The sequence below is a fragment of the Callospermophilus lateralis genome, unplaced genomic scaffold (assembly GCF_048772815.1).
Source record: "Callospermophilus lateralis isolate mCalLat2 unplaced genomic scaffold, mCalLat2.hap1 Scaffold_5985, whole genome shotgun sequence".
NCBI lineage: Eukaryota > Metazoa > Chordata > Mammalia > Rodentia > Sciuridae > Callospermophilus > Callospermophilus lateralis.
The window spans coordinates 102,846-170,124 of NW_027514579.1; the positions used below are offsets into that span (position 1 = coordinate 102,846).

General features: G+C 36.2%; 2 pseudogenes; both read right to left on the bottom strand.

Moving 5' to 3' along the window:
• Positions 1 to 23,574: 23,574 nt before the first annotated feature.
• On the bottom strand, positions 23,575 to 23,958 carry LOC143388509 (oligoribonuclease, mitochondrial pseudogene; annotated as a pseudogene).
• Positions 23,959 to 45,154: 21,196 nt separating this feature from the next.
• On the bottom strand, positions 45,155 to 59,400 carry LOC143388507 (E3 ubiquitin-protein ligase RNF213-like; annotated as a pseudogene).
• Between the last annotated feature and the right edge of the window lie 7,879 nt (positions 59,401 to 67,279).

Consider the following 67,279-nt stretch of genomic DNA (forward strand, 5'->3'; position numbering starts at 1 on the left):
AATAAAAGCCCAAGTCTTCCAGTTAATGTGGCTTAAAATGGCCTCTCTATTGAAGCAAAAAATAAACAGATATACCTAGGGATATAGAGAGCCCAGGAACCCAGGAAAGTTGGATAGTTACAATTTCCAATGCAGTGTCTTAATTATTTGACAACAGTAATATCTCTATAATAACCTGCAATAGCAAGTCAGGAGTCCCTATTTCTACCTAAATAGTGCTCTTATGGTCCACAGGAGCCTTCCTACCAAGAGTATGCCACGTCCTGTGGTGAGAGTATGAGGTAGCTGCCCATTCCCAGGATTGAGTCTTAATTAAACAATAAAGCAAATTGGGTCCAATTCTAGATTCCCTTCCTGTGCTCCTTCTCCACTTGCTGAAATCTTATTTTCCCATTCCACTGACTACCAAGTGTTTTCAGCACTTTACTTTTGAAGCTCAATTTTTCTTGCCATCAATTCCCCATCCCAACCTAAGACTCTCTGTACAGAAATCCAGAAACATATATAACCAGAATTATTCGTATTTTCATCTCTTGCTCCATCTTATCAAAGCTTGCAGTGATCAAAATAGAAGTTTTCTGAGAAGTTGTGGACCAGGAAAACTGTCTATTATATAACATATGGTGATTTGTAAGAGAATAAAATGAGAAAATGTATTGATTTCATCCACCATTTAAAAAAGAACAAAATTTGTACTAAGATGTGAATGGCTAGAGAGTTTACTGGCAGGAGGAGGCAAAGGTCAGTAGCTTTCTTCTTGTGCTTGGCCCTCTGGATCCAGTGCATCAATTTTCTTTTGCAAGACTGAGGTCAGAAAGGAGTTTTATTAGAGCTTGGCAGTTCTCAGTTCCTAGCTCTTAACCACAATCAACCAACCCTACACAAATGCCACTAGAGAGTGACAGTGCTTCTGTTGGCCTTATGCTTGTCCAAGATAAGGCTTTTCAATGGTATTATTATTCTTTCATATATGGAGAAATATAATCAGACTCTTGATTTGTCTTCCCTAGACTTGTTTTTGAAATAAATGAAAAAACTGTACCAAATGGCATTCCACTGACATAATAGCTTAAACCAAAGTTGCGCTAGTAAATAAATGATTCTAACCTTGTGAAAATATTTGTGTAAGTTTCTTCCACTTACAAGGGGCTCTTTTTCTCAAATTAAATTCTCTATAAAGTGATTCTTCTTTAACTTTCCTGAAAGAAGTCTAGTTTCTGAAAGTGTCAGAAGACATTGCAAATACAACAACTCCATCTCAAAGATGTTCTCATGGTACCTGACCCTGAAGACAGCACCAGGCTTCACTTTATGTTCTATGCAAAATAATGAATGTCAAGTCATATATTCAAAAACATAAAGCTATCCTTAGGCAGTAATAAGGGCATCACCTGGTTCTCTCCCTTTTACTACCACCTCATTTTCATTAATACTAATTTACTATCTATATCTAATTGTTTGTTGCTATCAAAACTACTGAATTGTGGAGCCATATTGCATTTTTAACCTTTCCCACATCAGAAGTTTCACCCAGAATCTGAGTCTGATGAGTGAAGAATGACAGTTGGGTCTGGTCCTGGTGAGCATTTGAGTTTCTCTGATGTTGAAATCTTGAGCCTGGGAGGAAATTCCTCAGAGGTAAAATTAATGCAGGGTCCTTCTATGAGAAAGAAAATGTCTCTTCTACACACCAGATTTCTCAAACAAAAAGGAAAAATGCCTTCTTGCTGTTCTACTGCTTTTCTGTCCTCTGCTGCTCAATATTGATCGGACTCTAGCCTAGGAGTGAGGAACTCTTAACAGCATTGGAGCCAGATGGGCCAGCCACTTACAATTTACAAAATCTTGCAAATAACTATAGTGAAAGTTAATACAAATAATTAAAACACAAGCAAAAGATAAGAAAGTTGTTAAGTTGACCCTTCTCCTCTTGGTATAAAGTACGTGTAAGCCATGTTGTGTGATAAAATTAATGACAGTTTGGTTAGTTCTGATAAGATGTTATTCCAATAAGTTAGAAATGATCCGGATGACTATTTATTCTCATTATTGCTGACACTCCCTGCCCTAAGTATATACCCTTGAGATTTTAGATAATGATAGTAGCATACGTGTAGTATTAGCCAAATAACAAGACACTATTTCAGCTCTTCTATCACATATTCTTTTTCTTTCTCAGGTAGTGCCTCTAATCTTCCCAATTTTGTCTTCTAATTTTTCCCTTGTAGCCAGATTTCATTGCTTACTGTCATACAAGAAATAACATCAAGTGTCCCTCCCCCTACTTTCAGCTTTAAAAGTCTTAAAATCACTTAGAATCAAATTCACACTCTTACCTGTGACCTGTGAGGTCTGGGATCTGTTCCTACCTTCAGCCTCATCTCCTGCTGACCTTTCTTCCTGTTACCACTCTGTGGTCTCCCTGTCTTCCTCTCCATTTATAAGACATCAAGTTTTTTCTGCTTCAAGATAGTTTCACCTAATAGATAGGGCAGAGGGGTGGCGGGGGTGGGGGGAAGGGTGGGGACAGAGAGTTAGAAAGGATGGTGGAAGGTGATGGACATCATCATCCAAAGTACATGTATGAAGCCACGAATTGGTGTGAATATACTTTATATACAGCAAGATATATGAAAAATTGTGCTCTATATGTGTAATATGAATTGAAATGCATTCCGTGGTCATATATTAAAAAATCAATGAAAAAAATATTTCACTTCTGAGAATAGCTGTCATTTATTCTCCTTGAGTGTTTTTTGGAGTGTGTGTGTGTGTGTGTGTGTGTGTGTGTGTGTTTTATATATCCTGAAGTCAGTGCTAAGTGAAACACTTTCACTTTAGATGTTATAACTTATGGTACCAAGACCACTGCTTCCATCCATAGAAACCTCACCAATGAGTCACATTTCTGTATTTCATGAGTTTTACGTTATTCTTACACTAAAGTAACTGGGCTATTTGGTATTTTCTGTTGTTATTATACAATTTAATTAACATACTAGATCAGTTGTCTAAAGTCTCTGCCAACTTTATAGGGCAGAGGAAAATACTCATAGCCAATGGCTTTGGGTAGCCAATAAAGATGGACTGCAGTTCTAAGTGAAATGGAAAAAATATATATATATATTACAAGTCAGTATTAGCATGCCAGATATAGGAAGTGTGCTGATTTCTCAATAAGTACTTTCATATATTAGCTTAGGTTTATAATAATTCATAGTTGTTCTTCAAGTGACATTGCCTTTACCATTCTTTTTTCTTTAAAGTTTTTTCTGATAGCAATAAACTCTGCAATTTTTCCAAAAAGTGTGGTATTGCTTTTGATTTACCATTTTCCCCAGAGGTAAAGCAGGCAGCTCCTGATGCTCTTACTTGGCTCTTGCTACCATGATAGTCCCTATTTATTGGTCAGGAGATCTATGTGGGAATTATGCCAGTTCAAAGTATACTTAATTCATTTATGCCTGCAGAAATCAAGGGAAAAACCGCAAAATGGGTCTGTGAGCCTACAGAACCCATAGTGACACAAATCTAGATCCACCATTGAGTGTCTTTCTGTAAACCCCCATTCTGTTCATTCAGCCATTGAGTCCCTGGAGTTGGTTCTAATTCAGAGATACCCTCTGAAGGCCTAGACAGCTCTCATTCATAAAACAACCTTCTTAAGGGCTGCAGTTTACTCGGGGAAATAATTGGGAAGTATTTGCAACATATCCCTGAGGTCATGCCTTAAGAGTCTTTCTCCACTTGTTTCCTGACAATCTCCTTGTTTTAGGGGCTCAGGATCCATGAATTGACTTAGGCTTAGTATCTGGCTGTGGAATCAGACCAGCACCACATTCAGATTTTAATGCCTTTTTTCATCATACATAGTGATTTTAGATTATGTTAACCAAATACTTACTTAATTGGTCTCCCATCTAATTTATTCATAGAAATACAGGAATTAGCCTGGTGTGGTTGTGCATGCCTGTAATCCCAGCAGCTTGAGAGGCTAAGGCAGGAAGATCATGAGTTCAAAGCCAGCCTCAGCAAATTCACAAGGTCCTAAGCAACTCAGTGAGACCTTGTCTCTAAATAAAATATAAAAAGAAAGAAAAGGGCTGGGGATGTGGCTCAATGGTTAAGTGCCCCTGGGTTCAATTCCTGGTACTAAATAAATAAATAAACAGATAACTAAATAAAATTAAAAAGTAAATAAATAAATACAGTAATAAGGCACAGATTTCTGCATGCCAGGGCACCTTGAGTGCCCCTGCACATGTGTGTCATGGTCATTGGGCAAACCTAAGCCTTACAGAGGGGTCTCCGCCACTTTGTGCTCTCATTCTTCCTACTGACATAAGAACATTCAAGTCAATGGGAACATCTCTCAGGGTCATCTCAAGGCATTGTAGGACAGTGATGCCGAGCTCTTCAGGGTGCTGGGACAGTCAACCATGTTTCTTTTTGGTTCACGGTGGGTTAAATTTAGGGGTTAGCTAAGCATGCTGCACATGAGTGGTCCAGTTTCCTTTGTTATTACACAGGAAAGTTTCCATCTAAACACTTTGTTGAAGGCTTCAACAATTCAAGCTATTAGAATCACTCCTAGCTCTGTCGAATAAGTCCCAAGTCCTGGAGTAGTACACCCAATCAATCTCTCTGTTCACCTGTCTCTCTCTAAATATCTTCATTTTTCTTATTCAAACTTATGTAGAGAAATATATTCTACAATTATTTTTAAGTTAATATAATATGTAAGATTTAGGAAAGATATTAATATAAATTATATGTTTTATAGATATATGTATAGATAGAGAGATATATGTCATGCTTGAGTATATATAAAATAATATAATATATACATATTTACTATTATATATCTATATGCCTAAATATAGATGTGTGTGTGTGTGTGTATATATATATATATATATATATATATATATATATATATATATATATGTATATAGTGGTGACTGAAGTAAATTAGCAAGAACATCACTCCCTGGCGGGTAATTAGATATGCAGAACTGGTCCTAGAATAAACCTGACCTATTGATGAACCCATAGCAGAGGGTAGGGGATGACTGTGAGAGCTGATACCCTGGCGGAGGGGCCATGCAGAGGCAGCTTTAGTTGTGTAAGGACAGGGTCACTCTCAGAGACTTAGTACAGGAGGGGCAGCAGATAGACACCCCGACCTCTCTCCTCTGTCTTACAGTCTTTAGGTGACAACTGTTTCTGGCTGAAACCAAAAGGGAGGCTGATTGATGCCCCCGTGTGGATCAACTTCCTAGGTCACAGAGTGAGACAGAAAAGGTTGGAGAATGTTCTAGAAAGGGAGAACACAAATGGGCAATAATAAGTAATCCAGTTTTAAAAAAAAAATCACAGTTAATGTTCAACACCCTAAGTTTAAATTTCAGAGGCTCAGGAATTATAATTCTCAGAGATGATACTGTGATTAGTGAAACATGACATTTCGGGATTTAAGAATTGTAAAGCTGCTCTCTGATGAGAAAGAATGTTATTCCTTCAGGTCCATCACGAAGGTAGGAAGCTGTTCCCACAGCTTCCAATTTACCCTCCTCCTCTTGATGTACTGGGGAAACATTAATCCAGGCATTTCCCCTCATTTCCACTTCTGACATGCTCACTGATATGGAGAAGTAAAGATAAAAGCTTTGAAGGAATTTCCATCTCCATGATTTGTTTCTTTTTTCTCTCTCTTCATACTCCTGAATGTGTCCAGTGTTCCCTCTTAATCCAACTATGATTAAGAAATGTAAACTTGGTGACTGACAGTGTGGATCTATCTGTGCACTGTAATGTTCATAAACACTCCTGCATGATGCTATTGAAGTATTGCAGGCCCCTTCCCTATCTGCTCTGTAACCCCAGGCAGACCTCTGCTGACACTTCATCTATATGAGGGCTTGAGTCCATGGCCTGCCGGAGCTCAGGCTACCTGGGCATGAAATACACATTGCTATAATAAGCAATATGCTGAGATTCAGTATTTCTTCAGCCTAAACAGGGATGTCAATGCCCTAAAAACAGAGGCTTATATTGACATAATGGTGGCCTGCAAGACTTCAATATTATATGTTGGGCTGAGAGTGCAGCTCAGTGGTAGAAAGCTCACCTAGCACATGTGAGGCTTTGGGTTTGTTTCCCAATACCACAAAACAAAATCAACAACACAAAAAAGCATTACATTCTAAAATAAATATTTGGGAAAAATATAGAAATCTGTAGGGAAACAAAAATCCACAATTACACTATTAGACATTCACTATGAACATTTTTGTATGTATTATTCAATAGTGATTTTCCTCAATGTACCTATATTTACATTTCCACCTATATATATCTGTATGTTACTAAATTTATAAATCTTACCTAAATTTATATATATATATATATATATATATATATATATATATATATATATATATATAAAATTGATATCAATTTGGAAATATTTTTCTCATAAAATTATCTATATATTTTAGAGGGGGTTTTGTTTGTGTTGATTGGTTGGTTGGTTGGTTGGTTTTCTTTTGTGGTAGTGCTGAGGATCAAACTCAAGGCCCTGCACATGACAGATAAGTGCTCTATCACTGTGCTGAACTTCCAGTACTATATGTTTTAAATAATCTTCTAAAGTGTGATGTTTAATGATTTTGTAATTTTGCATTATTATATTTTTCTAAATAATTCTCTTTTAAAAATTGTAACCCACACTCTAAGAAGCCCATTACTTATTTATATCTTGAAGTAATTTATAAAAATATAATTACGGAGCTAAAATGGTTATAAGGATTACTTTCTTAAGTTTCCTTTTTTTCAATTAATCATAAACTAACTAATTTTCTATTTTAAGAAAACTTTTAAAAGTACTCTGTCAGGGGCTGGAGTTGTGGCTCAGTGGTAGAGTACTTGCCTGGCATGTGTGAGGCCCTTGGTTTGATCCTCGGCACTACATATAAGTAAGTAAATTAATTAAATTAAATATCCATTGAGAACTAAAAAAAATTTAAAAGTACTCTATCAAAACTTGTAATTTTATTCTATGTATTTAGAATACCTAGAACTGCTATTGAGAAGTGTAATTATTGGGTTAAAAGAACTGCATGGGTAATTCATTTTTAAAATTTTGTGTATTATATGTAAAGGAAGCACTCTCACTTGTTTTGTCTGCATTCATAGCAGATACTTTGGTATGCACTGGTTAGGAAAAGTGTAAGAATATTTGAAAACTTGACAGATTATTTTGGGCAGAACATTTTCTTTCTTGACAGAATGCTTGCTCGTAGCCCTATCTCTGCTTCACTGGGCAGGAGTGCCTGTTCTGTTTGACTTCATCCATTTTGAAGTTTCAAATGGTCACAACCTATAAGACAGAGTGACAAAAGGCCATCAATCAACGTAAATCGGTGCTCAGCCCATGGGTCTGGGCCTAGGTTGGGAGATGGTCAGTGGCGGTTCTTTGGATGTAAATCTGCCTCTCATATAGCTGTGGCTAGTGCAAAGGCAGGTCACAGTGCATGATGAGGATTCTAATATTAAGTGCATTTTAAAAACTTGAAATGCATATATATAAATTGAGTTTTGAGCAGATTCTGTTTTCTCCCAGCAATACTATTCATTAGTTACCAGATGGATATCATTTTTGAAAGTATTGATTTTCAATGGCCATAGAAACATCTTTGTGTGTCTGCCGAGCTTGGTTATTAATTTTGTTGTTATTCTGAAAATTACCACTTGAGAGCAACTGAAGTTTGAGCTGGGAAGCAGAATTAAAATCAATGCAAAAAAAAATGTTTCTAGAATGACCTTAAAATTGGGAATATTGTAAGAATCTGAACAGCTTTTTATCCTGAATAAGTATAAATACATACATGCACACAAAATCTTTATTACATGTAATACTGCCACTGCTTCTGGGACAATATCTTTAGTGTGAAATAAGAGAGGGGATGCACGGACATGTAAGAGCATTATAGGCTTTCCTAGAATTCTTCGCCAAGCTGTCTGAGAGGATGGGGGACTTTGTGACAAAGACTGAAGTCCTTTTGTGAAGAGGTAGCTTTGCGATAGTGGTTCCCACTCCTCCTTCTTATCCTCCTCTCCCACCCCCTCCTTTTTCCTCTTTCTGTTTCTACCTCCCTTCTCTCTTACATTTTCTTCTATTCCTTTCTTTCCTTTTTTCTTCTATAACATCTTTAAATATTTTATTGCCCAGAGTAATGCATGTTAATTGTAAAAAAAAAAAAAACTTAGAAAATATAAACAATCATGAAAATAAAAATGATCAGAATCACTTGTAATTCTGTTTCACAGAATGAATGCTCAGTGTTTGGAGTGGAATATATATATATATATATATATATATATATATATATATAGAGAGAGAGAGAGAGAGAGAGAGAGAGAGAGTTAAAGCATGCACACACACACACACACACACACACACACACACACACACAGGTATACATGTATAATTAACTAAGATGGCCAGTGTTAAATTCTTTTGATTAATATGAATAATCAGGTTATTTTGATTAGTAAATGGCTCTTAAGATATAATCAATTAAAAAGTGCTCCTTAAAAAAATAAGTTAAACATAGGAAGATAAGTACTGCATCACTTATGTATTTGTAGAGACTAAAATAAATTAATATTATGAAAATTAAATACAATTGTGATTACTAGTGACTAGAATGGGCAGGAGAGAGAGGAGCTGGAGGGAAGACAGATAATGGATTCCAAAATAACAAAAAGCTGGAATAAATTCTAGTGTTTTTCAGCATAGTGGAGTGGCCACAGTTCATAACAACTTATTCTATGTTTTATAAAGAATTAGAAGAGAGGAATTCAAGGGCTCCAAACAAAGAAAAAGGCAAATTCTTAAGGAGATGGAGATGCTAATTGCCATGATTTGACCATTATACATTGTATATATGTATTGAATTATCACACTGTACTCCATAAAATGTACCATTACTGTATATCAATTAAAAATGAATTTTAAAAAGCTGATGCAATTTCTGAGAATGTGTTTCCATAGAGTGACATAGACTGTCTCCTCTGTTTCTAGTGTCATTCTGAATATGATTTGAGGAGGAGGACAGGTATCTTTGAAGCTTCTCCATCAGAGGAAGGCATGTGTCTCTTTGAACTCCCTCCTCCATGTCCCCCAGCTCTGCAGTGGTGGCTGCTGCCAGCATGGCACTGGGAAAAGGCTCCAAAACACCCTTGAGGAATTGGGTCGAGGTTGAGGATGTTTAAAATGTGTTCAAGAGAAAGATTTCTCCAGAGATTTCGCCTGGAAGCATTTAAAATATTCTCAGTGGTAGAGGCAGGCTCTAAGTCTTGCCACGCTTCAAAGTAGGATTGATGAGCAAGGAGAACGCTCCATGAATCACCAGCTTCCCTACAGTAGATGTTCATCTCTACCTATGTCCCCCTCCCTCTCCACTGGGCCCGCTCAGATGTCTGGGCCCAGGCTATCAGGCTCTGAGTGCTGTTCAATGCTGATCAACACAAAGAGGCAGGGAAGGAAGGCTGTTGTGTGCAAAAAGTCACCAGACGTTGAAAGACAGAAGCTCTGATTACGCTCTTACTATGAATCCACTATATTTTTGTTGAATTGTTCATATGAGCTGGAAAGGGACTCCTGTGCCATGAAAAACAGTGAGATTACTTTCGAAGCTATTATGATATTTTCTCAGTAGATGGCGATGTTTTGAACGAAGAGGCTTTGGGTGAGCTCATTTAGAAACGTGAAATTGAATAAGGTTTCTTTAAATAAAAAGGATCCCATTGTCACAACCTACAAAACTTTGACACAAAGAAGAGTATAGTAATAAGAGCATGTTCCTTAGTTCCCAAATCAGCACTATCCTATAAAAATATAACAGGAGCCATGTTGCACTTTTAAAGTTTTCGGAAACAACATTGAGACAATGTTGACATAAATAAAATAGGTGAAATTCATTTCAGCAAAGTATTTAATTTCATTAAATATACAAAATTTAAGGTTTCAACATGTAATCAATATCAAAATTACCAGGGAAATATTATACATTCAGATAACCTGTATTTAAGTCCTCAATAGCCAGTAATTGATAGCTACCATGCTACACCAACTGATATGTTTTCCTTCTTTTATTTCTTCATAAAAGGGTAAATTTTCAGAACCACTGATTTGAACAGGGATTATGTTTTTATTTTTTAGAGTATTTTGTGTTGAATTTGATCCTTGCCAAAGTAGTGTCTTTGGCTAAGCAAAGACGTGTGGTGTGTGTGTGTGTGTGTGTGTGTGTGTGTGTGTGTGTGTGTGTCAACACAAGTTTTGGTCCTCCATAGAGAAATCAATGCATATATCAGTATCCAGGAAGAATGTCAGAAAGTTTTTTGTTATCTACTAAAGCAGTGAATCTCTCCTATGTACCAGGAACTGTTCTAACAAATAAAGCTTATCTTTGCATTTCTAAACAAGACCTGTATTAAATAAATGTTGATAGAGACTCCCTATGACTTGGAACTTCTCTACCCATTTCTCGCCATTCAGTCCATTAATGAACTTTTATGGGGTTCCTCACACTTACTGAAGGTGCACAATGTAGTAATAAAGCGGCTACCCCAAAGATCCCAGGTTAGTGGGGGAGTGGACCTAGCTGACAATTACATAAAATAGCATGAATGCTTCTAATTAATACTTAAGGGGCCATGAGAGTTAAGAAGAGGCACACACATTCAGACTGTGGCTGCTCATGATGGAGGGAAGGGACTGAGGGGGTTTCTTTAAAGGTTTGCTGTCTGAGCTGGGTCATGAAGAAATGAACAGGGTTAGAAGAGTTGGGAGATGGCATCTTCAGTGGTAGGGGTGGGGGAGGGGTGAAGATGCATCCAGCAGGGGCCAGAGGCATGAGACAAGGCAGCAAGTTTGAAGAACTGCAGGTAACTGAGGCTTTCTGTTATGTAGGAATGAAGGGTTCAGTGTTTCAAGAGGTGAACAATGCTCAGATTATTAGAACCTTTATGTTTCAAGCTATTTAGCTCAATCTTGAAAATCAAAAGAAGAATTAAAGGATCCTTATCAGGAGAATGATGTGGTTGGATTTCTGTTTTGGGAAACTCATTTTAGCTTCAGTATGGAGAATGGATTTGAGGGCTGTAAGACGAGGCAGAAAAACTCAGTTTTGAAGTTTTTTCAATGTCTGTAAGAGGAACAGGAAAAGAGTGACCTGCAACAGAGGCCAGAGCTATGAATTAGCATTGGGTTTGAAAGAGATTTGCGAAGAGGATTAATAGGAATGGGTGTGCAGTTGTGAGGGAAAAAGACATAGACATCAGGAGATGTAACATAGACATCAGGTGTAAGCCATCTTGTGTGGTTTGAACTCCTAGCTGATGGTATAAAGGGAGTAGCAGAGCTTTGATGTTAGCTTGACCAGATAAGGAGCAGAAGGAAAAATGGGAGGAATCAGTCTTGAAAGTTTTCAATAGTTAAACTTCACAGACATGGAGTCACACTCTTCATATCACATGTATGATAGGAATTGAGAGTTGGGTAATAGTGTTGTGATTTCCTTTATTTGCATTTCTATTAAGAATCCCTGTAGTTTAGACTACTTGGGGAAAGAGTAATTACAGTAGTAAAAAGAAAAGAAATTCCTTGCTATTCAAATTTTAGAAAATTTTACTAAGATCATGATGCATTTTCTCATCATGAGCATAGGCCCTTCATATGTTTAAGTAGTTACAAGAATAATTAAAATAATAATAATTATTTGGATTAAACTCTGACTTCTGATTTTGGAATTGTGGAAAACTAAATGACATGTAAAAAAAAGGTGTTTGAAACTTGTATGAATGCAGTCATTAAACACAAAATAATATTATGTACTCAGAGAACAACTAGAAAGAATGAAATCATTTGATAAAAGCCAAGCAGGATGATAAACTGGAAATTTGATAGTGAGATTTTCTTTAGTGTGGGACTGGCAGGAAATGCTGATCTTCCAAATTAGAGGTTATGGATTAAATGTCCATTTCAGGCCAAGTCTCTGGATCTCTGTGATATATTTTCATTTCCTGTTGTACATAAATTTGTACCCCTGGAACATACACCAAAGTTAATAAAACCAAAGACTATAAATTTTATATATATATTTTTTTTCATATTCTGCCAAATAGTTCTAAATACTTCACTTTCCATATATTCTGCTTGAAACAGAATTAAAAAGACAACATTTAAGAATTTAATCCACCAATTTGTGTCTCGTGTAGTTTGGAGATCTTATTTACACAGTTAATATCATCTGGTAGCCACTAGGATAAGAAATTAACTTCAAAATGATGCTATTTATGAGATGCATAGTATAAACAAATGAAAAGTTATGCTGAAAACACAATTTTTCATTTGGTATCCTTGATGCTTCCAAAATAAATCTGTCCAATAGTTGTTTCACAATCCAAAAATGACAAACATATAAGGATGTAAAAAAATATTCTGTGTTAACTGAGGATCTAGTCTGTTTTAAAAGATTACCTGGACTAGATGATTTATAAAGACTAGGGATCTATTTTGGCTCATAGTTCTGGTGGCTGGGAAGTCCAATAGCATGACATTGGCCTCCATTCAAACATAGTGTAAAGAGGAAGGGAAGTGGACACATGCCAACGACACAATATACAAAGGGAAACCTGAATTTATAATAACAGAAAGCTCATGGTGACCAGTCTAATCCATGAGAATCATTTCAGTTCTGCATGAAACCCTCTTAAAGCCCATAACTCCCAACACCATTGAAATGACAATGTAATTCTAACATGAGTTTCAGAGGTGACAAACCAAATTCAAACCATAGCAATTAATAACCCAATAGAAATAATCTCATAATCTGTGGCAATAAAACAAAATCACGATTTTTGGAACTTGAACTAAATGTTCATTTTGGCAAGAAAAATTACACATTGATGAAGAAAGCATCAATTAATTAGAAGAAGTAATTGTAGGAAATCATATGATGGTTCCATCTAGCAAAACTAACATGTTGAAAAATAAGGCATATTAAGAATGGAATTACATAATCCACATATACTTAATAGAAATTTTGAAATGAAAATTTCAAGAAAATGAAGAGATAGTATTGACAGAATAATTAATAAGAACTTAGAAACTGATTCTAAAATGATGTATTCAGGAAGAATTAAAGTAAATCTACATCTAAACATCACAGTGAGAATACAGAACAAAAACAGATGACATCAACAGAGTAATTATTAAGTGATAATAATGCATGTGCAAAAAATAACAATAAGAGGAGAAGCAGTCTTGTCAACTGTTGTGATGGAGGTCATAAAAAGTTATCTTCAGAATCAGAACATTATTAAAGGCTATCATGCCCAGCCGAATAACTATTAAAAATAGAAGTTGGAGTTGGGCATTGTGGGGCATGCTTGTAATTCCAGCCACAGGAGAGGACGAAGAAGGGGCCAACCTCTGCAATTTAACAGGACCTTGTCTCAAAATAAAATAATACAAAAGTAAAATAAAAAGTTCTAGAGATGTAGTTCAGTGGCAGAGCACCCCTGGGTTCAATCCTCAGTACCATGCACCATAAAAGAGATTAGTATACAGGGCTTGCTTGGGTGGACATATCACAATTAACACTATTAATATGTAGAATTAATACATGTCAAACAAAACTAAAATAAAAAATAGAATGATATAAAAATTTTAAAATTGGATTATAAGAGAAGTTACTATTCACTATCAGTAAAACGGAAAAAGAATGTTAAAGAAAATATTTCAAAATCATCACAAATGGAATGCCAAGGACAGAAGTTATTTAAAATGTTTCGATAAAATCAATAAATGTAAAGTTAAATCTTTAGAATTTAAGAATATTTAAACAACAATAAAATTAGCAATCAATGTATGGTGTGTCTCACATTACTTTCACAACTGTTCAGACAACAAGGGTTCAACTTCTCTTCAAAATATATTCACATAAAATATATATTTGCAATCATAGATAGTTTCCTTTTTAAAAGTGTCAACAGACAAAATAGTTATAGTAAACATAAGGAAAGTAATACTAAATATAAACTGTAGTTAGAAAGTAAAATACAGTTTTCTAATTTTGAAAGTAGAAGCATAACATTGACAGTACTTCAGAATGTTAAAATATTGTAAACTCTCTACCCAGAGGAAATCAAAGAGAGTGGGAGATCTGTCTAAGATGGGGATAAAACATTCACTGAATTTTGAAAATATCTTCTAAAAACTTAAACTTTGAATAGCTCATACAAAATATGTTTGAATTTTTTTCAAACCCCATATATTGTTCAGGTGAGGAAGGCCACATTTGAGCACAGTCTACCCCTGGATCACTGTCCTTTGATAAAATTAAGTATTTGCATCTGAAAGCCCATGGAATTTCTGAACACCTGTTAGAATAACCAAAATCCATCACTATATGTCTGGTTGTAAGGCAACAGGAACTCTTACCTATTACTTACCTATTACTGATGGAAGTGGAATAGTAAATGTTGAACATACTGAACATACTATTATCATATGTATTTCTAAACATTTACAAAAATGTGGAAAAATATATCTATATGAAAAACTGTACCTGGATGTTGACAGCAGCATTATTTATAATTGCCAAAACTTGTAAGCATCCAGGATGCTCTGTAATAGATGAATGGATAAATACTATATGGTACATTCAGACAATTAAATATTATTGATTGCTAAATATAAATGAGCTATCAGACTGTGAAACAAGAAAGAATTTCAAATGTACATTACTAAGTGAAAGAAGCCAATATGGAAAGATTATGTACTGTATTGCTTCAACAATGTGATATTCTGGAAAAGGAAATCTATGGAGACTATAAAATGTTTAGTAGTTGGCATGAAATAAGCAGGGAAAACTATGAAAAGGAAGAGTACAGGAATTTTTTGGTGGGGGATGAAGATATTTGGTATAATAATACCAAATACACATTCACAAGCATCTATCAACTCATAGTATGTAAAATACCAAGTGAGAACCCTTTTGTAAACTACAAGCATTTGGTGATAGTGATGTGTCAAAATAGGTCTATCATTGTAATAAATGTGCTAACCTTTTAGGTTATGTTTATAATGAGAAAGACTATGCATGTGTGAGATAGTGAATATATGAAAACTCAATGCATTTTTCTCAATTTTTCTGTGAACCCAAACTCCTCTAAGCAATCATATATATTATATGAAATAAATTATGGTGATCAAAACAGGAAGTAATCTGATGGTAATTGGCACTACCTGTAGACAGGAAGGATAAAAAATGATTCCTTTAATAAAGAAACAAGGTAGCCAGGTACAATGGCCCACTCCTGTAATCCCAGTGGATTGGGAGGCTGAGGTAGGTGCATCCTGAATTCAAAGACAGCCTCAGAAAAAAGTGAGGCACTAAGCAACTCAGGGAGACTCTGTCTCTAAATAAAATACAAAATTGGGAGGGGGATGTGGCTCAGTGGTTCAGTGCACCTGAGTTCAATCTCTAGTACACACTGCCTGCACCCCCCCACTCAAATAATAAGAAACAAGGTAATTGTAATAGATAGTGTCTTTGTTGCTGTTATGGCTCTTATTGCTGTATAACCACCCCAGTATGTACTATGTGGGATAATGAAGTCCATTCAAATATTTTATGACTAAAGGCTATTTACTTTCAAATTTCCTAACAATAAATATTTATTTATTATAAATTAGTTTTCTAGTTTGTAGAATGTTTATTAGATTTCCAGGAATAAAATATTCAGATTATGAAGTTTCCTTATTAATAGGTATTTGCATGTGTGTCTGTTTTGTATTCTGTATATGTCTACATACTTTTAGTACCTCAAGATGTGTATTGAAATGTATGTATATACAGATGTATTTCCTATTGCAATATAAGTGTTCAACATGTTTAATAAATTCTCGTTGAAAGAATGCAGAAAAATAATTCACAATAAATGCATGTAATTACCTGCTAGAGATTTCAAAAGATACTAATTTGGAATTGCAACAAGTCAATAAAAGAGTAGAGGTATTTTTAAAAAGTGTTTTATGTAAGAATTCTCTCACAATAATATCTCATCATCACTGGCTGAAAAAAAAAAGAAGTTTAACAGCTATGCCTCTCTGCCTACTTTATTGTACTATTTTCCAATCCATTAACTAGCAAGTTAATACAAATGTATTTATACGTTAAAGAAAAAAACTGAAAGTACTATACATTATGACGGTAGAAATTACAAATTATTCAGAATGCATTAATGTCAGTAACCCCTGAACTATCTTATTCATTTGTGGAAAGAATGTATGTCATAATTGTATGATATGTAATGTTCCTATAATATTTATGTTCTCATGACTTATGTTCTAATTGCTTTATCAAATTCTAGCAACTGTTCTCATAGCACATTCATTCTGCACACAGAGGGGGAAAGTGCTCCAGCTACTATTTAATGAAATCAACATATGCTGATACTTTATTTTAGTCTTCTTCATGAAATCTTTAACCAGAAAATAAAAGCATTTAGAGAGCACACTATATGTAATTATTGATAAAACATTTCCATTTTTAATTAAGAATATTCATATAAGATATATGAAACTATGAACATGGGCAATACTTTTTTTTTGTACCAGGATTGAAGCCAAGGGAGGTTAAACACTAGCTGAATCTGCAGCCTTTTTTATTTTCTATTTTAAGACAGGGTCTTGCTGATTTACTCAGGGCCTTAAACTTCTGATCCTCCTGCTTTCCTATGAGCTAAGATTAGAGGCATATTCCACCATACCTTAATAGTGCAATATTTTAAAATTAATTTTTGAATACATCTTTTATGAAATTATATTGTGAATGCTTTAAAAGTTATTTTATCAGGATGGGACTAATATCAACTTTTATATTCCTATTATGACTTAGAAGCATATGTAGTATGACAAAAAAAAATTTGATTATTTGATTGAGTGTGTATATATATATATATATATATATATATATATATATATATATAGTACACATAGGTGTGTGTGTGTGCATATAAATTTGAATTTTCAAAAGACCTCAATAACTTCACACATGTAAATTACTAAGTTTTTTGCTCATGTGTAAAGCACATTTTTTTTTAACCAGTGGAATTAGTATCAATCTGATTTTCAGATCATAAGCTTCAGAGGAAATGGGAAATTGGGGTAGACAAATTAGGATCAAAATTGAAGAGTGGGAAGTTTAGATGTAGGCGATTTATTCAAGAAAGATAGAACTTGATTAAACATTTTAATGTGAGACTGAGGAAAACTTGTGGGGTTTCTTGAGGGAAAGGATAAGAATAACATGTAAGTGTTAAGTTAGAACTAAAATAGGGAATAGTAGGAGGATGGAAAAAAGTATTTTATTTTGTCATAGTTTTGCTTAAGGCTTCCTGAATATCACAAATCTGTTAAGAAAATGTTCACTGCACAACAAGAAATAACAGCGTGTATGGGAGTGTTCCAAGAGAATGTACTGTTACTTATTCCTCAAAAGCAACTTTTTGAGGCTGGGATTTTGTTATTCCCATTTTACGCTTGAAAAAATACCTACATTTTTTTTTAAAGATCACGTAAATGTTAAGGAATTCAAAAATTGTAAAATCAGAAATGCCCACTGTCCACTTACTTTTTAAAAAAATTCTTTCTTTAGTACCAGAAATTGAACCCAGGACCTTAAAAATACTAGGGAAACTATTGGGAACTGAATTAGAGCAAACTATATTTCATGCTTGTATAACTATGTCAAAATGAGAATCAATAATGTACTAAAAAAAGAATAGATAAAATCTTTAAGGGGTATATTGTTTATAAGGTCTCTGCCCTCATAAATGGACTAATACCATTATTTCAGGATTGGGTTCACCCCTCTTGTGCTCTCCTTCTCTTATGTGATATCTCCCATGTTATCACCCAGAAAGAAGGCTCTCACAAGACTCTGGTGCCTTGCTATTGAACTTTTTGCCCTCCCAAACTGTGGGCCAATAAATTTTATTCATTATAAGTTACCCAGTCTCAGGTATTCTGTTAGAGCAGTACTTAAAGGAACTAAGACACAAAGGAAATGGCTTATTGAATCTGAGCAATGGGTGATTGGGTAGATCAATGTTCAAAAACCTAATGTGTAGGAGCCTAAGTCAGGAATGCGAAATATGTGAAGTGGGCTAAGCGAAATAAAATAGAGTCAAGTGATCCATGGTCAGTTGTCCCAGCACCATTCTTTAAGATTTTTTTTTTGATCCTCACTTAATTACCTTCAAATAAATTCACTAAAAATATGAGAGTTTCTGGACTAACAATTCTGTTCCATCAGTCTATATGTCTATATTTATATCAATACCACAATGTCTTGATTAGTATTATTTCTGAATTTTGTTTGTTTTGATTTCAGGAGATATTACTATGCTGCTCAGGCTGGGCTTAAACCCCTAGCCTCAGGTGATCCCTTAGACTCAGTTTCCCAATTAACTGGGACTATAGACATGCACCACCACATCTAGCTCATAATAGATTCTGAAATCAGTAAAAAAAAGTTATATGAAGTAAAATAATAAAAATCCTCTGATATTTAAGGCAAAGTTATTTTTTATTATAAGTGTTCTTGAGAACCTTTTATTTTCAAATAATTTCTTCTCAAAATTTTCTGCAGTGACTTCTATAAATGTATTTTTTTATTCCTGCTTTTTGTTTTGCTTCTAGGAATATATTCAAATATAATGTATTTAATTTCTTCATGCAATCCTTTGTTATTAGACCCAGAGGCCAATTAATACAGAACAAGGTGTTTTTGAGTAATGAAAAGATGGACCTCCTTCACATATCACTTACTAGAGATGTCCTGTTTGTTCAGACAGCTATAACAGAATACTATGGAATAGGAGGCTTAGAAACAACAATAATTTATTTTTCACAGTTCTGGAACCTGAGTTCTAGATTCAGTCCCATTTCTGTAGTTGAGACCAGTTTAACTGGTAAGTTGAAATCTGTAAAGTAGTTAATGTCTGTGTATGCCAAAAAGTTGAGAATCATGACAATTACTTTATAGAAAAGAAGAGTTCACAGCATTTCGGCAACAAAGAGAGAAAGAACAAAATTAATGAGCATTTTACAGTGATAAATGTAAAGTCCTGTGTCCTAATCCAAAATATCAACCATTCAAAAGAATGGATCACTTAGTTATTAGTAAAATAGATGGCAGATTTGGCTTGCAAGTGAGATCAGTAGGAATCAATTGTAAGATGTCACTCCAACAGAGCTAATGGGAACTTGTGTTTTATAAACAAAACTAATAGAAACCAACTGAGGAAGTGAGAACCACACTTAGAAATCTTATTGGTTCTGGCTACCATACATTGTTATGCTTAATCAACTTAAAATAAATTCAGAGAATGACAATTCTATGGTGAAAATAATTCTTGAAGGTCTACTGTGTACCTAAGACTTCACAACTGCTTTATGTAAATTGCTTCCTTTCTCTAAAAACTAATAAAGTTTGATAGGTGATAATAATGAAATGTTTGTGAGTGTCCTCAGAAGGCATCTGATTGTCACCCAAAAGACCACTCTTAAAAAATCATGCTGATGATCAGCTTTTGCTTCCTAACCTCATACTGGGTCAGAGGGTAGATGTGATCAGCACAACAAAACTGTTCATATCTCTCACAGCTGATTTAAGTTCACCAAGTTCATCAAGACAGAATTTGCCCAAATCATCTGTTTAATAATTCTGAGGGGAAAAAAAACTACAACAAAATCTGCATTTCAGTTTTCTGCTGACATATTTTGCCAAGAATCAACATCATATACAGTAAGACAGATTTTTTTTAAAGATAGAGAGGGGAGAGAGAAAGAGAGAGAGAATTTTAATATTTCATTTTTTAGTTATCTGCGGACAAAACATCTTTTGTTTGTATGTGGTGCTGAGGATCGAACCCGGGCCGCACGCATGCAGGCGAGCGCGCTACCACTTGAGCCATATCCCCAGCCCCAGTAAGACAGATTTTAATCAAAAGACAGCTCAATTAATCTTTGTCTTAATGGTACTACATTTGTCATAAAAAATTTCAGTTAAAGCCCAGGTTTGCGATATCCTCTCCAGTGATGATGCTCAGCAGGGTAACACCATTGTTTATGCAAGAAAAAATGAAGAAATATCTTCAGCTAACTCTGATTTGAAAATATACCTCAAATTTAGAAATGTTACAAATTTGAACAAAATGATGAGTCTTGGAATTGATGAGACACATTTCATAATCCTGCCAGCCTCAAAATATCTGATCAAGGGAATCTGCATAACTGTGTTTTAAAACACTAAAAATGGGTTGGGCATTCAGGCAGCATTGTTCTTTGGCAGAAGGTGACTGACTCTTGGTCATGCCCCAAATGGTACCTAATAGCATTGCTCTTTTTGTTTTATACCTGCAAAAACTTAAATTTGATTTTTTTTACAGTTATATCCCAATAAAACTTTATTTCCACACAATGAAATCTGAAATTTATATAATTTTCATGTTTTACAGAATATAAGTATTTTGATATTTTCTCCAACAATTTAAAAAAGGAAAGGTGGTCAGGGAGGATTGGCCTATGGCTATAATTCCAGATAATCAGGAGACTGAGGCAGGATGATTGCAAGTTTGAGGCCAGCCTACGCAAGTTAGTCTCAAATTAAAATTAAAAAAAAATGGGGATATAGTGCAGTGGTAAAGCATTTGCTTAGCATGCTAGAGGCCTGGGTTGGATTTTCAGTACTGAAAAATAAAAAAACAAACAAAAAAGTAAAATCATTGTTCACCAGCCATTTAAAAATTGGGGTGGGAGAATCTGGCCCCAAAACTTTATTTACTGATTCCTATTCTAATTAAAGATTCAATGGAAATCAGTAGGCATACTCTTTATCTATTTTTTTTAAATGTGGTGCTGAGGGTCAAACCCAGTGCCTCATGTGTGCTGAGCAAGTGCTCTACCACTGAGCTATAACCCCAGCCACAGGAGGCACACTCTTAAATGTTTTTTGAGAAGTGAGGCTCTTCTCAAAAAACTTAAATTTGAATACAGAATGTTTCCTTTGGGGACAGGACTGCAATCAATTTCTCTTCTGACACTAGAGCTTCTGCTCTTATATTACCCTATCCTACTTTAGACTAGCAGACAAGTATGAGAGCCAAATGGAATTTTAATTTGAAGTTGGGAAGACAAGATTTAAGGAGAGTTGTGATTGCCGTGCAATTGATATAAATACTATCCCCAAAATAAATGTGTGAGGGAATTCACTTTTTTACCTATTTTTTGACAAATTTAGGCCTAGAAACACCATACCATTAGATCAAAGTTAATCTTGGGCATTATGAGGATCCTCTTCTTTATAGGGTCATGAAAGAATCTGGGCCAATTGTGATAGCTAACAAAGATTGGAAGATCCTTTATATTTAGTCTTTCATGGTTACCATAAATATCCTTTCAGTAGAAAGTTATTTGATCTCTAAGGTAAGTAATAATTGCTTTCATACTGAGCAATGCACACTGGGTCTGTGGCTAACTTTTCAATTGGTCCCATAATCCTTGCCTCTGGGTAAAAAGATGTGGTCTCTAACATTTGCTGGCAAAATTTATGTGATCAGAAAATACAACACATATCTATGTTTAGGTAAATTTTCTCTGGTTTTGAAAACTTTCCTACCATAAAAATCTGGGTAATGTTGTGAAATAGGGTGTGTGGGGAATGAGGCCAAAGGTATAGTGCAGAGAAATCATAAATTGGTATCTCTACAACATTTACTCAAGAGAGTTTTCTTCAAATATTTAAACTTTGCAAGCAAAAGAGGGATTCATTTTTATTACACACATCTCCAATATAAAACTAAAGGATAGATTTTCTCTAAAGGCCAATCATAGTTTTTATTTTTTTTTTCATGTAAGTAAATAAGCCTTTATTTACATTCCAATTTTTATAACAATCACATAAACATTCATGTTTCCACACAGTAATTTATATTTAAAACACTAAATTTAAATAAGAATTTTAAAATAGGTATCAACTACATTGGCTGAAGAACTTTTACACAATGTAATTCTAAGACTTAATGCCAAAACTTTCCTTGTGAATGATCCAGAAAAGTGTCAGTTACCACATCAATGGACATATACAAATGCAAATACACCTCCACAGAACATTATCACCCCTCTTTCAAAGTTACTGCTTTAAAAATCCTGGTAGAACTGACCTGGTCTCTTTTAAATCAATGTCACAAGGGAAAAAAAATAGAGATAGGTGGACAGTTCTGGGTTAACAGACTAAAGATACATAATAACCAAAATGAAACGCATGAGCCTTGACTGAATCCTGGTTCAAAAACAATTAGACATTTTAGGGAACTCTGAATGTAGACTAGACATCACGTGATACTATTAAATGGTTCTAATTCTTTTCAATGCAATAATGATACTGTGTTACATAACAAAATATCCTTATTCTTAGGAGATGCTCCATGAAGTTTTTAGAAATGAATTGTCATAACACCTACACTTTATTTTCAAATATAAAAAAAAAATAGGTACAACCAACAGGCACACATTTAACAATTACTCAGTCCAACTTTTCTATGTCAAAAATTCTTTCATCATAAAAATATGGAGAAATTTTTACTGAGTTTATTTCTAACTTCTCATGTCTTATTTCAGTGCATTTTCCTAATATTCATGTTGTGAACTATACAAGGAAACTTGAACACAAAAGATAAATAATCCAAATCAGAGTAAATAGAAGATATAGATAGGCTTGGCTGGTATTTCTGGAATTGCAGTCTCTTGAATCACTACAATGGAAGACTATCTACAAGATATACATAGGATTGGATTTTACCTGCAAGTGGACAGAGCCCCGGAGGAGTCTGCTGTCGTACAAAGGACAGAAATTCATACTCTGCCTGCTGCAATGTAATTGTACTCTCCTTCACTGCCTTGGTAAGACCAGACTGCAAGAGAGAATCCCCAGCCCCCAGCAGAAACACATGAAGTCAGTTTTCAAAGGTATCCAGAAATGAAACTTTACTTCTAAAATGGGCAAGTATCACCACAGATGGACCATTATTAGAACTCAAGTTCAAATTGAAACTGCCATCTTTTCACCAAATTTTTCTTAATCCAAGCCAATGAGTTATGTTCCTGATTGTTAATAGCATTTCCACACAGTCAAAAAAGATGGTGCTCAAAGTCCAAGGATATAACCTCTGGGAAGAAACAACTATTAAGAGGACAGCAGCATTCCCCCTTCTCTGAGAGTTGATGTCTAACCTCATCCAAAAGACTGACTTGAGTAATACTTGACAATCCACAATGCGTTCGCGACAGACTGAATATAGGAGAGAAAAAAGAGGACATTCAGGAGAAGATGATCTCGAGAGGTCCAAAAGATGAAAAGTAAAAAGCAAGCAGTTTCCCAGGCTTGCCAAGCAATCTTCCTCTAACCCTCTTTTTAAATACCATCCAACAATGGTCTAGGATTCAGATGTGAGTGCAATAAGCTTGTTACTGTTCCCCAAAGCAGCAATCTTGTTATTTGGTAATGTTATCTTCCCATGGTGCTCCTTACACCAATCTGATATGCTGTCCAGCAACTCATCTGGCTGTTTTATAATCAGGTTAGGACCTTCAGCCAAAATGTTAAGATCAGAGTCTGTTATCAGACAGGCCATCTCAATAATCTGGTCCTTTTCAATGTCCAATCCTGTCATCTCCAGGTCCACCCAGACCATTCGCTGTGCCATGCTCTCCCCTGCCGCCATGGCTGCGCCACCTTCGCGGACACCTCGCGACCCGAACTGCCGGCGACTCCCACCCACGCCCCGCAACAGCCTGGTGCCCACGGAGCCGCCTAGCATCACCCGGCACGAGCCGCCACGGCCCCAGCCTAGCCGCCGGTGCGCGCGCAGGCGCAATGGTCGCTAAACGTCGCAAACCCGCGGGGAGGCGCTGAGCGAGAAATCATAGTTTTTATAAGGAGGAAATTTTTTAATTAAAATTCTGGTTATGCATCGACCTCCCACAGTGAAGAGATCCCTATCTTTTGAAACTGGTTATGATCTATTTTATTAAAAAAAATAACCATAAGAGTCTTCTTTCAACAAATACGCACTGTCACTCAATACATACTGTAGGCACAGTGACTCCTGTATTAAAAGCACTATAGGATGAGAGTTACATGGATCATTTTGCTAGGTTATTATTCCAACTTGTAAGGAATTTTATGAGCTGAAGTCTTTCAATTGATTTGTTCATAAGCTAGCAGACGGAATGCACTTGAAAAGCCATTATTTGTATTGGCTTTTTTCATACTTGTTAAGAAGATGGGATTTATTTTTAGCTCATCACTTTCTCTGTTATTTTCTTTGTTACTGATATCACTTGAAGTAGTCACTGAACTAAACAATCACTTTGCAACAGTTTCATCATCATTCACATATAATTTCTTTTAGAAAATGTACCTTTTACAACAAAGCCAGGCTGTTGCCTATGTCTGTTAAGTACTGTTACAAGTTTAGGAACTGCTCTTGTATCAACTAACACTAATTTTTAAGTTATTTTTTTTTCTGTATGTTAATGAAAAGGATAAGAATTCCTAAATTCTTGATTATCTTACTAAGATTTTATTCCATTTCACATAAATCCACTAAGTTAAAAATAAAGACTATTTAACTTATATCTCATTCTTACTAATAAATATAGAACTATTGTAGCTATATTATTATTGGCAAAATGAACTCACTTCGAGGTTCATATTTCATATTGAACCAATCAAACATCCTTGCTAAATTTAAAAAAAGAAATCTCCTTTCAGTTTTAAAATTTCTGCAATTGAGAGTTTATTGTCCAACAAAACTAGCCTGTTGTAAATCAGAGACATAAAATCACAAAGCCTATGAAAACTTGTGTCAAGCATGAAATTAATACTTTGGAGACACTTTTATGAGAAATATATTAAATTCAAAAAGTTCTTTTGTTTCAGAACCTTGCAGAGTTTAGTGAAATAACTGTAAATTTGTCTCTTTTAACCTAAAAGAAATAATCATATTAACATTTGTATGCTGATAATAAGTTTTATTACACATTACTGCTACATTTTAAAACTCTGAACATGATTAATTTGTGTTTACAAAGTTTGTATTCCTTGGTGTACAATTAAATAATATCTCAAATTAAGATTGTATTATATAACTTTAATTCTAAAATTGTAAAAATTTTGTTTTTCTGTGCTGAACTGAGTATAATAAGTGATATGCCACTAGAGTAATAATCTAGCTTGGCCCCTTAAATATAATATCAAATTATAAGTACAATTATCCAAAGTTTAGGGTTTCTCTTTTCTTTCATTCTTTCCTAACTTTCTCCCTTTTTACACATTATTTTTTAATTGTTTTAATATTGTCTTGTCTAAATTTCTGTAACTCACATATTGCAAAGCAAGTGTCTAAACTTACAAATTATATTCCTATTTTAGGTCTACTTCCCCAAAATTCAAATTAAACTATAACAATATTATATTTATGTAACCTACATTTATTAATTACCTGACAAGCACACTAAATACATTGTCAATCTCCCAATTGATTATTTTCTTCTAATTAGAAGATTATTCTCTTCTAATTTCTAATTTCTATTTGAATTTTGAAATGGTATATGCTTGAGTTTATATTTGAATCCACATAAGGAGACATTGTCAAGTTAGAAACCTGAACTCTAAGTATACTGTCTGGATTAAAATTCCAGTTCTGATTGAGGGTGCTCGTACTCTTCTGTAGTATGGAAATTAAAATTATCTTATTCAAACAATAAGGAAAATAAATATACGCATGATTTACACTATATATTGTATATAATTAAATAATTATGCATAGTTTTATATATATTTATATATGCACAGCTGTGTGTTTACATTAAAAACACATACTCTATATAACAATATATAATTATTTTATATATTTATATGCATATTTTTATACTTACATTTATGTACATATGACAAATTTTGAATTGTTTATGGCATATAATGAATACTCAGTGCATTTTAGTTAAAATAATGAATTTTTGTTCTCTTTGACTTTACCTTTTTTCTCTTCCCATTTTTTTCCCCATCTCACCCCTCCCGTTCTAAACACCTGGATAACCTTTTAGCAAATAAGATCATATAAACCTGTCTTTCTGCTACAAAATAAAATAATTAGTGTAAAATAACACATACAATAAATTACTGAAACTTTTATGACAAATTATAGTGGCTTAGAAGCTAACAATATCCTTAAGGAATAAACAGTCTTGAAGTCTTTTATATAAATACCAACACAGGTTGACACTTACTTGCAGATAATCTTTTTAAAATGAAAATGGACAGTTATAGAGTAACTAGAATATACAAAGCACATGACCATGTGTTTGGGTAGCATTTTGTAACTGGTATAGCTTCGTCTTGTTTTCTTTATATCTTTGTGATCCTGGAATGTAGATCATAATAAGTTGGCCCTCAGTGACCTGTATTTGCTGCTGTTGATGCCCTGGGTGACACCCATCCCATGGGTATGACTGAAATTCTTCATCTCTACTAAATGCACTATAGCAAAAGCATTGGTGTGTAATTTCTGCAATTAAGTTACAAAGCATACATTGGCTTATATCTTTTTGCCTTCCTTTTTTTTCTGCCTGCTGAGGGAAGCCAGCAATCAAATTATGGGTATAGGTATGATTCCATGGGAAATAATTTCCCCAGACAACAGTCAGTAAATATATGTTAACAACCATTATGAATGCATTTGTGAACTAATAGTTCAGATGAAAATCAAAATGTCTGTAGCCAGATGTAATGCCTTGATCTCAGCCTATTGGGGGTTCCTGAGAGAGAAGCACCCTTAGAAATGATATAATAAGAAATATTTATTGTTATAGTGAATAAATTTTATAATAATTTGTTATGTTGCCCCAGATAACCATTACCCAAAATACCACTACTATATGTGGTATTTTTGGTAATGATTACCACTAAAATCCTTTTAAAGTACTTTCTGTGTGATTTTCTGCAGATGATAGGAAACTGTATAAGGCAGAGAAGTTAAAGCAACAGTTCAGTAGGTACCTGGAACAGTGTCACATTAATGCAAACTGTATTTGAATTGTGTGAAACAAACATCTTCAAATTTATATGTAATGGAGGATAGTGAATTAAACTGGAATTAGAGTAGAATGTTACAGAACTAAATGAAATAAAATGCAAGAAAATAAAATAATAGATAATATAGTACAAACTATCTACTTGTTTTTGCAATTATTAGCTGTGTGTGTATGTGTGGGAGTGTGTGTGTGTGTTTTGTGAGGGTGTGTCCTAAGAGCATGTACATACTCAGTGATCTGCTTAGTACCTGCCATAGTTGTACTCACAGCTGTAACCTATTAATGCAATAAGCTGAGTTTCAAGGGACCCAGGAAGAAACATCTTATGTTCTGCTCCAACCTTTCCCTAATACTTATACACACATGGGCACACAGTGTCCTCCACCTGCAACCTACACTATGTGTGCAATTGTTGTACCCAGGAAAGCCTACTTGAGACTCAGAGTCCAAGGTTATATTGGGGGTTGGTCATATAAGAGTAACAAGTAGCTACACTTTTGAAATTCCATATTTTAAGAAGTAGAGCAGGTATTCAGCATCCAGGTTAGGAGAAAAGACATGTTCCATGATACCAGCTAAGGGCCAGTTCCAAATGGGTTATTTTGAAAATAGAAACATGAGGCTACTGTGTTAACTCTTCGGTATAGCATGTGTATTATTTGTGTGATGCAAAATGGAAGATTTTCTCTTCAGGTAAAGCCTGAAAGACCTTATAATAAATTTCAATCTTTCAGGAACAATAAGTATAATTTCTGAACTTTTTCATAATTTTTTCTTCTAAACTTCTATAGGATAGTACTTGAGCCTTGCAACTAGTGCAATCATGAAGACATTTTGTTGATAAAGATACATTCATCTGCCACAATAACCTAGTCCTCTGGGAGAATAGGCATTATACATTGTCATATCTTCCTAATGACCCTTGAAAATGCACAAGTAATCATATTTTCTTTCCCTGCTGAGTAGTTATTAACAAACTGTGATTTGTGGACTAAATTGAAAATATGGATTACTTTTGAAATGAAGAATACATAAAACACAAACACAAATATTTGTTTATGTACCACCCAAAACTGTTTTCACAAGACAATCACATGGTGTTGAATAGTTACAGAAGAGATTTCATAGCACACACAGCCAAAAATATTTACCATCTGGTCTTTTATAGAAAAACATGGCTAACATTCTGTATTATTAAAAAAATGGAATTCTTTTCACAAATGTTGAGTAAATTATTCAATACCGTCAGAAAATAAAATACAGTTGACTATATATATATATATATATATATATATATATATGTAAATCTCATGCATTTTTCTCAATTAAAATTTTTATATATGCATAACATATATTAAGCAATTATTTTATTAAAAGACTCTTGTTTTGCTCAAAGCTACCTCAGAAATATTAATGACTGTTTTTCATGGTATGGTTTAAGCCTTCTCCAAATATAATATCCTGTTATCAACAAAATGTATACTCTTATCAAGAGAAAATAAGTAATAATATATTGAGAATATTTTCTCTGAGATTTTGTTAATCAAAAATGTTAGAAAACTATTTCTTCATTTGACCAGAAATGGTAGAAAATAGTAGACTTTACAGAGTGAATTTCAATAGTAGTGGTCTAGATGAGAATCAAGAATGTGCATAACCTGTCATCAACATCTCCTATAAATACAAAATTCAAAAGATGAATTGAACTCCTTTGAATTATGACAACCATGGACTGACTCTTGGGAATTAAATGATTTTCCAAAGAGATAGAAAATAAAGTTAAGAAGAATGAGCCATCCTGAAGCAATAATGAGAAACTCCTCCATCAAGTGTTCTTAGAGTGGGTAAACATGAGAAAGATAAAAGGAGCAGAATCAGTGTGCCTGTCTGGGCATACGTGTGTGGAAGGGATGCAGAAGTGAGAAGGGGCATGGAAACCCATTTATTTTATTTGTCATTGGAAGTGCAGAAAAGACAAATATCAAAATTAATTTCTATTGTACAACAATAGGAAATTTTTCTAATATGTCAGTTTTTCACATAATGTACACTAATCTTTATTTACTTAAACCACTTTAAAATTTACTTTAAGAAAAACTTTTAGAACTAACTTTAGAACAATACTGTGAATATAAACTGAATATGTTTTAACATATAAAAAAAGTCGTACTTCCAATAAACACATTGGAATTTTATTTTAAATTTTAAATTGGGTATTGCTGCCTGCCAAGATTCTGAAACTGAAAATGTGCTTTTTGGTATAGCACCAACATGCAATAATATAATTTATCTGGGACTAGTTTATATTAGATCTAGTAAGGAGAGTAGATAGAGTAAAATAGGAAAGAATAATAGGTTGGTAAGTTTTCCATTGTGGTAAGTGATACTAATCTTCATTACAATAGTCACTAGCATCAGTTGATGAACAATTTAATCGGGGAGGTTTGGTGAGCAGGACAGAAGAGTGGTTGTATAAATGATTGTCCAAGGCAGAGAAAGTTAAGAAGAAAGAGAAAAGGTGTAAACTATACAGTAGTAAAATATAGCAGGAAACCAGGAATTCCAGTTTTGGAGTTAAGAAAGAGGCTTGCCTATCAAGAAAAATACTGAACTTGAAAGAAACACATAGGTTGTAATTAAATAAAATATGTGAATCTACTACTTGTATAAGATTATTTGTGCAGGAACATGTTAAAACAAATGTATATAAATCTTTAAATAATGTTTAAAAATTATATGTCATATCTTGTGGAAGAAATAAGTAATACCTCATTATGATTCTGTTTTGAATTTCCCTAATGATTAGTGATACTGGGTACTTTTTGTATACTATTAGTCATTTATTAGTTATTTTATTAGTTCCTGGGGGAAACTTTAGAATATTCCAAGTGTGGAAAGCAGGATGTCTGTTACCAGGAGTTTGCTCACCAGAGAAACACTGTCTTGAACATTTCCCCAGCCAGAATTCTTACAGTCATTTGCAAGTCTTCTTTGGATAAATGTCTATTCAGATCTTTGCCCATTTTAAATTGAATTATTTTATCTTCTGCTGCTGAATTCTATGAGTTTCTTACATATTCTATATATTAATCCCTTGTTTGATGGTTAGTTAACAAATATTTTCTCTTACTCTATACATTATAGTTTCTTCACACTATTGCTTGTTGCCTTTTCTCTTTACTTTGATATAATCCTATTTGTCTGATTTCCCCTTGTTTCCTGTGCATTTACCCCAAACAAAAAGATTTTTGTATATAACAATTTCATGAAGTGTTTCCCCCCATTTTCTTCTAGTGATTTTTAAAGTTGTGGGTTTTATATATCTGTCTTGGATTAAGTCTGATTTGATATTTGTAAATAGTGGGAGATACAGGTCAGTTTTGTTATTCTGTATAAAAATATCCAGTCTACCCAGAAATCTCACTAGTACTGTTTATATGTTCAAAGGAAAGGACATCAACATATTGAAGAAATAGATGTCTGTAGTCTCATGTTTATTGCAGAACTATTCACAATAGCCAAGTGTCCGTCAATATATGAACAGAAAAAAAAAATGTGACTATGTACGCAACAGAATTTTAAGCAGTCATAAAACAAATAGAATCACATAATTTTTGGAAACATAGATGAGCCTTAAATACATTATATTAAGTGAAAAAGCCAAAAATAAGCACATAAAGATTACTACCAAATGTTCTCATCCATTTGTGAAAGCTAAATAAATTGATCTTCTGCAAGTACAAAGCACTCAGTAGAATAGTGATTACCAGAGAGGTGGAAGGGTGTTAGGAAAAGGGAGATAAAAGTTGTTGAATGAATATACAAATACACTTTAATACAGAACAATAGAGTGACTATAGTTATATTGATGAGTGTGACTATATCCACATATGTGTATATAATGTTCCTGTATATGAAGTTTTTTTTGGGGGGGGTTGGGTATTAGGATCAAAGCCAGATCATTCTCTCTCTGACCTATACCCCTAACCCATTTATTTTTCCATATAGGGTCTGCCTAAGTTGTCCAGGTGGCCCTCTAATTTATGTTCCTCCTCCCTCAGCTTCCTGAGCCTCTGTGATTACAGGCATGCACCATAATGCCTGGCAAGAATATTTTATCATATATTCTGAAATAAATTGAAAAAATTAATTTTCAATGTTCCCAAACAGATTATTAATGTTTGCCTTAAATTGATCATTAAATATTTTATGTACCTCTATTAAAATGTCATACTGTATTCCAAAAATATGTACATATACTGTCAACCAAAATAATTGTAAATAAAACAAATGGTAAGTTGAATATATTTAGATGAGTGGAACTAAAAGAAAATATAACTTTAGTAAATATAAAATATGTTTTTATTCATTTTTAATTGCATAGTGAATTTACTGTATTCAACACCCTAGTGCAGAAATTCAATACAATTACCAAAACAACTTTATGTTCATGCTCCATCTCCAGTCACTAAAACTTTCCCAAATATGACCACAACTTTCCTCATGATACTATGCATTAGTTGTTATACTTTTTAAAACTTATATAAATTGCATTATAAAGTATACAATAGTTTGTCTCTTGATGCAAATATCTTAAGAAAAATAATCAGGGATTCTTTATAAAAATACACAATAGGAGGAACCCTTACAGTAAGAGACACTTAAGTATATAATTCTTACATTAAAATCTTTGAAAGCAAATTATCACTAAAGAACCTGTCCCATTCTGCTGGGCAAATGTTAAGTAAAGAGTACAAACACAGTAGATGATTTAGGTCTCATTGTAGGTTCATATCTTCCTTATTCAAATGATACTTGAGACCCAACTCATTGTCTAGTCATGGTATGAAAGAAGTCATTTGCTTTACATTCTTTCATAAATTGTCTGAAAATGTCTTTCATTTGGATAAGCGCTGTTTACCATGGATGCTTCTTTCCTTTGTTTTATCTATTTTAGCTTATCTTTCCTTTATTAATTGTGCACATTTGTATGAATTTCTAACCTTAAAATAATAATAATGAAAGTAACAACAAGTTCACATTGCATGTTTTCCAAGATAATTTCTAGAATGAAATCATCTACCTTTACTCATTAGAGGTATGAGTTGATAGTTTTACAACTATAGAAATGTTATATTGATATTATGAATTTTTGCTCATTTACCTGAGAAAACCCATTTTCTGTGAATCATAGAATTTTACTGAATTTAGATAGTCAGCAAAATTCTTTTTTTAAAGTATTTTTTAGTTGTTGATAGATTCTTTATTTTATTTATTTATATGTGGTGCTAAGAATCGAACCCATTGTTTCACACATGCCAGACAAGTGCTCTACCACTACCCCAGCCCTCAGCAAAGTTCTGATGAGCTGAATTAATTTCCATTAATCTCTATTTATGCACAGCTTTGCCTCAATTTTTGAATAGAATTCACTTAGATAATGTCTCATGTATTTATAAATAGAATAGAAATTATATATATATATAATTTCTATTATATATATATATATATATAATATATACATATATATAATTTAAGAAGTTCAAAATATGTCTAATTTTGAACTTAGAATCTTAAAAAACTAGCCCCTAGCCATTTTTTCTATGACATTGAAATTACCAATATTTAATTTAATTTTTGGACTATATTACACATTAGCCAAATGTGTGTGTATGTGTATATATATTTCTGAGGCACAATAAAATGGTATTTATATCTACAGCAATTTGTTTTTCTTTCATTTCTGAAAATTGAAATGATTTACTTACATATCCTTTTTAAGATAAGTTAATATTGGAGATAAACACACAGAATTAGTGACTAGAAGCTAGTACTCAATTTTTTGAACTATTATTCCAAAATTGACTTTTTTACTTCACTGTGAAAACTTAAAATGTGACCTCTAATATTTAATTGACACACAATGCTCCATCAAATCCTATTTATGATTTTCACATTTATGTAATTGAGTATAGGGTACAAGGAGACAAACAAGGACAATTTCTAAATTTTTAATTTCATTGGAGGCTGTCATCCAGTAATATTCAAAATTTATGTCCTCAGTGAATAAGTCAACTAGATCATGTATAAGAATATCAAGTTCCAAAAACCCCAACATTTTTTTTAAATATTTATTTCTTAGTTTTCGGTGTACACAACATCTTTGTTTGTATGTGGTGCTGAGGATCGAACCCGGGCCGCACGCATGCCAGGGGAGCGCGCTACCGCTTGAGCCACATCCCCAGCCCAAACCCAAAATTTTAAAATACAATCTTTTAAAGAAGCCATCCTCATTTCCCCCAATGTCTGCTCTTCAAGACTATTCTTAGAAGCCAGACACTCTTGCCTCACCAGTCTTCCCCAGAAAATGCATTCTGGTCTAAGTGGGAAAAATAATAGGTTCAATTACTCTGGCCTAAAGAGTGCAGAGTCTATTAGTGGGCAATTGCAGTCACTTATTTCCAAAGGAAACCTGCCCATTGCTGCTGAGAATAATAGCTAACAAAGCTTTTCAATTATGGGTTGGAGTTTAAAATGAAGGAAAATAGGTCAGTACAAGGGATGAAATGAGAAAGGGAGAGTCCAGTGGTAGTAGGAAACTTGGGGAGTGTCGAGTTGGTAACAGCAGAGCCAAAGAGGGAAAGAGAGACCAGAAAGAGAAAGAAGATGCATTGAAAAACCTCATTATATAAATTACACTAACTCTGTGCCTTACTCATTTTGCAGCCTCAATTCCTGCTGCTGAAACAGAAAATTTGTATTGATTCCAGGCCATGTAAATATAGTTAATCTTTAGAATGATTAATGAGATTGAAACCCACCATGCTTCCGATTACAGTTCTAAGCAACAAAGATTTGCTAAGAAAAATCAAGATTTTCATGTTCTCTTTTTCTTTTCTTTTTTTTTTGAGAAATACTTTGTATAATATTATTCAGAATTGGAATACATACTTTATATTATAGAGACCCCAAAATAAAATTTTAAAATGTAATAAATCATGGATTTGAAAAATCAGCTGACTGATCCTGATCATGCATAGTTTATACAAATACTCATTCTTTTCATATTTTGTTACATTTATAGTGAAGAAAGATGATTTGGGGGAATAAAGAAATTTACACTGTTTGCTTTTGCCCACAAAGTCCTATTGTGTCAATAGTGATTGTGTTTAAGTTCCCAGTAAGCTATTCCCATTACTGTTCTAATTATGACTTACAAATTATGAAAACAAATATTCCTACCAAAATTATACAGGATGTCTTTTTATAAAAATTATAAGCATGCATTTCTCCACAGATCACACATTGTAAAAGCTAACAAACAGTATTAGCAATAAGAAGATTGGCTCATTTAATAAATTTGAAAAACAGAGAGCAACAACTGTTGATAACATGTCACATAGCAGATGAATTTTCAGTATTTAAGTATAATAATTTATTGAAAATGTATTAATTATTTACTAGAAACAAGGACCCAAATTCTGTATGAATCATGGAAGTTATAAAGATGAAAAGATTGCCATCTTCAATTATAGGATTAATCATTATATTAAGCTTTAATAATGTTTTTTAATGTTTAATTTATTTGTCTTATCAAATGAGTGACTCAGAATTTTTTAAATTATTATTTTGCATATTTTCTCTTAGTTTATGCAACAAGATACACATGAGTTAAATTTCCACTTAAGTACTTGTCAAACATAAGAAATATCCCTTGTGAAAAGTACTTGTTTATAGTGAAAATATTTTCTCCCATATGTCTGAAACATATTTAAATATAAATAGTTAGGAGACAGCCATTTCTGAATTTCTACTTAGTGTTTCTGAAGTATAAGTCTTTGAAAAACATCAAAGTGGTGTTCCAGAAAGAGCAACTACATTTAGATCCCAAGGTAGAGAGAAATTTAGTTGGATAAAATTCCTTCAGGATTGAAGCAAACAGAAATAATTGAAAAACATAAATCCCCACTGGATGTGGTGACACATGCCTATAATCCCAGCAAATAAGGAGACTGATGCATGAGGATTGTAAATTCAAGACCAGCCACAAAAATTAGCAAGACTATTACAAAATGGAAAAAAAAAAAAGCTCTGGGAATGGCTATCAATGGTAAAACTCCTGGGGTTCAATTTCCAGTACAAAAAAAAAAAAAGGAAAGGAAAAATCAGAAACAACAAGACAAAACTCAAAATTCCATAACAGGGGTTTAGCATCCACACAATAAGTTTTCTATATTATTTTAATGATGGAAAAGCTGCTATGGCATCCTGACTCAGTTTATAAACACATTCTTGTTTCACAATATATTTTTGGTTCTAATAAAAACTGTATTTTAATGACCACTCTTAACGTTTTAAAGATATATTATTAATTAAGAAAATTTTATAAAAAAATAGAACAGTATAAAGGTATCTTCTGAAGTACTTTATTTTTACACTTTAATTTTCTTGGGAAGATGACATCCAACTAAATTATTTAAATTCAGCAAAATCTGATGAAATGTAAGGTCTCTAGAGAATGATTAAATTCATTTAATCTTTGAAATTGAATTAGTGGTAGAGATTGTTGTTTACATGCTGATTAAAAGTAGCCTAACTTCACCAATAAAAATAGAAATAGAGACATTTGAAGGAGATAAATATTGCCTCTTAGAAATATATTTCCCTTGATCGGTGATAAACACATTATGTTTATATAATTTAATTCACTTATTGCTCCCATAATCTGTTAAATTGTTGGAGAAGGTATGCTGGTCAACTATTTCATGGAGCTGAAATAATTCAAAGGTAAAGTAGAATGACTTGAGAAGCGAGAGGACTGAGGAGTGACAGCTCTTTTGTCATTTCCTTTTAGAGATGCATGTACTTACAATGACTGCAAATTCTCTCTTCCTTACTGGAAGGGCAGGTTCCCGTGGGAAAGGCCTCCATAGTATGGAATCTAACTCTATATTACTGTAAAAATGTTGAGGTAACAGCAAGCTTGAAAATGTTGCAAGCCCTAAGCAACATTAATAATCATAGCCAACAAAATCAAAAACAGAAAACTAAATAAAATGCACATTTGTCTTTAAATGTTGGAGTTGTGACTTGTTTTCTAAATATGTAATGAGACTCATAAAAGAACATAGTTAATATATCATTGCAAATCAACATAAACACGGGGAAAACAACTAGTTGAGAAAATACCTGTGAAGCTCATAAAAATAATGGTTTCTTTAAATTCAAGAATTTCTTCAAAATTGAGAAAGAAAAACACCTTTTTTTCTTGAATTTCTAGTACTGGGGAAAGGGCAAAAATCAAATAAACAGGCATTTCACAGAAAAAACTCATACATAGGCACTCACAGAGAGACAACAAATAAATGTTCTATCATAGTCATTGGAAAATTAAAATAAGTCATTCAAATAATATAAATAAAGTTAAGCTCAACTAACTCTCATATCTAACTCTTCATTACAATTTACTTGTCCCTCAAATCCTGATCCTAAATGAGAAGTACCAAAATAAAATAACATCTCAACAATTCTAATGAGAAAAATGACAATCAAAAAAATCTAAACTGGTGCCACAGAAAATAGGTTAAGTGAACAACACTTTATAAATAAACATATATTATATATTGGTATAACACAAGGGAGGTGTTACATCTTTTCTCCTTCTCTTAAGGAGAAAAATGTCTGGGCAGTAGTTGGTAAGAGAGAGTGGAGGAGAATCATTCTTCAGAAGATTTTTGCTCTTTTGCACTATTTCTTCACCATTCTTTTCTTCTTCTTCTTCTTTTCTTTTTTTTTTTTTTTTTTTGGATAATGGGATGTACCAAGTCTCATGAGTTGAGCACTGAGAATTACCCTAAATGAAAACTGCATTAAACTCCTTTGAAACTAGTAAACTTGGAAATGTGGAAATCAAGTATTGACATGGTTGACTAAGTACAGTAGAAGCTGCCACCTCTTCAGTCTCCTCTCTTGGTGAACACACTCACAGTAAAGTATTTAGGATTATTTGAACAGAGTGGTACATAATTCATGTTTTTATGTGACATTTTTAACTAGAAACTCTTAATTTGTAGCTATAACTTTTTCTGAACCCATGGTGTCCAAATATCACTATTTCTTATTTGGTGTATTTTGCGTACAAATATTGGAAATAAGAAAAAAAAACCATTCTTGCAGAAACATATGAACTCTAAGTTTATTATTTATATTCATAAATATATACATATATATATATATATATATATATATATACACACACTTATATATATTTACATATATATACACACACAAAATGGTCACAAATTACTTACCTAATTTTAAATCTGCTTGTCTTTTTCACAGCTCTAAAATTCTCAAAACTCCCATCGAATTCCTACTTTTTTTCCTAGAAAAATTCTGTTAATCCAATCAAATTTAGAATGTACTCTCTGAACATCCTTCCTCATCTCTGAAGGAGGTGAGAATTGATTCCCATATTTTCCTAGAATAACTCCTGCTCCTCTAAGTAAATTTAGAATAGATTTCTCTCCTAAAATCCTTTCCATCTAAGAATGTGGCTAGATAAATTTCCTTCTGTCCCTACAGAGTTATATATATGAAATTATTTTAGACATTAACATATTGTAGTCTTATTGTCCAGCCCTAGCCTTCCTCAATCCACACATGTATGCATGCATGCCTGTGCACAAAGTCTCTGAGCTCCTTGAGGGATGGATATGGCACATTTATGTATTACTGTGCTGCTTATAGGTTCTAAAGCAGAAGATGCTAAGGATTGATTAGTCTGAAGCAATTATCAAATGATAAAAAGGTATAATAATGGAAGTGGTAGAGCAGCCAGAGGTTTTTCATCATCATCATTATTATTATTACTATATATATTCCTTTGTGGTGTGTGTACTGATTTATTGGTTAGTTTTGTTGTTGTTTTCATATAGTCTAACATCTCAATAAATTTTCCAGCTCTTCTATGTACTTGCTGAATACCCATTAACTTACTAAGCCTATCTAATGATAATAAACACTCAGGTAATTAGAATAATTTAAATATAAAAGAAAGTATATATATAGAATAAATAAATATTTATACTTATTTGTATGTTTACAAATATATAAAAGAAATATATATGTATACATATGTGTAGATAGATATATAGTATATGTAAAATATTCTACTTACATCTTATTTCACCCTCACTTCCTTTTTCACATTTACCAAACCTCATGAAGTTATCTTACACCATGTGTTTTAATCCACCAAAAAGAAAACATTTCAGTATATACTACAGTATAAATATTCTCTGGTTTCTAATGCACAATTAAATTTTCCTTATTATATAATTACTCCTCTAAATATTTTGATATTCTGAATCTCCAAAGAAAAGCAAAATTAAAATATTTACTGAAGTAGGTAAAAGACACTTTTCAACTTGAGTCAGTGTACACAACAGATTTCATTCCATGAATAAGAATTTTAAGTATGGCACTGTGAATCACCTTGACCCAAGGTAATGTTATGGACTATGATTTTTGGGTCAATGATATACTGATTTCAGAAATGACACAAGTCTAGTTTTATTACAACATCTTTTAACCTGTACCTTGTATGTAACAATGACACATTTTAAGTTTAAGGTGTACCTCCTGCTGTCAAGGCTGATCTTTCCAACAATAGCAAGTGAGGATTTCTCCTACCTTGGGGGGAAAATGTGCTTTTTCAATTCAATGTATTGAAGAAAAATTTTTTCCCATGGATTTTCTCTCAATATAGGTATACACACAGACACACACACACACACACACACACATATATTCATATAATAGAGACATGTATGTTCAGATGTTATATATTTATGGATGGAATACATGATTGAAATAATATAATGAGTCATAATTAGTTTTAAGCATTTTTATTATCTACAGATTTTTAAGACTAAGTTTCTATTTTGATTTCAAAACAGCATTTTAAATGTAATTAGGATTTTTGGAGTACCAGCATTTTCAGTTTCCATCACACATCATTCTTCATACCACATGAGGTATTTTCAGATTTAGCTAGGTAGTATGTCTGAATAAAAAAAAAATGTGTAGATAACACTGACTGCAGACTCTGTGCATTAATCAGGCATGGTTTCTTCCCACCTTACACAGTACCTTTTGTCACATACTTTTCCCTCTCAGTAAAGCTAAAATTCAGGTTACATGGAAATATTTGCAATTTGTTCAAGACCTAGAACTTTGAGACACAAGCAGAAATCCCTTTCATTTTTCCTCTTCAGCCATCTTGAATGTTGATTCTTGTACTCTTGAGTTCACCTCTCCACTTCTGTGCTTATCTGTTTAACTGGTTGATCGATCATTGAGAAAAGGATAAGTATCAGAGTTTCCAGCTCTTGTTCCTTTCACAGAACTGTGGGACAAGAACTGACATCTAATTTTACCTTCTGCATGGATTATTGCCAACAGCCACATACTTAAGATGGGGTATGTTATTATAAATCCCTTGGCTGCTTTCCTCTCTGAACCTATTTTCTCAATTTTATGTAGTATCTTCTTGTTAATTCACAGTGGCCCTTTGCCATTCCTCAATATACCTTACAAGGGACTTTCTATTTTTATTTCTCTGACCTGAAAATGCTCTCTCCAAACCTCCTATGAATCTCACCATCAAATACATTCACAAGATGCTAATTAAAAACAAACAAACAAAAGTCAACTATAAACATCAGAAAGATAACAAGAGTAGAGGGAAGGAACAGGGGAGGGAGAAGGAAAGGAAAGCAGACTACTGGGGACTAAATTAGAGCAAATCATATTCAATGCTTTTTACAATTATGTCAAAATAAATTCTAACATTATGCATGACTAAAATAAACCAAGTAAAATGAATAAAAAACCTTTCCATGACTAACTCCATTATGTATTTCAGATCTTTACAAAAACAGCACATCTTCAAGTTGACTTTTTCTAATTGTCCTCTTCTTGTAGCACTCCTACCATAACATAGAATACAACCCCTAAACCAGAAGGTGGGATATGTAGGGAAGATTTAATGCTGCAGATTGAATCTAAAGGTCTTTAAAAAAGTGACTAATCTTTGGTAAGTTCATAAATACATTGTGTAAGGGACAATTCTATTCTGAGAAATTAAAAAAAATATAAGTTAAAATTTTTCATGAAAAATTTATTTTACTATCATTAAATTGAAGTTCTTTCAGTCATAATCACTGATATTATGTTACATTTGTAGTGACAGCAGAATTTTTATTACAATAAATAGAATTATAATTAAGAGAAAATACTTTATATTCCAATTTTAATATTAATAATATCTGTACAACAATCAAGTCATTTATCCCTCTCCTTTATCAGTTGTCGCATCTATTAATTGATTAGGTTAACTAGATTATTTAACATATTTCTTGAAGATCTAACATTAATGAGCTCTTTTATAAGCATAAAATTCTCTCTTAAATTTGCTTTCCTTTTTCTATAAAATGTGAATATGAATTATTGTCAATGTCCATCAGCCAAAGACCACCAGAAATACATTTAGCACAGTTAGACTTATTACTTCTTATAAGACTGCAATCTCAGGAAACCTTCAGTTTCTTCAAAAATAGGAACTTTTAGGGTACACTATTTATATGGTCAAAGCAAAGAACTGTATTAACAGAATAAATATGGAGAATTGAAACAGTAATTTATCATTAAATCTAATGAGTTCATTTGGTATTACTTTTAGATTCTTGTCTAAAAGTAAGTGAAATCATGAATTAAATTATGCTATCGGTTTGTGTGTTATGTATAGAGTAAGATACTCTTGGATATAATTCTATCAGTAGGATATGTTCTTTGTGCCTTACAGCTATAATGCAGATCTATTTGAAGTTTCCCTTTATAAAATCTCTACCATAAAAGACGCTTATTAATTTGTTTTTGTAAAACTTTATCTAGATTTGTATGAAATACTTAATGATAAAATAAGAGTTTGGCATATGGTCCAAATACAGCATTTGACCCACGGTGGCTACATCATAAATATCCATAAGAAACATAGGTATTAATAATGATGTAAAACATTGTCATAGAAACAAAATAGGATCACAGAGCTAAACTGGATTGTTATACTAAAATAGAATGGAAGATGTATTCTAAAACATAAAAAACTACTGGTACAGTATTATGAATTACAAAACTCTTATGTATGTTTTAGAGGTCCTTTTTCCATCTTTAAATGAAAACATATAATAAATGTGGAGAGACATTCCTGAAATTCCAGGGACTTGGAAAGCTGAAGAGGAAGAATCACAAGTTTGAGCCCAGCCTGGAAAAGTTAATGAGATACTCTCTCAAAATAGAAAGAAAAGAAAAGAAAGAAAGAAAAGAAAAAAAAAAGAAAGAAAGAAAGAAGGAAATAATGAAAGAAGAAAAGAAAAGAAAGAAAGAAAGAAAGAAAGGAGGGAGGGAGGGAGGGAGGGAGGAAGGAAGACTGAGAATGTAGCATTTTATGTATCTACTATAGAACATGAGAGGGTTTAAAACCCAGTACTGGAAAAAGAGAAAAAAAATGAATAAATAACAACATGTAATTTGAAGAAACAAACATGATTTTTATTATTTAATTTTGTATAATGATATATTAGAATTAACATCATCAATATTGTATACCAATGTATATATTACTCTGCTTTATTCATTGATTTGAGTATGTATATGATTGCAAAGGACAAAAAATCAGTTTTAACCAGCACTAACCTAAAATCAATATATAGAGCCCAAATATGCAAAATCTGCTGGTTCCTGAGGGAATCAAAGGAAAGTTTAATAAAATGGGGGATCTGAGAGTTCAGGAGTCTTCTTTCTTAATATGCCAACTCTGTTTTTGTTCCTATTTACCCATTATCCTGTTATAGGCCTCAAGGATATATGCCTATGAGAAAAAGATGTTTTAGGATTGATTTCTCTTGAGGATCGGCCTGTGATAGACATACTGAAACTATTTCTCATTTCCCCATTACAAATATATTTAGCTATCTTTGAATTGGACATCTCTGTCTTCCTTTTACAAGATTATTTGCTAATTATAAACATAATACAAATTTATTGAATTGAAAAATTCATGAAATAATTCACATTTAAATTATTATCCCTAACTTTTAGGGATAATAATTTAAATGTTATTAGAATATTTGCCTATATTATTTATTTTTATGTAAATAAAGATATGTTTATAAAAAAAACTGTCTTCTCTCTTTCACATTACTGAAATGTTGGTGTTTACATTTCAACCAACTTTCAATTCTCATACAATAAAACTTCTCTTACTCTAGAAATAAGATAATCAATTAATAACTACCTTATGGAAAATATTATAGAATTCATATCCATTTACATTAAAAATGCTTTAAGGATGTTTTCATCTTTTCAAAATTGGGTCCCTGTATCTTGGCTCCATTCCTGGAATATAAGAAAAGCTTGATTACTGAATGCTTTTTAATGCATTATTTTAATTCAAAGTTATATTTATTTTAGAATACATCGTAATAATATTCAACTACCATATGATAGAAATATATAACTTCATTTTGTTCAGAATCAAATTCCTTACTTTTTGTGGTCTTGACTAAAGATTATTTTTAAAAAATAAACCTTGTGAATCTTGTAGTTTATGAGAACAACAGGCAAATATTAAGTAGTAATAATGAGTATAAAAGAAGTTTATTTATTTTCTAGAAATACTAAGCATAGTTTGATAGTAATTTCAAATACTACAATCAAGTATTCCTTAATTATTTCATTGACTTTATAACTATAATACCTGATAATGATGTTAAATTATATGTGATCATCCTATAAAAATAATTTCCTCTTTTTAATCATAGACCATAGCCAAAATGCTCATTATATATGGAGATGAAAATGTGAGATCACAGATAAATTCTTTCTCAAAAATGACAATGTTCGTTAGCCCCCAAGTAAAACATCATTTTTACATAAAACTTAATATAAGGCAAAATATGATTTTGTTTAACTACAGTAAATTATAACTCTACATCCTTCAAAAATATATTTTTAAATTGCATGTATAATTTTATTTAATGATACATATTGCAGGTGTTGCATATAATTAGGGTTATTAATTTTGGTTAACTGCTCCTTGCAATAAACAGGATAGTTACATTAAAAATCCATAAATAAATATTCTACAATGGCTCTAATCCCCATTTATGGAGGTGATTATAACATAATAAGATGTTCCTTCTTTAAAAATACCTAATATTAATTGAATGAATTTGTTTAAATCTATGGTAATGCTCAATAAATTTAACAATCTCTTGACAATTGAATCTTGTTTGAATTAATTTTATTAAATTTACTTGAAATTTTAGTTTAGATCTGCAGTAGAGATTACTTAAGGGTCCAAATTAATAAGGTCTTCATAATCTGTATACACATAACTTCAGTGTTATTGATGGTCTATAGTTTTAATTGTTAAAGATATTATTAATTTCATCTATTATGTAAATGGTTTCCAGGGAAATGCTCTTAGTTCAAAAAATAATATATCTTCAAGAATGATGCATACTTGAAGGCCATAAAATATATTATGTTTAACTAATTTTAAAAGGTTTGAAAATTTACTTTTATATAGTAGGTGTTTCTACATTGAAGTTTATATGTTTTCTCTGATAGGTGGAAGCTAACCCACAATTAGGGGGTAGTAAAGGAAGAATAGGAGTGCAGTAGATTAGACAATGGGGAATTTTGTTATGGGAAGGGGAATAAGAGAAGTAAAGACATTGGAATTAATTTGACATAGGTTTCCACGTACATATATGAAAACAACACAGTGAATTTCACCACCAAATACCTAATAATGGAACTCTAATTAGACTATGATATACTCCATGCTTGTATAATTGTATCAAAATGGATTCTGCTGTCATATACAAGTGAAAAGAAACAATAAAAAATAAACCATAAAATTGGGAAGTTCTTTACTTACCATTTTATTAAAGAGGGTAACTTAAAAACATTTTCACTTATACCCCATGCCAACTGTGTCTCCTAGAATGGTGGGATTTAAGTAAGTATGCCTACCATCTAACACAGTTTGATATGTATCTTGGGTCTATGACTTGATATCAGAATTTCACAAGTGTTTTAAACAATCCTGTAATATGATCCCAACCTTTATCAGTCTGACCTTATCTCCCCATACTCCAGTATAAATCCAGACCTAAGTCAGCCCAACTTCCCAGAAGTCAGCTTTTTTCTCCTGTCCAAACTTTGGATTCATTCTCTTTATCTTGCACTTTTTCTCCAGCAATCCACTACCATCAAGGTATAATTAATCCTTTATCTCTTTTGTGAAATATCATTTAAATGCATTGCTCTCTTCTGCCTCTACATTCCTTATCTGGGTATTTTCTAGATCATTCATTGTGCCACTTTTGTGCATGTGTCCATTATTTTCCCTCTTTTAGAAGGTCAGAAGTTTAAGAAAAAAAATGCATTACCTATGATTGATTTACATGATGATACTAAGTAGATGTTGAAATTAACTGAATTTTTTCATTGTTATGCAAAAGCAGATAAGTGCATGATATTTGAAGTATATCAATTTTCTAATATTACTGTTTTACTCTCCCTTATGTTTTCATACCCTATTCATGATCTTAAAGTCTACTCATAAGTTTAATAAAATATCTAGTAATAGAGTGTTCCATGAAAAATAAATGGAACTGTCTTGAAAATTTTTAAAAATTGGAGTCACTGGTAAGTATTCACATATCAGGAGGCTGAGCAATGACCCTCTCATAGTAATCAGAGTTCCTTACTAGTGGTTACCACACTCTGGCATGCCACACTACATTCCCAGGGCAGGGGCCAAGGGTAATGGGCAGGTATGACACCTCACCAAACTTCCTTGAGGAATGAGTACTCAGTGTCAAACTGCTGCAGTGACAAGATCACAAGTTTCAGGGCCAAGCCCTTCACTTCTACCCATAGGGCCTAGCAGTCATGGCTCATCAGCAGTCTGGAGAAGGCCAGCCCAGGAGGTGTCTTTTAAAGAGAACCAACTATGATCCATGCCCCCACCTGGCTGCGCAGCTTTCACCTATGACACTAAGGGCATCTGAACATGGGCATGAAACATGGGAACACAAGTCATCAGCTGAAATTCAAGTAAGGGCACAGAGCACCAGGTCAGAACCAAGGGCCAGTGGGCACTCAGACAGGAAGAAGCCCAACCCAGAGCAGTTTTTATATACAAGGAGTGGCTGAGGCAAGCAGGACCTCCAGGGCTAACAGATGGCAGAAAGAAGACTTGCCCTGACTAAAAGAAGCCTTTATCTCCTTCTGAGATTCCAATGTCTCTCTTCCAGCTTTGGACCCTACCTGAGAGCCTTCTGACCCTTTAAGGTCCAGAACAATGCCATTACATCTTGTAATCTGACTTCATGCTATCAAATGGAGTTAGCCACTGACAACTCTCCTTCCCCTCAGTAGTTTTCCATTCTCTGCCATGGACCATATCCCATGGTGAAAACCCAGACATTCCCAGGCACATAGGATCTCAGCTATCCAGACCCCATTTTTTTGGTACTAGGGAACAATGCAGGGGTTAAACCACTGAGCAATAACCCAGCCCTTCCTTTTAATTTTTATTTTGAGACAGGGTCTTGCTAGTTACTTACGGCCTCCATAAGTTGTGAGGATGGATTTGAACTCTCAATCCTCTTGCATCAACCTCCCAATCCACTGGGATTACAGGTATGTGCCACTCTGCCTGGCTCCAGACCCCTTCTCTGGACCTGGCCTTACTGACAAGCTTGTCATTCCTACATCCAACCACACAGCAGACATCCAAACCTATCCAAAACAGATGTTACTACTGGCTCCCAAACACATTGCTCCTTCTTGGGGTCTCCATGATGATTGCACAAAGCTGCAATGAGCTCAGGAAGGCTGTCCTCCACCTCCTGCCACCCCTCCATGGGATTGATGATTAGCCCAGCCACACTGCCTGCTAACCATTTGCAGTTTGTACCATGCCAGAAGCTTCCTGACAGATCCCTCCTCTCAATGTCACTCTCTTACGCCACTGTCTTTTCATCACCCAGCCATTAGGGCATGTCTACATACACTTTCCTTTATAGCTCCTCTCTGTGCAGTCAAGATCAAGCTCAAGGCTGTCCACAAGCCCCTCCACATGTCTCTCTACCTGTCCCATCTCCACAACCCGGCACTCACAGCCTGAATTTCAAGCTCTGTCAGCGGTCCCTTCCTAGACTCCTGCACAGTTGCAGATTCAGACTCAACACCTGTGCATCAAGGAGGCCTCTGCCTCTGACATCTACCCAGCCAGCCCTCATGGCAAGCCCAGGAGATGTCTTTTAAGGAGAACCAACTATGATTTATTCCCCCACATGGCTGCACAGCTTTCACCTATGAGACTAAGGGCATCTGAATGGGAGGCATCCTCATCCTTTACTCTTAGGCTGTCCAAGGATGAGAAGCAGGCCAATCACTTATATCCCAGGTGGGCCCAGTATTCTGGGAACTGAACTTTGTGCTCTGTGCTGCTCTCAGAATAGAGCTCTGCTCACAAACATGTGAGAGAGGCCAAAATAGACTTATCCTTATTGTGCCTAACATGGAGGGAAATACGGGTTTCCCAAACTGAATAGTGCCTTAAACAGAGTTGAGACCTTCTGGCACTGGAGATAGAGGGCTCATGGGTGAAAGAGAAAAAGGAAAGGCTGTGGGGGTAGTCACCTCTGTGAAGATGGCATGGTTCTCCAGGTCCACATTGTGAAGATGGGCCTGGAGGAAATCTGCAAAAGAGTGGTGCTCTGCTTGTTCCAGTATTTGTGTTACAGCGCCTGCACCACAAATGAGCCCAGAGTGGAGATGCTAAGCTGCACCACAGCATCTGGTGTGGCACAATACAGTAGAATCAGCTTGGTCTCCTCAGACACCCTGTGGTACATCTCCTCCATCAGGTCCCCAGGGCCCTGCCTCTTCACAGCCTGCAGTACCATGGAGGCATAGGCGTCGGAATGGAAGCTGATAAAGACATCAGCAGGGCTGTACTTGTGCCCAGCAAGGAATTGATGGGCCTTCACATCAGCAAACTGCTCTGCCTACTGCATGAGCTCCTGCATGATGTTCTTTTGCCACCCCTGCAGCACTGAGCTGAGGTCCAGGTAGTGCCGGTTCATGAGGGGCATGGGGAACTGATCGTACACCATATTTTTCTCCTCAATGACAAGCAGGTGGAAGTCAGGGTGGACCCGACACTTGACATGATGAGTGGCAAGCCCAAGGTCCACATACTTCTGATCCCCGAGGTAGATGTAGTACTGGTTGAGTGCATCGTACAGGCTCTCATAGAGGTGTTGCAGGTTCAGCAGCACCACCATCTTTCCTGTCTTCATGCAGATCTTCACCTGGTTGATGTTTCTTCAGATCTGGGTGTACTCCTGATCCCAGGAAAAACTGGAACCAAAGATGATCTCAGGCTACTGGTCCTCACTGAAGAATGACTGCTGCAGGATCTGCAGGGTCATGTAGTTTTGGGTCAGTATGAGCAAGTAGCGGGATTCAGCTTCTTCCAGTTCCCCAACTCTGCTTGATGAGTTCCAGGGTGCTGACTGACCTCTCCCACGCACCCGGCCGCAGGTAAATTGGCCATGAAGATGTCCAAAGCAGGGATGTCACCTTTGCCCCTGAAGTTCTGAAGGACTGCCTGTGCTATATCCTGTGGAGAAGGCTTCTTGTTAGATGCTCTGGCAGTGGAAAAGACCATCTTGATGAGGCTATAATAGTTGTGAAGCCTAAAAAAATTCCTTGTTATGCCTGCTGCACACTGTTTCATAGGCTTTGGCAAAAGGAGCAAAGTACCCTTGGACCCTGTCCTGCACCAGACTGTCTGAAGAGCAGATCCTTCTGGCACTCTCTATGAGCTCCTTCTCACTGGGGCTGCCGTGGGACACAAACTACCCTGGTTCATCTTGGCAGGGTCAAGGGCCCAGTTGGAAATACCTATGAAGCCAACTTTTTGGTGGGGGTTAGGGTCACCTTCAGTGCACCCATCTTCCAGCAATGGGTGCACAGCCTTCAGGGGCATTTTCGGGGAATCTTCTGCCAAGCCCACCTCATTCAACACCACCACAGACACATACTGCTGCAGGTCCTTCCCCTGCTGAAAGTGAGCACACTGCTTGAAGGTGTTCATGATGCCCTGTGGGGTGCAGTGGAGGGTACACTGGAATGACACCAGGTGGATCTGCTTCAGGCTGTGGAATAGAGTGGAGTGTGAGGCCTGGCCCTGTATGGTATCTGCCATGATGGTCTTGGCAAGAGATTTGGAGGTGCCAGGCTTTCCCACCAGGAAGAGGGGTATCTTTAGCTCAGTGCAGATGATAATCATGAAGAAGTTCTCCTTCAGAGCCAGGTTCCTGGCTATGGTTTTTCTCAGAGGCATCTCACTCAGGAAAAGATCCTGTGCATGCCTGATCTCATCCAGGATGACCCTTCTGTCATCATATGGTTGTGGAAAATACCTGCAAATGGCTCTGCAGTAGGATTCCTTCTCCTTTATGGATTCATGGTAACAGACCCCCACATCCAGCACCAGAGAACAGAAGATGGGGTCTCTCCTGAAGTTATTTTTGCTGACACTGATCTCACAGATAAAGGTGTTCAGCTTCACCAATAGCATTTCGCTGCAGCCATGAAACCAAGTGAACACCTTCACACAGCACTCCATATCCCAGAGGCTGACAAAACTGCACTTACTTTCAGTGTTGCTCATGAACCTCTGAGAGGCAGAGAGCACTTCTGTGATCACATGAGTCTCATCCTCACTGATCCTGATGTAGTCCAACAGTCTCTGCACCATCTGCTGGATGTAGAGCTTTTCAGCAGTGCTATTTAGCTGCCCGAAATTTCACACTAGAGGAATCAGCCTCAGGGGCAGGGTGTGGACATGGTACACCAGCTGTCTGAGGGGAATTGAGCACAGCCTGTCTGCTGTCTTCTCTGAACTGACCCTGTATCCCAAACCACCTGACTCCAAATGGCAGATGGTCTACTGGGAGTACTTCCTGTAAGAATTGCAGGCAGCTATGATGTATGTGCAAGCCTGAGTCCTCCTCCAGGGACTGGCCATCCACAGTCTAGTCACACAAGACTTCCTTAATACAGCTTATGGCTTCTGTTGTGTTGGCTTTGTCAAAAAACAAGATGGTGTCTAACTGCTGTTGGTTCTTATTGGATAAGGAAGTTTTCTCAGCCTCTAAGTCTTTGGAGTGAATCAAAGCTGCAGTTGTTCCTCCGTGGACCTTGACCGGTTTTATGGTCTTAGCCCAGGCATCAGCATGCTGCAGATCATTAAGGAGTTTAATGAGCCTGGTTTTCCCACAGCCGGTTTCTCCCATGATGATAACTGGGATCCCACACCAGAACCACATTTAAATGGCCAGAATCTTGAGCATGTTGTCCATTGTAAGATCATATGCTTCATCAGGGTTAAGGGTCTGAGGAATTCCTAGTAGCTGGCAGGAGTCTCAAGAGTTTCTCATGTCTGAGTAGGTTATCAAAGTCAACATTGAAGGAAACCCCCTGAAGTAACAACCCCCTGTACAGTTCTTCTGTCATGGCATCTTTCCTGATTATCTCCCCATTGAGATGGTTGATGTCATCAATGTTGCCATTCTCATTGGCCCAGAGATGGTACCTATGAATGTCATGGTCTCGTGGTCACCACTGAAGAACACCTATTGGTGAGGCTCTGACTCCCACCTCCTCCAGAGAGTAAATGGGGCAAGTTCTTCTTCATCAACCCCTTCCATGGTGACTGTGTGCTTCCCTTGGCTTTGGTCAGAAGTATGAAGTGTTGGTGTAGCAAAGTCTCTTGCCATGACAATCATAAAGGTAACCACAAAGTTCTTGAAGCCCTGTAGTATATCTCCAGTAAAGTCTGCATTGCAGAACACAGAGGCCTCACAGTCCTTGAGCTGAGAGTTGAGGAACCAAACAAAGTTCTGGAGCTCAGACCAGGAGGGGTTTATGACCCCACAATATATTAGAAGGTGCTGGATGCACTCCACTGAGTCTTCTTGATATTGAAATGTGTCTAGGTTTTGTTTTGATGGAATCTTTTTAAATATTGGAAAGGTCTTTGGGAAGTAGCACTGCAGAACTCTCTCTCATCTATTCCAGGCTCTATGAAGCTCCTCTCAGGGCTCAGCTCCATAGCTGTCACTTCTTTGAAGGTTTGCAGGTGACTCTGGGGAAGATGTCAAAAAAACTGAACTGAGGGACATGTGGATTCTGCAAAGAAGAGACATAAATAGAAGTTAGAATTTGTTTTCCTGAAAGATGCCCATATGTGTTAACCCTCCATGTGGTCTCCTGTGGATAGGCCTTTATGAAAACAGTCACTTGAATACATGTGGCTTTCTGCAGCCTCTTGTTCACAGAGGCTGGCATCTGCATGTTAGAGCATTATAGAAGCTCAACTATGGCAGCTGCATTATGAACCAGAAAGCTATTTCCCATCCTGTGGCTTCATCTCTCCACCATGCATGAACACATGTGCAACAAAAGGCACATTTTCACAGTTGAACTATTTTTTTCAAGTTTTCATGTAGTCTCAGCTAACAGATTTCCATAAATGAAGTCTCAATGCCATCTTCACTAGCAGTAAGGGAGACAGTGGCCATCAACAGAGGAATTTCCCACACTCAAAATGCCTGGGATTCAACCCAGACATAGGACCAATCTGACATATCCAGACAAATCCAAGATGCTATCAATCAACACGAGAGTATCATCATTATAGATATCATTAAGATTTAAGTCCAAGCATGCATTTTCCCTTACATGTACTCATAGCTCCCCTAAGGTGAAAGTGGAAAACAATCAAGATGTGTCAACCCAGGCTACAGGCCACAGAATCAAATGCCTTGTGTAAATACCAGCTTTGTAGACCTTTTTGGCAGTACTGAGTTTCCTTCTGAAATTACAATGATATATAAATGGAATGGGTTCTGAAGCCACATTTTCCCACTTATATCCATTAGGTATTGCAAAATGAGGATTTTGAAAAGAAAGACCCAAGTTCCAGTCTGTTCCTAAAGACATAGAAGCATGGGTTTGAAAATACACAATTGCCAACCATTCTTCCCAAACCCCAGCACCCTCCTGTCTTCTTCTTTGAGAGAAGGGTACTGACTACAGGCAAGTGAAGAAGGAAGGGACTCTTCATACAAGGAGAAGCAGATGGGGCCCTGGGAATGTGAGACTTCTGATGTAGCCATTCAGTTGCAATGTGGACACTTACCAAAGCAGTCACATCAAAGTGGAATATCATGGGTGTTTTCCAATACTGAGCATCCCAGAAAGAAAGCAGGGAGCCCAGGACCTGGCCCTCATCCACCTGAGAGTCAGTCACTGAACAATCTTTAAAGGCATCTTTTCACTGATGAATTTCTTTTTCAGTTTTTCATGCAGTCTCTTCACATAGAGAGATTTCCGTGTAATGTTAAAACAAGGAAATTAGATCCTAAGCCTCTGGATCCAAGAAGAAGAGATTCAGATATATTAGAAGTTACTTCTCTGCCAAGAGCAGTGGCACATGCGTATAATCCCAGGAGCTTGGGATGCCAAGATAGGATCATTATAAGTTCAAGGCCAGCCTCAGTAACCTAGTAAGGCCCCAAACAACTTAGTGAGACCATATCTCAAAATATAAAATAAAAAAGGCTGGGGTAGGGCACCTCTGGGGTTAATCCCCAGTTAAAAATTTTTTTAAAAGTTACTTCTCTGTATAAAATTTAAAACTGATGCAACAGAACATCATATTAGAGAACAACTCCACCATGAAGCCAGAGTCCCGAGCTGTCACCCACCCAGCATCCTCACATTCTCCATGATGACAGTGATGGAAGTGTAATAAAGTAAAGGCATAGGCATGTTCCTTGGGGGAGGAGAGATCAGGTTGTGTCTGGAAAGGGCACAGTGATGCTCACAGGTTGAAGTCAACAGAATGGAAGTCACCACCTCTTTCCAAGGAAACATAACAGTGACTAAAGGGAAGGTACAAAGGCATTCTTCTCCTGGAGCCAGAGCAGCTGTGCCTCTTCTGCTCACATCAACACTGTTATGCTCGAATTCAGGACCCCCAAAAAACCACCAGAGACCAAGATCGATATAAACAGCAAAGAGGTGTTTATTGTGAGCTAGCTCGGTCCTCTGCACGTACACAGCAACTGGTGACACTGAAAGGCCCCAAGCCCAGGGTTTGCAGCAGTTTTATACATTCTTTGGAGAAGGCAGGAACCCCCACATACATCATAGCATCTCTTAGCAAATCATCACACACCGCGGGAAAATCAAATAACAACTCTAAAACATGATTAGCACATTCACTGGCGGAAACAAATTGGGTAGGGGTGATTGGTAACTACAAAAGGGGGATTCATTTGAACTGATTGGTTTAAGCCAAGAGGGGTGTTCATGCTGAATTTCATGGTTTCCCAACACCATAAACTACTGGGAGGGTCATCTGGCACCCCAGGTATTTCCCTGTTTCATGCTGATTGGTGGCTGCTAGGAGGTTACTATGGGTCTCCACCTGGAGGTTACTATGGGTCTCAGCCTGACTGAGTCAGGGAAACCTGGAACAGAAGATCTCTCCTGTTATTTGTAGATAAACCACTTAGCAGGGTGGGAATGTGCCTAGGAGCGCTCTGTGGGTCTTTCCAAGGACAAAGGTCATGTCCCTTCCTTGGACAGGCTTTGCTCTGAGATAGAGGCTGGTTTTTCAACACAACCTGGAAAAGGTCAAAGGAGGTTATGCAGGAAAAAAGTGTAGAGAAGTCCACACAAGGAGAGGAGCAGGGCTCCCAGGAATTGCAACCTGGGTGGAGAAAAAATCTAGGGGATGCACTGATTGCAGGGAGTCAGACCCTCCTGAGACTCACTTTCCCACCTGCAGAGGGGTGTTATCTGAGGTGCCCTCTACTACAGAAGCAGGGGTCACTTGGAAGCCCTGAGAAACTGCCTGCCCACCCCAGGGCTCTCATTATTCCTTCTCTCTCCAAGGCCACAATCCCCACACACATCTGGTCTCTGAACACAGCTGCCACTAACAAGGTCTGTACTGGGACCTGGTAGTGATGTGCCAAGTAGGCCTGGATGGCACAGAAGGGTGCTTGGGGGATAAGGTGGACTTTGTGCTGGCTGAAAGCTGAGGGCAGGGAACAGCATTCCTGTGATGTCACATACCATCACCAGCTGGTAGTCCTCTAAGGGACACTGTGTGCACAGGCTATGGAATAGGGCCTTTGCCTGGCAGGCCACCTTGTAGCTCAACTAGTCTGTGAATAACAGGCTGCAGACCTTTTGCCCTCAGGAAACTGGAGCCAGGTCATGGTGCAAGAGCAGGGCCACCTCCTCAAACATGGTCCCTGGGGTACAGAGTAGTACCTCATTGAAGGTGGGGCAGGTAATGGACTGAGGCCTGCATGTAGATGGCCAGGGCAGCCAACAGCACCTCAGAGGGGCCACACATGACCAGGTTGGGCTGGCCAGCCTGAAGGCCCTCAGGGAGAGACCGCTCCATGGGTCACCCATCCTGGCCAGGTGAGCCAGACAATAGCCCAGGGCCTCCAGGTCCAGGTAGCCAGGCAGAAAGACTCTCATGCTTTCCAGGAACTGTTCCATGATAACCCTCAGCTTGGTCACCAGACTGATCTTAGAGGATTGCAATGGTGGTAATTCTTCCATCACTGTCCTCACACAGTGTCTGGTGGCCTCCTTGAACCCCTCAATGGCCCTTATGATGTCAGCTGGGGTGCAGTTGTCTTTGATGAAGGACAGAATCATGAGGGCAGCTTTGCTGGGACTCTGCTTCCTGAGCTCCGTGCTCAGGTGGACCAGGCGCTCAGCCATGTAGAAGTTGAGGTAGAATTGCTCCCTGTAATTCCTGCTCACCAGCTCCTTCCAGTCATCCAGGAAGTGCTCCATCTGCCTACAGAGGGCTTCCAGCAGCTGGGTGACATCCCCACTCTCTGTCAGCTGGCTTACCAACTCCAAGTGGAAGTCCATGCAGATGGAGATGCCATTCCTGGGGCAACAGTAGACTTCGGCAGTCCAGATTTGGAACAGCAAGTTTCTCACAGAATATAGGTTCAGGAAGGCTTGCACAAGCCACTGCACATGGCAGAATAACTGGTGGAAACAGAGGCATGAGGCAGATGTCACAGTGAGCTACTGCAGGGGGACATACCAATCTAGACACACAGGAGTTCTACTTCAAGCGGCTTGGGTTCACTCCTCCCATAGGGTCACTGGGAAACATGATGAGCCTAGGGAGAGGGCAGCCACCTTCAGGAAGAGATCAGGTAGCAGATAAGAATGTAGACTGTGGGCTGGGCTATGCTCAGTGGTAGAGCACTTGCTTAGTATGTGCTAGGCCCTGGCTTTCTATCCAGCACTGGGGAAAAAAATGTCAATTGTAAAGTGCAAATAAACTGTAAGAAAAGAACCTTTACATGAGATAGAGACTATTATATAAATCAATAACCTGTGTGAACATTTACTTCAGTTTTTTTAGTACTGGAGATTGAATCCAGGGTAGTCTACCACTGAGCTATGTTTCCAGCCCTTTTTATTTTGAGACAAGATCTCACTAAGTTGCTGAGGCTGGCCTTTAACTTGCAATCCTCCTGTGTCAACCTCCTGAGTTGCTGGAGTTACAGGAATGTGCCATCACACCTGGCTTGGTTACTTTAGTTTTGATGAAGAGTGCCCATTAGAATCTTGAGATGTTTGATTTTACAAATTTACAGAGTAAATGAAGCCATTCATACTTCTTCTTAAGGAGTATCTACCTGATCACCTCCTGTTAAATGTAGTGGATTGACCAACAGTAGTGAGATCTTTCTGATGCTGTTAAGGAGGAGCTGATGCCTCCAGGGTCTGTCCCACCTCAGATGTGGCTCCAGGCAAGGTGCACCCTGCAGACCCATGAGCTACACTCTCTGGAGCCACCCTGTCCACCAGAGGCCAACCCCTGCCTGTTTCCTTTTGCAGGCAGTGGGGCAGTGAGCATGCCCAGCCTGAGGAAACAGGGGCACCTGCTCACCTCAGAAAACCTCTTCACTTCCATTCTCTTGTGGTCTTTCTTGCCAGACATCAGCATCAGCTTATTTAAAAAATCCTTCAGGTCTTCCAATGTATAGGAGTGATCTGGCTCCAGGCCACTGTGACCCCCAGGGAGGATCAGGTGCAGGATGGCATCTGGGGAGATTTAGGATGCAGAACATGTTTAGAAGCAATTTTCTGGTGGCTGAAACCCAGACTCTGCAACAGGCCAGTGCACGCCACCAACACCATACCTAGAATCTGGGAGGGCTCACCTTCTGGTTGCCTGTGGATGCCCTGATCTCATTGATGCCTCTTCTGTTGATTGCTGTGGCCAGGGACAGGGAAGAGAGCTTGATGGACCCATGGCTTTCCTTCACTGTCTTCAGCCAATCCAAGTTTCTGGCAGAATCTCACTGTTGGGACAAATGCAGAGAACATGGACCAAAGTTTGAATGACTGTCTTCCTTCCTGTCCTCCTCATGCCTCTGCTCTTGCTGGGCAAACTCCAGCCACCCTCTTCCAGGGCTCTAGGCATAACTTCTTGCCCATTTCCTGAGGTTGCCTCAGGTACCCCTTTCTGGTACCCCAGGACACTGACCACTCATTGTGGCTGCAATCGTGCCAGGTTCCTAGCTGACACTGGAGTGCACATGGCCTGTACTTATGGATGATTGGTTAGATGACTACAGGCTGTGCCCTCTGGTGACAGGCCACCATCCTCCTGGGTTCTCAGAACAAAGACCCTCTGAGGAGAAATGCCTGACTGAACAGGATCCCTAAGTTCTTAATGTCCTGCCATGGTCCCTGAGTATGACCAAAAAAACTTAGAAAAATTTTAAGAGAATATGAGCTTCTAGCAGGCAAACTGCAAACTGCTCTCTCTGTCCATCTCCCTACCCTTCAACCACATGCAGGACCAGCTGTCTCAAGGCCAGTGCGGGTCTCTGGGCATCTTTGCTCATTGGGTGAGTTACGTAGTGAAGATTAACTCAGACTCTGGTATAGACAATTTACTTAAATGTTCATATTTTTCTGATAAAAAATTAGTCAATATCAATTGTTAAAAATACCCAAAAGTAATAAAATAAAAGACAATTACTACCATTCAGAGAACCACTGTAACCCTCTTTTAAACTTCCTATTGTGCTGTTTTCACACTTGTATTGTAGGGTGGAGACTGCTCTTGATATGCAGTTCCATAACTCTCTTCCAACCCAAGACAAAGAAAGCATTTCCATTCATGAAAAAAAGCTGGTTTTCAACATCAGTTTAAATGGCTGCCTGTGTGGCCTCAAAGCACAGAAGTTCCCCAGGGTTGCAAGATCACCATGTCTTGGAACAAGGAACAAGACTCACCAGCTTACTGGGAAGGTGAGGATCATTTTGCAGAGCCTTCCAGAGTTCTTTCAGCAGTTTCATGAACTCGCCGAAGCTTGCCTTCTTGTCCAGCTTATACAGCAGGAACGCATAGCCCTGCACAGCATCATGAAAGCAGACCACCCAGTCCACATCAATGTCATTTTCTTCAGCCAAGATGAAGGCAAGGTCCACAAACACCTGGAGCTCAATGATGCCTGGGACAGAAAGGGGACTTGCAGAGGACCACTCCAGGATGTTGCACAACTCATACCTGGGGCATGATCCTTAGTGAGGCGAGGCCATCAATAGACACTAAGTAAACATCTAGGGCCTACTCCCACTTCCTTCCTTCAGTTAGGACTCCAGGATACCTTGTCTTTTGCAGGATATGATGACACCACTGATCAACATCTAACCTCTACCAAATAATTCCCAGGCACTGTACTAGGCTTGTGTGCACCTTATTTCCTTTAATTCACAAACATCATCACTTAAACAAAAACAGGTTCAGTTGGTAAATAATATGTGCATAATTAGTTATTTTTTAGAAATTGAGATAATTCTTCTGAGTTAATTACCAAAGATTATACATCAAAGCAGACTCAGGAGTACAAGCAGCACAGATCTGGATGAGAGCTGGAGCCAGCAGAGCCTCAGTGCTAGCAGGAGGTATCCTGCCAGGCCTCTGTGGTGCATCAGTGCTGCTCCTGCTCCATCTGTTTGGCCTTTCTTACCTCCCCTCCACCACCCTCTATCTAATCTACACAACCACATAGGCTGTCCAGCCCTGGACTGGGAGAGAAATGCACAGATTCTGCAAGCTTGCTGCAGCAACATTCCCCTTTGTGCAAGAGCTTGCCTTGTCCTCTAGCAGAATGAGTTGGAAGGCAGAAAAGGAGTCAAGATACTGAAGAAAATTATGCCAGCATCCAAAGATGGAGAGAGCAGCAAAGAAAAGAGTTTTAATCAGAACTCTGAAAAGCTGTCCTGATGCAAACTACTGGAAGCAGACACTGCACTCCAACTAACACACACATGTGATTGAGGGGGGATGTGCTCAAGTTCAGGAACAAAACTTGGCAAACACCTGAAGATTAGCTACCCCTGTACCTCCCAGAATCTCATGCAGTCAGCTGACCAGCTCCTTCTGCAGGGCCAGCTTCTCCAGACACTGGCAGTGGGGCTCACCGATGTCTTGTAGCAGCTTCTTGGCCTAGATGAGCTGCAAGCTGATCTGATCCAGTCTCTAATGGCAGGTGGCCTCAAAGTCATCAGTCTGCAAGATGAATCTCTGCTGAGGGCTATTGTAGAGATCACCCATGCCTGCCTTCCCACAAGCCTGGACAAGAAGATGCTACAGCAAGAGTGTGACACACTCTTGCACCCAAAATAGTATGACCTCCATGGCCCTCTTTGCTATGCTACGGAAGCTACTGTCCACAGTACCTAAGTGCCATGATGAAGCCTTCAAGGACTTTGAAACCTGTTCTGCACAGCAGCACTGCCAGATTCGGGTTTCTCTGTTTATGAGAGTTACAGACTTGCTGAAAGTTTCAAGATTAGGTATGGACTATTCCACACTCTGCTAAATTTTAAGCACTATCGTGCCTGTCTCTACTAAACATAGGCCACACACACCTTAAAAATGTGAGGCTAAGAAACAGGAGGGAGAAACTCAGGCCTGACCTATGAAGGGAGCAATGTACCATTTGGTACTTCCTGTTGGAACTAGGAAAGGTACCTGGACAATTGACAAAATATTTCCTTCTGTGCTTTTATGACCTAGTGAAATAAGATTCCTCTGGAAAGAGGATGGTTTCTCTCTCCTGAATTTTTGGTTCTCATATCGACCCAAGAAAACTCACTAGTTAAGGAACAGTCACACTATCTCAAACAAAGGTAAAAATGCAGGCCATGGAATGTTCTAGCCTCAGTGCAGCCCAAACAGAGCCTTTCAAGGGGTTGCCACACTGCCGATCCCAGAATCCCTGGGGCTTCCAAGGAGTCTGAGGTTGGCCCCCACCTCAGAGGAGTCCCCAGCAAATAACTAAAAAAGCTTATTAAAGTGTAAAGAACACTGAAATCACCAGTCAAACCAAAATTCTTTTTGATCTTGCAGATAACCTTGGCGGAGCTGATTGCCTGGTGAATGCTATGGTACTCCTTGATCTGTTCAACATGCTCTGATATCTAGCCCCTCGGGGCCTGAGGGTGTACTTCACACATGATCTGGCGATCCAAAGTCAGGTCATTGTATTTATTTACAAAGTCTTTGAAGATGACATCAATTTCTGCCAAGGTGACATCTCTTAACTTCAGATCCTGATATAGTTTCATGAACCTTTAATAACAAGGTGAGTATAAGTACTCATAGGCCTCTGTAAGTGCAAGAGGTCACCTTTCACATTCCCTTTTGGGATCATTCAATAACTCTGCAGCTTCTTCCCAGAAGATCTGGAAGATGTGGCTGTCTGTCAGTGAGTCTATCCTTTCAGCCATTTCCTGGACCTCAGGGCCTAGGTTGTAATGTGTCATCTGTTTACAGGACGAGGACTCCAGCTGGCTCACACTCATGGTTTCATTCAGTCTTTTGCAATTCAGGTCTTCTAGGTGTCTTGCTTTATTCTCTCCAAAATCCACTTTGGAAACCACAAGGAAGCATGGAAGTTAAACTGCTAGTCATGATAGCTTCTTATTTTACTTTATAAGTACTTCTAATCACTGCCTTAAGAAAACTAAGTGAACACCATTGCTGGGATTTTTGTCACAGGAAGAATTCATTCCTTCTCCCCTCTACCCTGCTGTGGGCTCATTCATCAGTTTTCATGATAAATAACAGACTGTAAGCTCTTTTGTGAAAAGGACAGTTGGAAACACATATCCATCTCCTTTCCTCCCAAACCCAACTCCAGTGACAGATTAGAAATTGCTTTTTAAAAGATCATAACCAGCAGGAATGAGGAGAGTAGAAAAGGAGCCCAATAGGAACACACACTGGGAAGTGGAAAGATGACCACGCCAGTGGCAAGTGATACTCCAGGGGCCTAAAAACACAGACCCTGAGGCCACAGTACACTACACATAAGCTCAGCCAGGCCAAGCACAAGCACCTGGTAATAAAGGACACTAGTTTCTAACGTCACCCTAGACTGAGGGAGGCAGAAAGTGAACAGGAAGTGTGTTCAAAGTCTGTTAAAGAAGCAGTTGGTGAGAGTTCACTCCACCATGGAGGCTGCCCTCTGCCTTTCAAGGGACAGGAAGGACTACCTGAAGGGCTCTCAGGCCTGGAGGCCACTTCTAGACATATACCTGTCTTGGGTAGTTACAAAGGACAGGGTGTATTCAATTTAAGGATGAAGAGGACCACACAGCCACCAGGGCAGGAAACTGGAGTAGAGGAGCTCACCCTCCTACTCACCCTCTTAGATCCAGAAACCTGGCAGCATGCAGGGGGCTGCAAAAGTGACCAGCCTTAAAGAGAAGCCCTCGAGAGCCAGATCAATTCAAGGGTAGCCACAGAGCCTCAGGGGCCAGGGACCAGAAGCCCTTAGCCTATCAATCCATTTGTGGTGACTGTCTTTATAGACACAAACAAAAATCTCCAACCAGAATAGAAAAAGCTTTAGCATGGGGAACATACCAAAAACCCAAAATAGGGCTTATGTAGCTCAGTGGTAGAATGTTTGCCTACCATGTGTGATCATGGGGTTTGATGCTCAGTGCATCATAAAAAAGGAAAAGCCTAGATTTCATCCTCAGTGTGCAGTAAAGAAAAGAAAGGAGGAAAAGCCAATGGAAAGAAGCAAATTGGATGAAGTGGAAAACTATGCAAGGAAAAGAAAAATCTTTAAAAATACCAATAATCCTCAAAATATAAGATACTTCACACATGATCCATGACAACAACATAGTATATAAATGGATCTTTAAAGCAAAATGGGAGGGGATGCAGTTGTGGCTCAGTGGTAGAAAGCTCATCTAGCAAGTGAGGCACTTGATTTGAAGCTCAGAAATACATAAAGATAAATAAATAAAGGTATTGTGTTCATTTACAACTAAAAAAATAGAAAAAAGGTGCTGGTGTGGTGGCATATGCCTGTAATTCCAGTAGCTTGAGAGGCTGAGGCAGGAGAATCACAAGTATAAACAAAAGCGAGATGCTAAGCAACTCAGTGAGACTCTGTCTCTAAATAAAATACAAGGAGCAGATGACAGTGACTTCAGCCTTCCTGCCACACAGAAGGAGGTGGAGCAGACAACAGCGATTCCAGCCCACTCCACAGTAGGAAGAGAGTGACCATGCTATGGCCCCATCTACTGATGCATGGGGTGGCTTTCCCCTGGCTTCCATTTAGTGACAACAGGCAGGACCAACAAGACCATCTTCCAGGTTCCTACAGGCAAGGTATTGGTAATATGCAGGGTCACTACATGATTATAAGTTGGAAACTATAATACCTCAAATCCACACTGCCAGAGAGGAAGACACATGGATGACATGAAGAAACAAGGGAGGAAAGTGCTTGAAACACACCAAGCTGATACAATAATAGATTCCATTGACATTCCATTCCAAACGTACATAATTAAAATGATCTGCAGAACAAAGAATAAATTAAAAGAGCAAATACAGGCAACAATTGACTGTTCCACCAAAGAGATATGAGAGGAAATACAGGTAACAAAAGGTTACTTCAAAAAAACATAGAGACTGTGAAAAAAAAAAAAAAACAGAAATCCTGTTTTGAAGGAAACAATAAACCAAATACAAAAATTAATAGAAATCACCAACAGTAGACTAGATACTTGGAAAACAGAACCTTAGGCAATAAAGACAAAATACATAATCTTGAAAATAAAGTTGACCACACAGTGAAGAGGGTGAGAAACTATAAACAGAACCTTCACGAATTATGGGAAAACATGAAAAGACCAAATATAAGAATTACTGGAATAGGGGAACACACTGAGATACAAACCAAATGAATGCACAATCTCTTCAATGAAGTAATAATAGGAAATCTCCCAAGCATGAAGAATGAATTGGAAAATTAAAAACAAAAGGCTTTTAGAAAAGCAAATATAGAAAATTACAACAAATCCACAACAAAGTACATTATAATGAAAATGCCTAGCATATAGAAAAAGGATAGAATTTTTAAAACCACAAGATTAAATTTTCAGATTACATATAGGGATAGACCAATTTGGATCTTAGTAGATTTCTCAGCTGAGACCTTCAAAGCTAAGAGATCCTGGAACAACATATATCAAGCTCTGAAAGAAAATGGATGCCAACCAAGAATCTTGTACCCATCAAAATTAAGCCTCAGATTTGATGACAGAATAAAAATCTTCCATGATAAAAATTAAAAGAATTTACAATGAAAAAAATCTGCACCACAGAATATTCTTGACAAAATGTTACATGAGGAGGAAATAAAAATAACAATGAAAATCAGTAAAAGGAGGAACTACACTAAAGGAAAATCCACTCAAAGGAGAAACCAAGTCAAGTTAAAAACCAAAAATAAACCAAAATGACTGGGAATACAAACAATGTCTCAATAATAATCCTGAGTGTGAATGGTCTAAACTCATTATTCAAAAGATATAGATTTACAGATTGGATTTTTAAAAAATCCCAAAATATGCTGCTTTCAAGAGACTCATCTCATAGCAAAAGACATTCACATAGTGAAGGTGAAAGTGAAAGGATGGAGGAACAAACATACCACTCACATAGGCCATGTAAACAAGCAGGAGTTTCCATCTACTAATGGAAAAAATGGACATCAAACCAAAGTTAGTAAGAAGAGGTAAAGAAGGACATTTGATACAACTTAAGGGAAACATACATCAACAAAACATAACAATCATAAAATATGTATGCCCCAAACATTGGAGGTTCTATGTATATCAAAAAAACCCTTCTCAATTTCAAGGAGAAATTGATCACAACACAATCATACTGCATGACTTTAGCACACCAGTCTCACCAACAAAAACTAAACAAAGAAACTACAGAACTCATTAATATAATTAATGATTTATGCGTAACAGACATATATCAAGTATTTCACCTATCATCGAGTAAATACATCTTCATCTCAGGAATACATGGATCCTTCTCTAAAATAGACCATATATTAGGCCACAAAGCAACTATCAGCAAATTCAAAAAATAGAGATACTACCCTGTATTCTATCATAGCATAAGGAAATGAAAGTAGAAATCAATGATAAAATAAAAAATAAAAGCTCCTCCAATACCTGGAGACTAAATAATATGATATTAAAAGAGAAATGAGTAGCAGAAGACATCAAGGAGCATTTAAAAGAATTCTTAGAGGTAAATGAGAATATCAACACATCATATCAAAATCTCTGGGACACTATAAAGGCAGTGCTAAGAGGAAAGTTGATTGCAGTAAGCTCATTCGTTAAAAGAATAAAAAGTCAAATAAATGACCTCATATTACATCACAAGCCATTAAAAAGAAGAACAAATCAACACCAAAAGTAGTAGAAGACATGAAATAATTAAAATCAGATCAGAAAACAATAAAATTAAAACAAAAGAGACAATTCAGAAAGTTGACAAAATAAAATGTTGTTTTTTTGAAAATATAAATAAAATTAATAAACCATTAGCCAGGCTAACAAAAAGAAGGAGTGAGAAAATTCAAATTACTAAAATTCATGATGAAAAAGGAAATATCATGATGGATATTACTAAAATACAGAAGATTATTAGAAACTGTTTTGAAATTTATACTCCAATAAAATAGAAGATCTCGATGACATCAACAAATTTCTAGAAACATATGATCTATTCTATCTGAATCAGGAGGAGTTACACAATTTAAATCAATTTCAATCAAGGAAATAGAAGACATCATCAACAGCCTACCAACAGAGAAAAGCCCAGGACCAGATGAATTTTCAGTTGAGCTCTACAATACTTTCTAAGAAGAACTAATACTAGTACTCTTCAAATTATTCAGAAAGGGAGGAATCCCTTTCAAACTCATTCTAGGAGGCTATCATCACCCTAATACCAAAACCAGACAAAGACACATTAAGGAAAGAAAACTTCAGACCAATATCTCTAATGAACAGACACAAAAATTCTCAATAAAATCCTGGCCAATCACATACATAAACATATTAAAAAGAGTACACCACGGTCAAATGGGGTTCACCCCAGGGATGTAAGGTTGTTTCAACATTATGGAATCAGTAAATGTAATACATCACATCAATAGACTTAAAGACAAGAATCATATGATCATCTCAATAGATGCAGAAAAATCATTTGACAAAATAGAGCACACCTTCATGTTCAAAACACTAGAAAAACTGGGAATATTAGGATCAAACTTCAACATTGTAAAAGCTATGTATGTTAATCTCAAGGCCAGCATCATTTTAAATGAAAAAAAAATTCAAAGCATTACCTCTAAAAACTGGAACAGGACAGGGATGCCCTCTTTTACCACATCTATTCAACATAGTCCTCAAAATTCTAGAACAATCAGAAAAACAGGAAATTAAAGGGATATGCACAAGAAAAGAAGAACGTAAACTATCACTATTTGCTGACAACATGATTCTATATATAGAAGATCCAAAAATTCCACCAGAAAACTTCTAGAGCTAATAAATTAATTCAGCAAAGTTTCAGAATATAAAATCAATACCCATAAATCAAATGCATTTCTATACATGTGATTAATCCACTTAAAAAGAAATTAGAAAAACTACCCCATTCAAAATAGCCTCAAAAATATAAAATACTTGGGAATTGACCTAACAAAAGAGGTGAAAGACCTGAAAACTACAGAACAATAAAGAAGGAAATTGTAAAAGACCTTAGAAGATGGATAGATCTCCCATGCTCTTGGATAGGTAGAGTTAATATAATCAAAAGGGCGTACTACTCAAATTGTTAAACAGTTTTAATAAACTTTCTATTAAAATCCCAATAAAATTCTTCATAGAACTAAAAAAATAATCATAAAATTCATTTGAAAAAATAAGAGACCCAGAATAGCCAAAGCAATCCTTAGCAAGAAAAGTGAAACAGGGGGCATCACTATACCAGACCTTAAACTATACTGCAGAACAATAATAACAAAACAGTTTAGTATTGGCACCAAAATAGATATGTACACCAATGGTACAGAATAGAAGATACAGAGACCAACCCACACAAATACAGGTTTTTCATACTAGACAAAGGTGCCAAACACATACACTGGAGAAAGGATAGCCTCTTCAACAAATGGTGCTGGGAATGCTGGAAATCCTCTGTAGCAAATGAAATTAAACTTCTATTTCTTACCATGCACAAAACTCAACTCATAGTGGATAAAGGACCTAGAAATTATACCAGAGACACTGTACCTAACAGAATAAAAATTAGGTCCAAATCTTCATCATGTCAGATTAGGCCCTGAATTTCTTAACAAGACCCTTAAGGTATGAGAAATGAAATCAAGAATCAATGAATGAAATGGATTCAAACTCAAAATCTTGTTCTCAGCAAAAGAAACAATCAGTGAGGTATGGGAGCAAAATTTTCCCACACATGTCAGATAAAGTGCTAATTTTCAGGATATAGAAAGAATTAAAAAACCTCAATACCAAAAAAAGAAAAAAAAAACTAAACAACCCAGTCAATAAATGGGATAAGGAACTGAACAGACACTTCTCAGAAGAAGATATACAATAAATCAACAAATATATATATATATATATATATATATATATATATATATATATATATATACTGTTCAACATCTTTAGTAATTAGAAAAATGCAAATCAAAACTACTCTAAGATTTCATCTTACCCCAATCAGAATGACAGTTATCAAGAATACAAGCAATAATGAGTATTGGTGAGGAGGTGGGGAAAAAGGTACACTCATACATTGCTGGTGGGACTGCAAATTGGTGTGTCAACTTTGGAAAGAGTAAGGAGATTTCTTTGAAAATTTGGAATGTAACCACCATTTGACCCAGCTATTCTATTCCTCAATCTATACCAAAGGACTTAGAATCAGCATAGTATAGTGACGTAGCCACACAGATGTTTACAGCAGCTGAAGTCACAATAGCTAAACTGTGGAACCAACCTAGAGGTCCATCAAAAGATGAGTGAATAAAGAAGCTGTGGTATACATGTATACACAAACACACACATACAAACACACACATACACACACACAATGAAATATTACTCAGCATTAAAAGAGAGTAAAATTGTAACATTTGTAGGTAAATGGATGGAGTTTAAGAATATAATGCTAAGCAAAGTAAGCCAATCCCAAAAAACTAAAGGTGGAATGTTTTCTCCCTTTAGGGGATTCTGATCTATGATGGGGGGAGGATGGGAAGAATGAAAGATCTTTGGATTGGGCAAAGGGGAGGTTGGGTAGGGGTTATGAGGGTAGAAAAGATGGTGGAATGAGATGGACATCATTACCCTAGGTACATATATGATTGCACAAATGATGCGTCTCTACACAATGTACAACCAGAGAATTGAAAAGTTGTGTTCCAGTTGTGTATGATAAATTGAAATATATTCTGCTATCATGTACAACTAAGTACAATAAATAAAAAATAAATATAATAATAAAAAAGAAATTACTCAGTCCACCAAAAAAAGATATAATCCATGCTTATACAATTACATCAAAGTGAATTCTACTGCCATTTGTAACTAAAAAGAACCAACAAAATGCAATCTCAAAAAATTCAGCATACTACAGTGATTCAACCACATCAATGTTTATAGCAGCTCAATTCACAATAGATAAGCAATGGAGCCAACCTCAGTGCCCTTGGACAAAGGAATAAAGAAAATGTGGTAATTGTACAGAATGGACTGTTACAATTACTTTGTTACTATGAAAAATTATTTTATGGGTTTGTTTTTTGGTTAATGGATGGAAATGGAGATTATCATAAGTTAAATAAGCCACAGCCCAAAAGTTAAAGGTTGAATATTATGTCTGACATGTGGATACTAATTCAAAATAAAGGGGGGGCATTAAAAATAATCAAAGTAAGATCAGAAGAGTAGATGAAAGTGAATGAATATAAGGGGGGGGGAGGAAAGGGATAGGAAAAGTCAGTGTAATGAATGCAACTTAACTTTCCTATATACCTGTGTGAATATACCATGAATGTACACACTGAATCTCATCATCCTGTATATCCACACGATACTAATTTTAAAAGACTCTTAAGTAAATAGCAAAATGATCAGTAGAGGGAAAGGAACAGGGAGTGGAAGGAAATTAAGGTAAAGAAAAATACTGGGGACTGAATTAGAACAAATTATTTTCCATGCTTTTATAATTATGCCAGCATATTCTATTTCTATGTATAACTAAAAAGAACCAATAAAAAAGAAATATTTTATTACTTTTATTTTTTTATTTCTTTATTTCTAAATAAATAAAATATAAAATAGGGCTGGGGATGTGGCTCGGTGTTTCAGTGC